Source organism: Drosophila melanogaster, chromosome 3L, assembly GCF_000001215.4.
Source record: "Drosophila melanogaster chromosome 3L".
Taxonomy (NCBI): Eukaryota; Metazoa; Arthropoda; class Insecta; order Diptera; family Drosophilidae; genus Drosophila; species Drosophila melanogaster.
Genome location: NT_037436.4, coordinates 24,703,172 through 24,775,260, shown reverse-complemented (window position 1 = coordinate 24,775,260; position 72,089 = coordinate 24,703,172). Strand labels below are relative to the sequence as shown.

Genomic DNA, 72,089 nt, shown 5'->3' with positions numbered 1-72,089 from the left:
GAGGTGACTCAGCAACGTGCCACGTTGACATCCCCCTGCAACAACGGTGCTGGCGGAGGAGTTTGAGGCCAACTACCTTGCCGTGTCCATCATTAAATCATATCTTATATATCAGAGAACTGGAGCCCGCCACTGGCACTCTACGTCCACCCGCTAAACGCTGGGACTCTAGGCACCCGTAAGTTTTTTGACACTCTACTTGCGGCAATAAAAAATATCCAAGTGTTTTGCCAATGTGGTGTTATTGGTACGAGTAAAATCACTGCGCTATAACCGCTTGGGTGAGTGGACGAACAAGCAACGATCGGCCGCAGGTTATTTTTTGTACGCATTAAATTTGTATGGGTTGAAGCGTGACGGGTCTAAGAAATGAAGGGTGATGTTACCTTTCACCCAAAAAAAAGGTCGTCTTTGCCTTTTGATGGACTCATTGGGTGCCACCTATTTCTAATCATTGCCTTATTAATTTTTCACACTTTGCAAGCTGAATACTCTAATGACATATATTCTAAAATAAAATAATTTTATAATTTATTTTGTGATATTATGTTCATACATAGATTCGGCTATTTCTAAGCTATATTTAAATTATAATAACGTTAAGGAAATGCAAAACAAAAATCTTTTACATGGTGCCAATTGATCAAAAATAATATAGTTTTAAAGCCTAAGAATTTCTAAGATAAAGGCCATATTTAGTCAAATTTACAATGCATAAGCATACGTGTGCACACATACAGTTGTCGGGTGTCACTTTATGCGTAGAAAAGAGCGGTTCGATGTAGAGCTCTCCGCTCTCTCGCTCTTGAACAAAAATTCGAGAGAGCCTGGAGCGACCTCTAGAGCCGCGCCGAAAAAATAGTGTTCAATAAAACGTATGGCGTTACGCATCTTGTCGTTGACTCGACTGTCTACGAGACACCCAAGTATTTTTGCAAACATCCATGTGTTTAACGGTAAAGCCATGAGTGTTTTTGTCATTGATCCCTTTTTAGGCATTTGGCTTTTTCTGACTGTTTGCCTTGTCTCCGTTATGAGTAGCGAGTGTGATCCGAGCCCGCGACGCAGAGTACCGTATTGATTCGGGTGCGCAACCGGGTGCTTGTCTGCACGTCCAGATTTATACTGTGTGTTTGTAAGTACCGGGTAGCGTGGGGGGTAGCACCCGCACCCAAAATTGTTGGGTGTGAGTCGAGTTGCAAAAAATTCCACCTTTGCAGTTCTCTGATATATATCATGTCTTTTAGAGAACGATAACGAATGCTTACATTAGCACATTCAAAAGTTCACGAATACATATATTCGAATTATTAAGAAATTATTTTTTTAAGCACATTTAGAAACATTCCTACTTATTTGCGAACACATTTAAAAGCAATCCGCAACTAAGAGAGACGACCCAGCACGTTTTTATTGAGTTCGAAAAATACAGGAATACATTTTTTTTTTAAGGAAAGATAAGACTAGCAACTACGCGTTTCCAAAACTATCTATCTATCAAACTAAAATGCTTATGAACAAATTTAACTTTAGCGGTAGAATTTCTATTTCGGGAGGGGCGTTCTTGTGGTCAGATTCTGAATTCCTACCTGGAAATCAACTACAGATATTATAATTAATAATTACGTTTTAATACTACAACAAATTTTTTTATTCTATCTAACACAGCACGTCGAATCTATTATTCTTATATGGCAATTCTTTTTACTCACCCTTTTATTTGTGGTGGTTATTCAATTTCAACGATTTTTAATCTTTTTGTTCACTTTCCGTAAAGGGATGAAATTTGGTTGCTCTTTCTCCTCATATGAATTTCACAGCGTCTTCAGTAATATATTATTAATATAAGCTCTTATAATCGGTCAACTGAAAACTTAGGCCCTGCTGAGATCATGATCTTAATTTTTTACATCCGACTGGATGAGAATTTTTTTAGACGGTCTTCCTGCAGTAGATGCTTGTACTATTTACTATTTGTCACATATGTTTGTACCCTTTATAAAACCGATATCACATAAAGGCAAGTAGAAATAACAGAAAATGGAACAACAACCGTAATCGTTGTAATGCTTGATCACACTTTGGCCCGCTCTGTTATGTTTGATCAAAATCAATGCAAAAAATCGAAGCAAGACTCCATAGATACATGTTATTCGAACAGTGGGTTGCTATAAATCGTATATATATATATATATAGTAAAATTAGTTGTAATATTTTTTATTTGAGTCTAATAAATGTCCCGTCAGTTGACCAAGGACAACGACGAAAAGAATTATTTAGCGAAGGTTTTTATTGAACTTCTTTATTCGGATATCAGCTTAAGACTAAAAATCAAATGTAAATTGAATTGAGGAGAAGCCGCAGTATTTTAAAAATATTTGTATTTCGAGAGAGCGTCGCTCTTTGATTCTTAAGATTAGGAAAAGATTCAAAGAGATCAGTCAAATCTGCTTAGGTAAGGCTTTAGGAAGTTTACAAGACCGGCTAATTGCCGCTGCCAAAGAATTCTTTGTTAGAAACGGATGCTGCTCAGCTGCGATACATTATGGAAATCACTTAAGTGCATTACTGTTTATAGTTCTTTGAAATAATTGAAGTGACCGGTTTGGTTTCAAGTTTGTCATAGTTTAGTAATTTGGGGTTAAACAGTCCAAGTCTGGAAAGCTGCACAGCCATTTCCAAATCTTCTACGTACTCCGTAAACCGCATTAGTTCGAACAAAAGACTGTCATAGTTTCATAGTTCTGTATCTTTTGCATTCCGTCATTTATTAATCGTATAGCGCCGTTGAGTTCATGTAATTTTACTGAGTTATGGGCGTTGATTTCTAGTTTTTTCTGTATTTTGACTGGATTGTTTTCATCTAGTGTTCCAAATAGATATTTAAAAACTGAGCCCACAATGTTAATAAGTCCCCGTTTGTTTCTATGTTTCAGGGTTATTCCGGCTAGTTATCTTTTTATTTTATTGTATAAAAATTCGATCTTGGCTGCATGGTAATCGGTTCGTAGTCTTTGCTCAAAATAGTTACCCACGATGTCTATTTCAGTTAAATTGATTTTTAAGCAATGATGTTCAAAGGAGGATGGAGATATCCGTGGTTTCTGTCAATATAATAATTTGGGTTTACCTAATTGATTAAAAATGCGCATTCTATCCAATCCGTAGTTTTAATTTGCTCAAGTGTAGCGAATTTAAAAAAAATATCAATGATATAATGATATTTTATATGATATAATCAAAAAATGAATAAATATCTACCAAACAAATTTGGTAGACAAACAAATCTATCTACAAATTATTCTCGGCAATGTTCCGGTTTAGGTGTGATTTTTAAAGGCATTTCTATGTTCTGTTTTGTTCAAATTGCATTTATTGCATTCGTTTTTTATATTCTGAATTAGTAGTTGGCTATTTGGAAAGAAGTGATTTTCGTTAAATAATTTTGTCATTTTTTGTATACCAGGGTGTACAAGTTTTTCGTGTGATTGTGTATGCTTTTTTTTGAATTCGTTGTATGAACCAACGTTCTTTAATAGGAAAAGACTGCGAATTACTTTTGTGTAGGTGGTATTAATCTTTGAATAATTTCAAAATTTACATCGCTCTCAATGTTAGTCCGAGAAAAGCTCTAATCCCTTTTACTTTTGTCAGAATTGGGTATGAAACTATGGCTTTAACTTTAATAGGATTTGGTTTAATACCATCAGGAGTTACTATATGACCAAAAAAGTTAGCTTCTTTTTTTAAAACCTTACATTTGGCTTTGAAAAAACTAATTGTAATGAATTCAAATGTTCTTTAAGGGATGTTGAAAAAATTATAATATCATCCAGATATACCAAACATTTGTTAAGCAATGGTCGAAGGATACTATTCATGCACCTTTGAAAAGTAGCGGGTACATTCCTAAGGCCAAATTCGAAGGTATTCGTAATGACCGCTTTTGGTAAAGAATGCAGTTTTAGGAATGATGAGGATGGATGGGGATCCATTTCTATTGGTGAAATCCTTTTGCCAGATCGATTGTTGTAAAATATTGGCATTTACCTAGTTTGCCAAGAATTTCGTCCATATTTGGAATTGGATATCTGTCAGGTACGGTTATTTCATTTAGCTTTCTATAATCAATTTATAGATATAATCAAATACCCTGTACTTCATTATGCCTGAAGCATCCGGTTTTTTTGGAACGACCCAAGTAGGACTATTGTATGGCGAATTAATTTCCCTAATTAATCCCTGATTTAGCATTTATATATACTATATATACTTGGTTTTCTACTTCAATTTCGTGTGTTTGCGCAAGTGGGTATTGTTTTGAATAAATTGGGGAGTTATGTATTGTATTTAGTACGTGTTTAATGGTATTTGTAAATGTTAATTTGTCTCCTTCCTTATATTCAAGATTTCTAAACTTATTTAATAAGCCCTTTAACTTTAAAGCTTCCTCCTGATTTAGGTGATCTAATCCTGATCTGAGTTTGCAATTGGTTCTGGTGTCCTATGGATAGAAAAATTTTGGATTCTTTCGGATTCTGAAGTCATTAATTCGTATGTTTGATCAAAAAGGGTAACTGTATTATTATAAGTATATGTAATTAATAACTGATTGAGCATTTTTCAACAATTTTCTACCAATTAGCATATCGTAATTATTAGAAAATCTGTGCACATAAAATGGTTTGGTTTCTTTGAAAATAATATTTCTGGGTAACATAATCAAGTCGTTCAAGGTAATAGGGCCATTTGATGTTAAAACTTCACATCTCCTATTTGGAATGGGAGACAAAATATAATTTCATTGATCATATTAATTGTGGATCCTGTGTCTAGAAGGCATTTGTATGTGCACCCTTTGTATTCTATTTTTATGTATTCGTGTTGTCCGGGGCTCTTAACCGAAAATTTTCGTTTAGTTCAGAAATATTTGATTTTCTTCGTTATTAATTTTTACGTTTTGGACCTGTTGTTGCCCTTCATTAATGAACCCATGATTTTGATATGGATTGTATTGATTTTGGTCATAATACTGTTGTTCGTAATAATTAGGTTGGACTTGTTCGAATTCATGCGCGTCTTGGAATCTCATTTCGTCAATAGACATTTTAGTTTGTTCACTGTCCGATGGTCTCAGTCGTTTAATAATAGGAAAGTTGGTATTTTTAAAGGTTATTGTAGTCGAGGATATGTATTTCCTCTAAAATGTGTTGTTTGGGGATTTAGGGCTTTGTTGGGATGTTGTTGGAAAGGATTTTTTTTAATAATGGGTTGTCTGTTTATGTATTGGTTGGGTCTGAAATAATTAGGTGCGTACATTGGTGGGTTGTTAGTCATCTGCTGTGTATAGCTAGGTCTAAATGCTTAAATATATTAATTAAAATTAGATTGGAAGGGCTGAGAATATTGTGGGTAACTTGGTCGATATTGAGTTCGAACATTTGTATTGAATTTTTGTACTTTCGAATTCTTTTGAATTTGAATTTTCATTACGATATTCTGGGATTTTATAAAATTCAAAATAAATGTGTTCTTCATAAATTCCCTCATTTTGTGCAATGGTAATTAAGGATCTTAATTCTGTAATATTGCGATGAGCTAAAATAGTAAATAATTGTATTGGTAATTTCTTTATCAGTATCTTAATAGAGTCTTTAATAGCTTGAATATAAATAAGAAAATCCGCTAGGTAACTCCTTCCAGGTGTAGTTTCGAAATTATTAATTGACGTTGTCTTTCCGCTTCTCCGCAGAATGCTCTTAGGTTTCCTTTGTATGGTGTTTCCCTGAAGTTCTCTAGAAGTTTGTAGTTTGGTGTTTGAGTTTTAAATTCCGCTATGAGTCTTGCTTTGAGGGTAGGCCATTCTTTGATGTTCGGAAATCCCAAAGATCGCGTAACCTGTCCGTCCAAGTTACTTCCGATGGCTCCCAGTAGAATCCTCTGTTGTCAGACATCATAGGTTTGGTAAAGCCAAATTACGCAATCCCCTCTGCTGACGAAGGTGTGAAGGGTTTCTAGATCACCCTTGAATGGCATAATGTCTTTAAGCTGCCGACGGGCTTCAGCAAGGTTGTTGACATTTTGGTTGTGACGATTTTATTGTAAAATTTTAAATTTTGGTTTTTTTTTCTTTTTTGAATTTAATGTTTTTGTTTAGTTTCCTAATTTCGCTTACACTTATTAAATTGCTTTAATTTATGGTTCTTTTTTTTATTAAAGTGTACAAATTAGTTTAACTTCGAATTTTATATGTTTGTTTTAACAGTTAGTTGCCTTTGAACTTAATGTTTTTGTTTTCGTATTTCGTACATTCAATTGGATAACCGAATTGGAATTATAATCCAAGTTGAAGAGCTTTCACACTTTGAACTTCTATATTCGGATATCAGCTTAAGACTAAAAATCAAATGTAAATTGAATTGAGGAGAAGCCGCAGTATTTTAAAAATATTTGTATTTCGAGAGAGCGTCGCTCTTTGATTCTTAAGATTAGGAAAAGATTCAAAGAGATCAGTCAAATCTGCTTAGGTGAGGCTTTAGGATGTTTACAAGTGCCGCAGCCAAAGAATTCTTTATTAGAAACGGATGCTGCACAGCTGGGATACATTATGGAAATGAGTTAAGTGCATTGCTGTTTATCGTTTTTTGAAATAATTAAAGTGGCCGGTTTGACCACCCAAACACGTCAAAAATATGTATTCTTGATAATTTTCACTATCCGAGTCCTAGGACATGTCCGTTTGTATGTCGGCCTGTCGATTGAAATTAAGCTTGAACATTTAAGTGACATTTAAGTGCAAAGTACCTGTTTTTATACCTGTTACTATTAAAGTAAAAGGGTATACTAGATTCGTTGAAAAGTACAGTATATAATCGAGTCAATAGCCGAGTCGATCTGGGCCTGTCCGCCTGTCTGTGCGTATGAACGTCTCGATGTCAGGAACTATAAAAGCTATAATGCTGAGATTAAGCATGCAACTTCGAGAGACATATACGCAGGGTAAGTTTGTAAAGCTGCCTCGGCAACACTTTTTAAAAATGACGATGATGATGTAATTTCGCGTTCGCATTTTAACCAGCTGAGTAACAGGTATCTGTTAATCGGGAAACTCAACTATTCTCTCTTGTTTTGTTTAATTATTTGTCTTGGCCATTTCCAAAAAACATTCCCAAATTCGTTATTTGTATAAATGCCAACTTTAAAGACATAGTTGAACTTTATGGCACTTCGTTATCTAGCCAGAGAAGATGTGTTACAATATAAGTTCGCACCACTCGTACTCCGTCTTTCTAGTATTGCTCCTTTGGCTTAGCCTTCTGCTAATCGCTATGCAATTAAGTTGCTTATTATCACTCGCTTTCTTAACCTACAGTAGGAGTCATAAGTATTTTGACAAAATCGCCTACTTCTTTTAAAACTTGCTTGTGTTTGTACCGTTAACAAACAGAGAGAATACGATGAGAAATGCAAATAATGAACATTTAGCATACAAAATGTCAATTTTTATACTGCTTCCCCATTGCATTCTCTTTGTACAAGAATGCCCGCAGACAACCAGTTTTTGTTTGGCACAAGTATTTTGACAAGCTTATATTATGCTCACGTTATAAAAAATCGTGTAAACAGGCTTAGTTAAGTTTGTTTATTTATACCATGGTGGACGAAAGGCAAACATCTGCAAGACAATATATGTATAACTGTATTGGGAATAATTAATAATATAAAAATAAATTAATTAAAATACAAAGATGCAGATATGTACCTGTTTATTACTGTTGTAACTTAATGAAGGAAAAGAAAATATAATGGAAAAGTAAAGAAGAATGAAACGTATCATTAAATTCAAATTAAATTAAACGCTTTGCCCTTCTCGACCTACTTCTATCCTTTTCGTCATTTGCTTTTCGTAAGTACCGTTTGTTTTAAATTAAAAAAATATAAAAAGAACTGGACCTAAGCGCAAAACAACATTCGCTGACGACAAAAACTTTATATGGGAATTAAAAAAATTCAAATCCGAAAAGTGAACATAAGGCAATCAGTAACCGCATAGTCCAAATTTTAAAGAAAGGGGACATATAATGCTAAGGATGTGACGCATATTTCAATAATTAACAAGCTTAACAGCTTGCAATTTGCAAAGGACCATCTACACAAGCCAAAGTCTATCCGATGCCTTTTCTTCTGTAGATAAGCTGTTAGGGGAATTATTTGTCCTGCAGCAAGTTTTTTAATGATGTTGGCGTCACTGTCTTGAACTGGGCAACTTAAAGTCCAGATTTCATTAGTATTGAGAACAAAATTTTTCTTTTGAAACAAAAAAAAATGTATTATTATTTATTTATTTACCGACTTCAAAAAGTTATTTATGCCCACACTAACGCCCATAAACCGCACAAAACTGCCACGCCCACAGTTTTGAAAAATTGTTGGCTATTTCATAATTTTATTAGTTGTGTACATTTTTATCGATTTTAAAAAAAAATCTTTTTGCCAACAACGCCAATTCTAACGCCCTAAAGGCGCCAAACCGGTCACGCCCACAATTTCGAAAATTTTTTAAATTTTTCCTCATTTTATTCCCCAATATCTATCGATATCCCAGAAAAATTATGAAATTTCTATCTTGTTTTATATTTCAAAAATAGTTTTGAGAGAAAAATGTTGTTATTATCTCGTTTGCTCTTCCGCTAACTGACTAGCGGGTATCTGAAGTCGTGACTATAGCGTTCTCTCTTGTTTCGAATATAGTCTGGGTCCATTTAAATCTAGCCATACAAAGTTTTTCTATGTCCAGTCATCCCTTTTCTTGGGTTTCATTCAGTTTTTCTTTATTATTTTAAAAAAATTGTATTGTGCGAAGTCCTAAAACGCCCAAAAAATGTGGTATGAGTACAAAAAGAAGCGGTGTGATGCAACGCCTTCAAAATAGAAAGGCAACGTCGGTAAATTTACTAAACAATGAAAAAAATCTTGGAATACATCGGTCAAGCTTTACGCTGATCTCGACCATATAAAAAATGTACTATCAATAAGAAAACCACACAAAGAAACCGCGCACACTACATCCTACACTGCAAATTTCAATACAGTAAGTATAATGTGCTTAAGTGCACATTACAGATAACTGCCCAATCATACTTTTTTGTACAACGAAAAGTTATTTTTTTGAAAATTGCATTCAATAAAAGTGCATTTTTAGGATAAATTCATGAATTTTGTTGCAAAATGATTGTTTTCCAAATACATTGTTTTGTCAAAGACACTAGAATAACAAGATGCGTAACGGCCATACATTGGTTTTGCACTATGCAGCCACTTTTTTAGTGACGGCCAAAATTGCTCTCTTTCCGCTCGCTCCCGCTGAGAGCGTAAGAAATCTAAAAATAGAATTTGCTTGCTTGTGTGAGTAAAAACAAGAGACGAGAACGCGATATGGGTGCGTGTTGTGCTAGAAGACGATTTTCGGGCCGAAATCAATTCTGATCGAAGAAACGAATTTACATTGTACATATTAGGGTAGTTTTTGCCAATTTCCTAGCAATATGATAAAATCAAATAATTTTTAAAAATTCGCGCCCTGACTATTATAATTTTAAAGCTTTTTAAATTTGTTTGTTAAAATCGCCGCTCGAATTAGCTACCGTTTACACATTTATATTTATGTTCAATTCTAAGTTGTCTCTCATCTGACAATTTTTTTAAAAGCGAAATATTTTTTTGGAACACTTTTAATGTTAATGTTACATCATATTAAGTCAAATGACTTAATAAATATACTAAATATTTAAAGGAAGTACAAAAAAAAGAAGACATTACGTTGAGAAATAAATATTTCATAAAAATAATACGAAGTAGAAAATATAAATTTATTAAATAAATAAAAATATGATAACTGTTTATTGCAAAAGTCATATCAAAGACACTAGAATTATTCTAGTGTCTTTGCTTTGGTCATATCTTGAGGCACGAAGTGCGGACACAAGCACTCAACAATCATTGCCTTATTAATTTTTCACACGCCGCAAGATGAATACTCTAATGACAAATATTCTTATATAAAGTAATTTTTTAAATTTATTTTGTGATAATATGTACATAGATTTGGCTATTTCTAATCTATTTTCAAATAATAATAACGTTAGGGCAATGCAAAACAAGAATTTTTCGCATGGTGCCAATTGATCAAAAATAATATAGATTTAAAGTCAAAGAACTTCTAAGGTGAAGGGCATATTTTTTCAAATTTACAATGCATGAGCATACGTGTGCACACATACAGTTGTCCGCTATCACTTTATGCGTTGAAAAGAGCAGTTCGCTGTAGCGCTCTCTAACAAAAACTCGAGAGAGCCTGGACGCCACGGCGAAAAAATCGTGTGCCAAAAAATCGTATGGCGTTACGCATCTTGTTATTCTAGTGTCTTTGGTTTTGTCTTCCAAATGCATAAGTTAAATGCGCCACCTTTTGCTCGACTTTGTAAAAGCGCCTTCATTTAAAATATGTGCTTGTGATTTTAAACTTTAATTAGCTTAAAGTGTTTGGTCCAATATAATACGCTTGAGATCCCGGCTCCTACTGCTCGTAATTGAATTTATCTCTAATCACCCTCGCTATCTTGTTACGTTATTAAAAACGACGAACACTCCGCGTCTCTCGTCCTACTTAATCTTCTGGCTTGTTTCTGATTACTATTGTACATTAAATAGAATTTTTCTAGGATATTATGTAATAAATAAAACGGGTTCAATAAATTTTTATTTAATAAATAATTTTATATTTAATTATAATGTTTTATTTTTGTTTATTATGGTGGATGGCTTGCTAACTGGTAAATGAGATGGCAATGTCTGAGAGCTGAAGTTTGGGTCACATGACAGAGTGGAAAATGAGGTGGATGATGCGGATGGGTCATGATTAATATGCAATAATGAGTGGTGATTATACCCGTACTCGTAGAGTAGAGTTAAGCCCAAAACGGTCATACTCATACTTTTGAAAAATGTTTTGACACTTCTTTTATATTTTTATTAGTCTTGTAAGTTTCTGTCGATTTTGCCACGCTTACTCTAACGCCCCAAAACTGCCACGCCCACACTTTTTAACCATTTAAAACAAATTTGATTCTCTCATAGCGCTTATTAAGGAGGCAGCAACTGGATGAGTCAGTTTGCAACCATATCCTTGTTGACATACTTAAATATATTTTGCTCATGGCCAACCAGTTTCGTGGAGTTCGTGTTTTGTTTCGGGTGTTTTATTGATAGGTTAATTTATAATTGAATGTTACCAAACCCTTTTATTATTATCACATCACCCAAGCACACACGCGAATTTGACAGTAAATGAAATGCAAGAAATACACCAAACGAATACATACAACAGTACTAGCAAGATCACCAAAAGCAAGCGAAATGTAATTCAAGGAAGAAGAGCAAAAGAAAGCAAAGAACATTGTCAAAACAAAACGAAACCTATACAGTTTTGAACAACAACCAATATGTCACCCCTAGGTTTATAATTAATAAGAACACGCAGATATTTTATATGTATATAATGTATACCAAGCGAGAGCTTGGCTTCAAAGTAGTTTAGCTGACCGCCATCTGTGTATGTGTATGTATGTAACATATAATAAATCACTGTGCTTTTGTAAGTAAGTGCTTCTGTCCGCCGATCCTAAAATACATACATGTACATACATGTATGTATGTGAATTTCCGCCAAAACTTACTGTTATTACATACATACATATGTACAAATTTAGTTTTAATAGGTGGAGATTCGAAAAAAAAAACATTTTTAAGGGGTGGGTAAACGTTAAAAACTAATTTAAAAGAATGAGCAATCGAAATTATTTAGTTTTAAAAGGTGGGCAAACGAATTTATTTATTTTTAAGAGTGGACAAACGAAAAAAACTAATTTGAAAGGGTGGGCAAACGAAATAATTTATTTTTAAGGGTGGGCAAACGTATTGAACATTTTTATTTTGAAGAGGTGGGCGAACGAAATATTTAAAGTGTGGGCAATCGAAAAAAATTTTCTTTAAGGTTTTTTTAAAGGCGGGCAAACGTTAAAAACTAATAATATTGGTTGGTGAAACGTATTTTATTGATAGTATTTTGTTTTAATAGATGGTCAAACGCTTTATTCTCTGAGTAGACCGAGGTAAACTTATATGTCATATATTTTCTAAAGTATAAATTTTTTACAAAATTCTAAAGTGTGGGCAATCGTGGGCAAACAATTTTATTGCGATTAAAAAAAAATTGAAAAAGTCAACTTTTTGATTTTTCGAAAATTACTAATTTCGAAAAAAACTAATTGGTGGGCAAAAAATGGGCACACGATTCCAGCTTCTTTGAGCTGGTACAGTGATACACCCAAGTTACCATCTCAACGGTGGAATGTTGTCCTCCTTCAGCAAAACTATGCTTCCAACCTTGATGGTGGAAAAATAAAGTAGGGACAAATACTCGCAGATTTTTCTTTTCCAGAAGTGTTGTTCCATCTGGTCACCCGTTTGGACCTGCTGAGGCGGCCTTCGCGAAGATGGTTGATGTCAGACACGGAAAATTTTGTGTAGCTTGAACCCCTTCGAAAATGCGCCGGCGTAAGCACCTCAAGACATTCAGAATTCCTTAAAATTGGACCAAGTGGACGGGAGTTAAGATGACAGAAATCTCATACGCAAGAGTTATAAATTCTTCGACGGCTAAGATGGAATACCCTAATCACCGTAGAAGTAAAATTTAGCCGACCTAACAGGCTGCTGCCATAAGTGCGGGGCACGCGATGGAATGAACTTTCAATCGATTCCGTCAGCTAGGCAGGCGGAAGCTATCGAGGCCGTGTGCGGAATGCCTGGAAGGCTGAATCTTCTATGCGCTGCGATGAAAGAAACCGTTGTTTGTTGAAAAAGCACACGAAGACGTCGATATTGCACTCATTCGTGGAGATTTCTCTACAAACGATTCACTGCAAAAAGACATCCGGGTACGAAACACGGACGCAATGTGTCCACAAAAGAGCACCTTAAAAAATCGAAAGCGAAGTAGTCTATTAAAGCAACAAGTAAGTCATTTAGCAGATCAAACCAATATTTTCTTTGATACAAGAGACGTGTGGCCTAAATTGATATACTCCCGTAAAAATGCTGAATACTAAGCTTAAGGGGATTGGATAATATCCAGCTTAGCTTCCAAACTCCTTAACCAAGACCAGGCAGTAGGAATCCCATAGAGATTAAAATCCTAAATTAGAAAAGGGGCAAACAGAGTACTGACGATTTCCTAGTCGAGTCCAATTTTTGTTAGTTAGTTGCTTACATTGCAAGCCTTCCGGCAACGAAGTAGGCTTTGACGAAGTCAATTCTTCAATTTCCCAAAATCGATTTACTATTGCGGTAAGTGTGTCATTCTCAGATTGATCAGCAGGGCCCTTGATGATGGCCGTTAAAACCGATTTATTATTTATGATAATCGACATCCCTCCAGAAACAGTCCAACCAAGTTTTGTGTTTTGAAGAGTTGTCTATGAACTGTCCAATTTGTCCGAGAAAAATTATTCCTAAAAACAAACCAGCGCCAATCAACTCGTTGTGATTAATTGAAACAAGAATCATCGAGCGAAATGTTTTGTAGTATCATCCATGATGTTGCATTTATATTGAAATGGGGCTGATAATTCGAGATACTTTAAGTTACAAAAGCTGCGAATGAAGATTAATAACATCCCGTGATTTCCCAAGAATATCGACTGCCTTATTTGATCCCAGAAATCGATGATTGCGATCTTCTATTATTCAATTTTAGTTGACTAGCTAAGCGAGGAGTTATAAAGTTAAGATAAGAGGTTGAAATTAAAGTTGCTTGGCAAAGCATAAGTTAAGTGCTTCAATCCGATTTCTTTCATCTATGTAAGTAGTTGAAAGCGACACGTAATCGATCGACATAATATTTTAGGTTTATGGTGGAGGGCTTGCGAACTGATGATCGGGTTGCGATGATGAATGGCTGAGAGCTCAAGTTTCGGTCACATGACAAAGTGGAACATGAGGTGGATGATGCGGATGGGTCATGATTAATATTCAATAATGATTGGTGATTTATGCGACAATATCTGCAGTGAGTCGACTTGCATTGTTCTGCCCATTGCGCAAACAGTTAAGGTAAAGGTGCAACTTTTTTGCTTCTCTAATCTACAGTTTGAACACACATTTAAAATCGAGAACATTTTGGCGAATAATGATTCCTCGCATCGCAAAATAGGCATAACGGTTATTTTGGCAAAGACTCTAGAATAACAAGAAGATAATGCCAAACGATTTTTTGGCACACGATTTTTTCGGCGTGGCTCTAGAGGTGGCTCCAGGCTCTCTCGAATTTTTGTTCAAGAGCGAGAGAGCGGAGAGCTCTACATCGAACAGCTCTTTTCTACGCATACAGTGACACCCGACAACTGTATGTGTGCACACGTATGCTTATGCATTGTAAATTTGACTAAATATGGCCTTTATCTTAGAAATTCTTAGGCTTTAAAACTATATTATTTTTGATCAATTGGCACCATGTAAAAAAAATTCTTGTTTTGCATTTCCTTAACGTTATTATAATTTAAATATAGCTTAGAAATAGCCGAATCTATGTATGAACATAATATCACAAAATAAATTAAAAAATTATTTTATTTTAGAATATATGTCATTAGAGTATTCAGCTTGCAAAGTGTGAAAAATTAATAAGGCAATGATTGTTGAGTGCTTCTGTCCGCACTTCGTGCCTGTAGATATGACTTTTAAAATAAACAGCTTTCATATTTTTATTTATTTTATAAATTTTTATTTTCTACTACGTATTATATTCATGAAATATTTTTTTCTGAATGTAATCACTTCTTTTTGGAAAATGTTTGTTTTAAATAATTTCCTTTGTATTTGCTTTAATTATCTACAATAGTATATTTATTAAGTCATTTGACTTAATAATATTGTATGTAAATGATCCATTTTTATTATTTAAAATTCAAATTATGTTCCCTGGGTACCGATTATTACATATAATTAATTGTCAACATAAATATAAATATGTAAACGGTAGCTAATTCAAGCGGCGATTTTAACGAATTTAAAAAACTTTAAAATTATAATCGTCACTGCGTGAATTTTTAATTATTATTTTATTTCATCGTATTGATATGAAATTGGCCAAAACTCCAAATATGTATGTAAATTCTTTTCTTGGATCAGAATTGATTTCGGCCCGAAAATCGTCTTCTAGCACAACACGCACAAACAACAAGCAAGCAAATTCTATTTTTAGATTTCTTACGCTCTCAGCATAATCGAGCGGACAGAGGGCAATTTTGGCTGTCACCAAAAAAGTGGCTGCATAGTGCAAAACCAATGTATGGCCGTTACGCATCTTTTTATTCTTGTGTCTATGGTTTTGGGTTAGTAGAAGTAGCAATTAGTGTATTTCGTTTATATTTGTGCAAGTTGTGTCTCACATGCTGGTCTGGTGCTTAAGTTACCAAGGCTTTGTCGAAGTTTTCTATCATCCTGCACATTTTCTCCCAAAACGACTCCATTGTATCCCAGGTGGACAACTTATTAATTGATAAATCATCTTCTCATTAGTCCCGCGTCCTCTGATCCAGATTTCGAGTGACGATGTGAATTAGAAGTCCATCCACTGAACTCCCGAAGACCCTTTGATGATCCCTTCTCGACACCTGAAGTGTGCCTGAAATGTAAAACTCCATGAAAAGGAGCAGTTTCCAAATTTGGCAATCGAGGCTTCCTAGTTCGATCCGCATTGTTAGTAATGTCAATCGATGTTGAATTAGCAGCGATTGAAGCCGTCAATTGTGATGAGCACCTATTCCTCGTTTCAGTTTTGCCTTCACATCCATAAAAAATGCAGAAAATTCAAACCGGTGCTCCCTCGATGCATCGAACAGATGCGCGCATGGCTAGGCGCTGGCGATCTGTTTCGATAACTATCGTTGCTTAAGATTGCATCAAAATATTATAATGTGGAGAACAGAAAAAACTTTCCGTTAACGTCTTAAATATTAAAAAGTTTGTGAGCGTAATCGACAGCGTCGGTTTCGTCTATCTGATCTACGTAGTCGTCATGTTGTCGTTAAAGTTGTTACAGTCTTCGTACTCTGCAATGGCTCGTTCATAGTCCATCTTTGTCGATAGACTCTCGGTGTGTCGTGTTTCGATCTCTTCAATTGCAGTTGTATATTGAAGTTCTTTTGTCACTTCACCCCATTTGGTATTGGACCGGGTGATCTTTTTAAGGATTAAGGATAGATGATTGTAAACTGCTTGATGGAATTCTTCCGCCGATTGATTAGCACTTCGTATAAGCATTGCCATTTGGTATTCTAAGGTGTTTGTCCACGTAATGACCGATCGCTAGCCAGTTCAATGGCGTACTGTAGGATTCTAGTGCCATGTCCGCATGCCCTACAATCTTATTACGTATGGTATGTAAGATACTTTACAATCTTATTACGTATAGTATGTAATATACCATAGTATTTTGGAGTACCCCGGAAATTACTATACGCTTCCAAAATATGGTCTACGGTCTACACCTGTCGGATATTTTTGACTATATGTGGCACTCTTTCTAAGTTACCTAAGTTCGCTGCGTGTTCTTGGGCAATTATTTGGTCTGTTGAAAGTTTTTTTTGGCAAATAGATAGAAAAAATATCTGAAAATTTTTGAAGAGCGTGGGCGTGGAAGTTTTGGTCGGTTTATGAGAGTTAGAGTGAGCGTGGCAACATGGGCCAACAAACTTCCGCTGCGTCTATATCTCTAAAATCTGTATGCTGGATCTCAACCTTCTAGCTTTTATAGTTCCTTAGATCTCGACGTTCATACGGACAGAAGGACGGGATAGTATGAAACGCTTCCTTCTACCTGTTACATACTTTTTAACAAACCTGGTATACCTTTTACTCAACGGGTATAAAACAAAAAGAATTGGAGTTCAAATTGAAGTGGTAACAACGTCATTAGAGAGAGGATCGACGTCGGCTTCGCTATTTCCAATGGGCCACGATGAACTGCAGTCTTCTTGGAATCACAAGCGATGGTGGGAGCCAAAAAGATTCTTGGAGCTCTGCGTATGAAGACGATGAGCTTGCATATTGGTGTTTGTTGTTCTAGATATTGATCCAGGAATACCAATGAAATAAATATTTCCAATAATAATTAATATTTATTTAATACATTGGTCTATTTATATACACTTACAAATACATTTATTATTTGAGCATTTGCTTATATAATTTTTTTACTATTGACGTTTCGATAGGTCTATACTATAAATACTCATTTTTCATTTTATGAATCTAATTTCCGATATAACATTTTTTAAATTGTATATTTCTCACTTACATAACCGAAAGGAGTACACTTAGGTAAAAAATCGATTTTCTTCCATGTTTACCATGCCCGGCCTTGTAAGGGCAGATATCCGCCACATTGCTGTTGATGTCCATTAGAAATAAAGTTATTTTGGTTTCTGTATGCCATTGCCAAGCTATTAGACATCAAAGTATTATTGCAAGGTTGCTGTAACATAGCAACGTTAGAACCTCCAACAGTCCCATAACTAGCTAGTAAAGATGAAGATGTGTCCGGTGAGTGGGAGTTGGGAGCGTCTCCTGTTATAAGATTGAGACCACCCGAAACATTTGCAGTTACAGAAACTATTCCACTGTTAGCATTTCCATTATTTGCTGAACCGGTATTATTGCCTGCTGACGTCGAATTGGTTCCATGCTGTTGCGATTGACTTGAACTGTTATTTCCAGAACACGGTTTACCGTCTTTCACAAGTACAGGAACAGCAACTCGCCTTGGTGAGCTTGCAGGCTAAAATTAAAAGAAAACAAAAATATGTCACAAATTTTGCTTTATAATATTTAGGGTACCAGAAAGAAATTTTTGGTATATAAAAAGATTCAATTGTTTTTAAGGGTCAAAGAGTTGTTTAAAGTAAAACTTTCATAAAAGTGTATATATTCTTGACCAGGATCAATACACCCACTCTGTTAGTGATCCTGAGCAGTGAGCCTGAGCAAATACATATACATTAAATATGCGAAAACGCTTTCGTCTGCCTTCATTCCCTATTTTTATCTATTCATTCCCAATTTTTATGTATTCAATGCTGGCCTTGCTGCATCAATAGCCGGTTTGAACTGGCCATGACCGTCTGTATGTCCGTCGGTATGAACGTCGATATCTTAGGAACTATAAAAACTAGAGGGTTAAACTGCTGAAAAATAATTCGCCTGTTCTTCAATTTATTGTTCGTCCTGCCAATTTATATACCATATACCATATACCATATATAATTATATTGTCATCGCCGTCCTACTTATAAGCTAGCATTAAGCAATAAGAATGTATGTCTAGCTCACTCACACGGATCATAAGAAAATGAGAGCGCGCCAGACGCGGCATTCGGTGGCGAGCATATCGACAGAATTGCCGTAATAAACGAAGTTTAATCACGACTGTAGCACCGTTTAAAACGATGGTTTAGCGCTTAATTTGAACACACCGCGTAATATGCGCATTTACATACATGAACGCCGTGGTTTTAATCCTTGGATTGGAACACGCCACGTTAAATAAGTACAGAGAGATCTGTTACAGTATGTGCCAGACGCTGAATTGAATCGATTCTCGGTGCACCACCTAAAATAAAATGGTGGGGAGACTTTGGATGCCAATCTTCTGGCACAAAAGCGGAGTTGGTAGTACGTCTCCAAGCCATTTCTCCGGAGACACGTGACTACCACCATACAACGGATCAGCAGTGGAAACAGTAGAGGAAATGGATGGAGTTGCGTCTCTAATAACCACAAGGTGAAGATACACAAGCGATCGCGGTCGACGTGCAGTCAATGGCGTCAGAAAATCCAAGTGAGCTTTATCGGGATCACTTATCAGAAGGATGCAGAAGGAGCCACACTGCAGAAGCTTTGGGACGACATAAACGGAAGCATGACCGTATTGCAGAAGATTTACGCGGGAATCGACGAATCGAAAACAACTTTGCGTGTTCGCCACAGCCATGACGTCATCGAAAATAACATTGAAGACTCTTGCAATGTCAACATGTGCGCTAAAAGCATCAAAGTGACCATCACAGCTGATAATATTGGTAGGTATTGGTAGAGACTGCTGTCAGTGATCATCAACCAGAACACAAACGTAAACAAACTCCTTGAATCTCTAGCACCATCACAATGGAGTACGACGGCACTGTATGTGCGCGTAATTGGGTCACACAGCTTCAGAACATTGGCAAGATTTATAATTTGGACGACGGCTGCATTTATATGCTTTTAATTGCCAAACTGAAAGGAAACGCACAACGCTGGCTGCATGCAAATGCCTCGCGCATTCTGGAGTCAACCGATCGATTCACCTTATTACCCCGGAAATGATCATCGAGCTGCCATATCTGCAGCTCGATGCCTAACGCAGCTCTTTAATGCCATAAAAACACTTTGCTTCTTTCCACAACTATGGAAGAGATCGATCATTACAATGATTCCAAGCCTGGTAAGAACCACACAGTGTCCTCATCGTACAGATCAATAAGTCTACTCTCATGTACATCGAAACTATTCGAACTGCTAATCCGACTGAATCCACACCTGGGAGCCCACAATATAATCCCAGCTCATCAAATTGGCTTTCGCGAAAGCCACGGAACCATTGAACAGGTGAATCGAATAACGACGGAGATAATAACTCCATTTGAAAATAGAGAATACTGTACAGTAGAGAGTTTGGCTAGACGGCCTAATGTTTAATGTTAAAGCAGCTTTACCCGAAATAACACACAAACTTCTGAAGTCATATCTATATGACAGAAGGTATGCAGTGCGGTGCAACACTGCCCCTTCCACTGACCACTAAATTAAGGCTGCGTTCCACCAAGGCCCCAAGGCAGCGTTCTTGGCCCAACTTTATACCTCATCTATACTGCTGACATTCCTACAAACAGTCGCCTAACAGTGTCCACGTTTGCCGACCATACAGCTATCCTAGCTGTTCAAGGTAATAAAAGTAAACGAGAAAAAATCCAAGCACATGACATTAACGCTAAACAGAATCTTGTCCAACATTTTTTTTGAGCAACATACCACTCCCGAAAGCAGATAAGGTAATGTACCTAGGAGTACACCTTGACAGAAGACTCACTCACCCATCTTATTCTCAAAGCCAACTACTTACACCGGCTCGTCAACGCTGGCTCTCCCATCAGCCCACAAGGTCTTCCTCTATAATTTTGTATTGAAACCCATCTGGACCTATGGCGCACAGCTATGGGCCAACGCCAGCAACTGCAAATTTTGACATCTTACAGCGAGCACAATCAAAGATTCTGAAAACCATCAGTGGGGCACCGTGGTACGTTCGGAACCAAAACATCCAAAGAGACTTAAATATTCTACCAGTCATCAACGCAATCACAGAACTTATGGAAAAATATCAAAGCAAGCTCTCCTCGCACCCCAACCACCTAGCGAGAAATCTAACTCAGCTCAGCAGTCGTTCACGTCTCCGACGAAAGGACTTACCAACCCAGCGAAGAAATTTTTATGGACGTTTAATCTCATAACAGGAAAAAAACACTGTTTAGAAAATTTTTTTAATACTTAAGATTTTTAAACTTATTGTATGTTCTTACTCAAGAAGATTCATGAAATAAAAGCCAAATTAAACCAAAAAAAAAAAACGATCGTCTGTGCAAGCAGTTAATCATGACATTTGGGGTCAAAATGTCCAAAGGAGAGCTAAGAAGCGCATTCCAAAGACGTGAATGGTGTATAGATGAGAAATTTGCTGTTTATTTCGAGGACAAGGTAATGCTGGCCAACGACATCAACACCGATCTGGATGAGCTCATGGAAAAAATTATAGAAGGAATTCCAGCACCAACGCTGCGTAACCACGCTCGCATACAATGCTTCTCCGAGCCGATGCAGATTTCGCGGCCTTTTTCGGAAGTCCGTCTGCCAAAGCGCAACATAGGTAGGTAGTTCACCAAAGCGCCTTACTAGAGGAGGTGCAACCAAAAAGGATTTGGGTTGTGAAAATTGTAATTCCAAAGGACACTTCGACGAGGGGTGCCTTAAACCAAAGAGGGAGCCGGGATCCTGCTATGCCTGTGGGACGTTTGAACACTTCGTTGGATACTGCCCGAAACGCAAGAGATTGAGATATGTTAAAATATTTTTCACAATAGCTGTAGAGCCCCATTAATTGCCGAATGCCTCATAGACACCGGGAGCAAAATATCATTTGCAAAATCGAGCAGCATATCCAAGAAAATTAATTTACAATCCGTTTCTGAAAACTTTTTCGGGCTGAATAAAAGCCAACTGACAATATTTGGAAAAATCTTAAGTTATTTTGTAAAAGAAAGAATAAAATATTATTTTTTTATACGTGGTCTCTGACGGGTCTATGAGTCATAATGTAGTTCTTAGACGAAATTTCATGGAAGCGTGCCAGTTAAAACTGGATCCAGATGCTTTGGGACGGGTTATGGGTAAACCATTAGATGGTGAAAGAGATAAAAAGGCTAAGAGGGAAACAGATAGTTCTATTGATAGGAAAACAGTCCGTGAAACAGCTAGTAAAACAGTTAACGAAACAGTTAGTGAAACAGTTAACGAAACAGTTAGTGAAACAGTTAGTGAAACAGTGAAAAACAGTTAGTGAATCGGTTAGTAAAACGATTATCGATATAGTGATTCCTCTAGTCAGTGTAACAAAGGATTCCGCAATTAGTCAAAAATTATATGCTGCTGTTACTCTCAGTTATGAAGAAACCATTAGAGAAATCTTTAGCATTGACTACGAAGGGAGTAGGCAAATGTATTACATATGCGGCGCAAAAGATAACCAAGACAGAAATTTTCAATTAAAAGAAATTATCAAATGCAATTACTTAAATGTAGAAAATCCGGCGGAACCTTTAGTCAAACGAGAAATAAAACTTTGTTTAGAAACTTCAAAACCATTTAGATGCGCCCCAAGAAGACTCGACTACTCGGAAAAAGAAAAATTACAAAAATTGCTAGATGAATATTTAAAAGAGGGAATCAGAATATGCTTCAATAGTTTTAGTCCAAATAAAAAAGAAAACACGACTATGCATAGACTTCTGGAAACTAAAGAAGGTGTTAATTAAAGACAACTATCCGATACCGCTTATCGAAGACTTCTTAGACAAGTTAGTCAACAAGAAAGTTTTTTCGAAGCTTGATTTAATAAATACACCTCATTTGTTACACCGTTTGGGCAATTCGAATTTCTCAGAAAATTTGTCCAGTCTTTAGAGCAGGGTATGTGTTGACAATCGGAGGACTTGTTACTATGTTCTCCACAGATGCAAAACGAGCATTAGACTTATTCAAGCCACAGATAAGACTTATTTCGTACGAAATATGGAAAACTTTATCGAGACACGCTAAGAGGGCACATGTGGACCCGTGTGCTCCAAATAAAGATTTGGAGAAATTGAGTTGCGGTTTTGGTTCTCGTTGTCGGTGAAACTAAGTTTTCTCGAATCAGCGAATGCATGAACGCACGTTATAACGCGACTTAGCTATTAATCGAACTTAATGTCGGTAAAATGTTTCGGCTACATAAGCAAACAATTATTAAAATTAAACCGTCACCACTTTAGCATCACCACTAAGATAGTTGCATAGGTTAATATTATTTTTTTTTTTATTTTTTATTTACAAGAAAGTGTACAAAACTTTTACATGTGACAAAGTGTATGCGTTCAAAAGGGACCTCCGCATCTGGCTGCATACTTGACGTATCTTAACAAATAGTTATAACAATCAAATCAAAACATTTTGCGGCTGTTTCTGCTGAATTCCACCCCCTTTTCTTGTTCTCTCGTATCGCTCACCTTTTATTCTGCTCTCGCTTCTCCTGCTTATCTGCTTTTACTGCTGCTCTGCTTTTACTGCTGCTTCTCTAGTCGCGCTCTTGCTCGGAATACTTCCTTACATTAGGCCATTCCTGACTAATCATCTGTCCCAGATGACTAATCGTTGTCCTGAACAAACCGCTACAACTTTATATAATTGCAGCTGGTGGAATTATAAGATAGGCCTTCAAAATCTGCAGCTTTCCGAACGTCGTATCTACCATTCCTCTTGACCCTTGAAACTGCGTACGGTCCTATATATTCTTCATATATTCTTCACGCGCCGCCTTTTTCGCCTTGCTTATTGGATTTCTCGTACTTCCGGCTTCCTTGATGGCACGTTGAGTTTGCAGCAAGACCCGCAGCTCCACTGTCACTCTGAATTCACAAATCTATTGGATTGATGAAATGGGAGGATTTCACCATCCGGCACGATCCCCAGGTGGGGAAAAAGCCAGCGAAAAAGACAGCGAATAGTCAAACTTTGAGACTTAATTAAGTCCTCAACTACGGCGATCTTGTGTGGAGTCATCTCCTTATCTACTGCAACCTCAGCCCAAAAGTAGCCAACTGGGCACGTGATTTTCTTTCCCAGCTCACGAACCTAATACAACATATTTTGTTGGTATTTTGTTGAAAATTAACTTGCTCATAATAAATACATCGGCTTCCGTATATACCAGACACTCCACTTCCACGTAGTTGATGGTAACCTTTTTTCATTCGACTTGCGCTGCGTAAAACTTGGACAAACCCTGGACAATCTCTAGACATGTGCCCTTCCTTGTTGCATCTAAAGCATTTAACGGCAGACTTGCAATGCAAATCTTACGGAGATGTTATAACGATCCGCGATTGAAACAGTGTCTCTTCCTGCCGCTAGACTCGTGCTGCTTCTTTAGATTCGACGTCCACGTTCCATCGTTCGGCTTGAACGGCTTTTCGACAACGCGGTCGTACCACTCATACTTCTCTTGCAGCTCTTTGTAGTACTTGCTACTGTAGAGAGAGTACTGAAATCGCTCATCATGTTTAGGCCGCCCACACCATCGAGGATCACCGAGTGCTCTTCAATGTTTCCAAGTGAAGGTATCTTTATCAACTGCAGTACGTATTCGTAAATGATTCCTGCATGCGTTTCTTCCGATCGCGGATCTGCTCGTGCACATCGGCGCTGCACACATATGGTCGGTTGAAATCCGTCCTGAAATCCAGCAGCATACGCATTTCTGAATATTGGTGTGCGAACGTAGAATCCAAAAACAACTTCGCTGTGTTCGTCAGGCGCGAGCCTGCACTTATGTATATTTGTTTTATGTTCAGGTGGTAGGTAGCTGAACCAAATCCTTCAACGTTATTGTGTTTTCGTCGGTCGAACTTCTTTCAATTAAACCAGCTGCTCCACTTTGCTCTCGACTTGCATCGACACGATTCTGAATTTTGCTTCTTTCTTTTTCACTCATTTTATTATTTTCCACTGCTGAATCTAGTGTAGTACGGCTGTTTTCCTATTGAAATTGATATCTTCGAATGTTCTTTCTTTATTTCTTCTCGCTGACACTTATTCCACGTTTCTATACCGCGTCAGTCACACCCTTTTACTTCCTCTTTTGCGACTTTTCGGGACGGCATCACTTGCTATTTTCATGTTAGGACGAGTCCCCCAAATATAATCTTAGATATATTTACAGTTGATATTATAGTAAATAATTGAAAATTACACAGTTATGGCAGAAAAAAAAATTACAACGTTTAGTTTTTCCTTCAACTTTCTACCCCTACACGGTTGAGTCTGTCTCTGCTGAATTCCACACACCAAATGCGGCCTTATCTGTTCTTTTTTCTCTCTTTCCTTTTATTCTTCTGTCGCTCTCCTGCTGTACTACTGTCGTTTCTCCTATTGATTTGCTTTTACTGCTGCTCTTCTATGACTGCTGCGGCCCTTGCGTACAATGGGAGAAAATCTTCGAATCTGCTTGTGGTCCAATAATATGTTACGATCCTCGTTATAGCAACCCTGTGCCTATCGACAAAAATTATGCTAGCGTTGTGTGACCAAAGACAAAATTTTCAGTTTTCTTTTCCGCGATTTTCTGAAAGGGAAGAACAGATCCTTGGGGATTTTAACTTTACCGCAAGCCTTTCCGGATCTCCCAGCCACGATGGGCCTGTCAAACAAAGGTCAAAATTGAGCAGGTCAGTTGCGAGCATGCCCCGGATTTTCCTTGGATCAACATCCCAATGCCATACACGAAAATTTGTGTACTTCAATGTGCTCCTATTTGTTGTACACAAGGCCAACACAAATTTTTTTTTTAAAAAATCTTAAAATTCACCACTATTGGCGAAAGTATGTCAAGCGGGTCACAGATGCGTTCCACGTCAGAAAGCACTTGCTGTCTGTGCTGACGAAGCCTTGGCCGTCCTTATTTGTTTTCCGTGCGAATGCAGAATGAGTTCGCGTCTCCATTGCTGCGCGTTCCAGCAGTTGTATCCGTTCATGTTGATTGTTAAGAAATTCTTCTTCCGTGTGTGCTCTATTGAGTACCTCATCTACGTAAAACTCTTTCCTAAGTGTACTTGCAGCTATAAGAAACTCGGGTTGATGGTCGTGAGCTAGCTGATCCAGTACCCTTACTGTTAAGAAGGGTGCGCTAGATCTTCCGTATGTTACAGTAGACAGTTAGTAGATAGGCATGTGCTTATCTTTTGGTACGCAATGATTGTCAGCCACCCAGATTTCTGGATACATTTTTACAATATCTACAGAAAACATAAAATTGTATATTCTGAAACGTATACAAATAGTAAGCAAGTTTCTCAGAATACTGGGGCCCATATGCAGAGCGTCGGTTAGAGAGTGTTCAACGGAGCCGTGAAACACTATCCTAAGTTTTTGAGTAATCACACGGTGATGTGGCATGTGGTCGATTTCCTCGGGCGATAGCCTTCGCTTGCGACCATGATTCATATAGTCACGCAGAGTGATCAGAATGTGTCGAGGACAATTGTAGCGTTCAATTAAACATCTCCAGGTAATACCGTAAACTAAGTCTACATAGCACAAGAATGTTGACCCATATTGCCACGCTCACTTTAATGCCCACAAACCGCCCAGAACTTTTGAAATATGGTTTTGATATTTTTTTCTTATTTATATTAGTCTTGTATTTTTCTATCCATTTGCCAAAAAACTGAGTCGACCTGATCATGTCCGTCTGTTCCCCTGTAAAAACGACAAAATCTGAGGAACTATTAAAGCTGGAAGCTTGAGATTAAGCATACAAATCATAGACACATAGACGCAGCGCACGTTTGTTGACCCATCTTTCCCACAAACCGCTTATAGCAGCCACATTTTAGAAAAAGTTTTTTTTTTGTTATAATTTGTTTTACGAATTCGTATCGGTATATCCACTCTCATTCTATTATTTTTCTCTCTAATTTGTATCTCAAAGAAAACTCGAAAATTCTTGTTTCCACTCCCACCAGATGTTTAACAGATGTATTTCTTTTGATTATTTATAAACTTAAAAGTGACAAAAGTTAACAGTGATGGTAGAAAAAGTCGTATACATTTTTTTTACATTATCTTAAACATAACATTACACAATATTTACGATTTATCGGGCAATGAAATTTGAGTTCAATTTCTAATCAACTAAAACAATGAACGGCATTAAAATACAGAGAAATGAATATCAGTTAAACCAAAAACGAATTTAAGAGGTCTGGCAATATAGTTGAGGCGGGAGAATTGTTTACCTGATTATGTTGATTTTGTTCAGCCATTGCCTTTTCTTTCGCTTGTCTTTTACATTTGTATCTGTGATTTTGGAACCAAATTTTCACCTAAAAATAAAGAGAAATCACAAAACTATACTAAGCAAGCTAATATCATCTCGCAGAAAACGTTCCTTTTAAATTGTTGGTAATGCTTATGAACCCTTCTTCTTTCAGTAGTCTGCATAGACTATGTTAGTTGAAAATTTAACATGCAGAAGGAAGTATTCCAACCCGATAAAGTGTTTATATTCTCGATAAAGATCAGTAACCGGGACGATCTAACAATGTCGATTTATTTTCCATCTGCCTCTCCGTATAAACGTATTGATCTCTGAAACCTTAAAAGCTAGAAAGTTGTGATAAAGCTGTTCAAACTGTCACGCCCACATATTTCGATTTTGCTTCATATTATTACACGTTTTGCACGTAACTAGTAACAACTAGCTTGTTAACGGGTATCTTTTAATAGGGTTACTCTTCTATTTTATAATTGTCTATCTCTTATCTTTAGTCTTTTAGTTAGAAGACCTAACTTTTATAAGAGCCCCTTAAAAATTTATTTTGTTTTATTTGTTACAATTGAATAAAATGAAAAAATAAATAATGATATAGTAGAGTTGCCCGACTTTCAGATACCCGTTACTTCGCTAGTGGTAATTCGAACACGAAATTTCATAATTCTTTTGAGATATCGATAGATATTGGGTAATAATAGCGCTATGTCTCTGGAATCTATATGAGAAATCTTTCCTGAGATCTCGACGTTCATATGGACGGACAATCGGACATGGCCAGATCAACGAGCCTATTGATCAACAATCCTGATGAACAATATACATATGTATATTTTTTATATTGTCGAAAACGCTTCACTCTACCTGTTACAGTTACGGAATGCAAAAGGAGTATACTAGGCTTTTACTCTACATGTAACGTGTATTAAAAGCAGATTGATGGGGAAAAAATACTTATTTTAATACCTCTATTGGAAAAAACCAGTTTCTTGCCGTTTTGAAACGCCAAACCAGATTATTGGCTAGTCAAGTAAATATGTAGATTCTTCTAACTTTTCATCTTATTTCCATATTTTCAATTTGCGTATTTTTTTTCATAACCTTTTAGCAAGAATAAATAAATTGTAATTTTTATCCTGATTTTGTCCTTTTGCCACAAATCCATTCGGTATGAAATCGGTTTTTATATGGTAGGTGATACAACTATTATTGCCTCCGATCCTATTAGCTCAATACTGACAGAAGATCTTTATGCAGAAAGCTTTTCTAACTGGTAATAAACCACAATAACAAAGATTTTCGGAAAAGAACATCCTTATCAGTCGTTATTCAACGTCGCCGAATGAATTATTATTAGTTACTGGTTAAAGGCAATATAGTTATAACATATATACTGTAATATTTATATTGATGGCATAACATGGTAGAAATTTTTGGGAAATGACATTTATGAAGGAAGGCAATCTACATTAGGCTGAAAATAGAGGCTAAAAAGGCTCACGAGAAGCAAGATAGTTACAATAGGTCTTTAAGGGTTTTGGTGCCCATTTCAATTATACAACTAGATCTTTATAAGAAAATTTCAGTTCTTAAAAGTCCCGTTCCGAAATTTATAGTCATCTGTTCATTGGCTATAAAAATTGGATATAAAATTTCGATAAAAATTAAAAAGGAACTTTAAAAAGTTAGCGTTTTTTTGACAACTGTCAAAAATAGTTTTTAACTGTCTGCCGAAAATTCTTTCCAAGGTATATAGAGAAGCTGGGACTGTCAGATCCTCACCTTAAAGAATTGCAAGGGACCTATTATACTCATTACCCTACAGTTCCTCTTTTACACTAGGTTCGTTGAAAAGAATTTAACGGAAACAGCGTTTCTGACCTTATAAAGTGTATTTTTGACGCAATTTAGTGACGACAACTATGTGCAAGTTTGTTTCACAATTGTGGTACCAATTACTCGTACAGTAAAAGTGTATTTTAGATTCGATGAAAAGTATGTATGCATTTTCGACCATTTAAAGTATATATACTTTTGATCCAGATCAATAGTCGAGACCTTGTCCGTCTGTCCGTGCGTATGGACGTCAAAAACTTAGAAACTTTAAAAGCCATAATGTTGAGATTAAGCATAAAGATTCTAGAAACAGACCCAGTGGAAGTTTGTTGACCCATGTTTGCACACCCACCCTAACGCCCACAAACCGGCTAACACTGCCACGCCCCACGTTGAAAATTATGTAACAGGGAGAAGGAAGCGTTTCCGACTATAGAAAGTATATATATTCTTGATCAGGATCAATAGCCGAGTCGATCTAGCCGTGTCCGTTTTTCCGTATGAACTTCGAAATCTCAGAAACTATAAAAGCTACCCGTTCTTCAGTTAGTGGGAATGCGAACTCGAAATTTCATAATTTTTCTGGGATATCGATAGATATTGGGAAATAAAGTGGGGTTAAATTTAAAAATTTTTACAAAGTGTGGGCGCGACAAGACTAATAAAATTATGAAAAATATCCAACAATTTTTCAAAAATGTGGGCGTGGCAATTTTAGGGCGTCAGAGTGGGCGTGGCAAACATATTTCTGGTAAATCAATAGAGACTTACAAAACTAATAAAAATATGAAAAAAAAAATCAAAACATTTTGCAATTGTGTTGCGTGGCAGCTCTGGGCGGTTTGTTGACGTTAGAGCAGGCGTGGCCACATGAATCAACAAACTTGCGCTGCGTCTTTGTTTCCTGAAACTGTATATTATGCATACAAACTAAACTATCTAGCTTCTATAGGTCCTGAGATCTCGATGTTCATACGGACGGACAGGCGGATTTGCAAACTTATCTATAAGTCGAAAAAAACTATTTTTCAAATTCAAGCCTTATGGTAGATATTTCAATAGATTATATGTACAGCTTGGTACAGTCTGTACCAAAATGTCTCCAAGAAGACCCTAAGGGGAATATATTTTTTATTAATTTGTTATACTTTCTTAGTTGACTTTTTCTTTTCAACTTATGGCATATAAATAATTTGCCACAGCTAATTTGTAAAAAAATGTTAATTTTTCTATAATCAACAAACAGTTCAATTAAGTTATCAATATGTTTAATATATCAATATTTACTAAAATTAGTAAACAATTTTCAATAAACAAAAAGTTACAAACAGATATATTAAATATTTTCCTTGCTTAAATAGTTATAGTTATGATCAACATCAACTTGATATAATATCATTCTTGAACCTATTGTTAAGTCTTTCAAAATAAACATTCGGAATATTATAGCAAATTATAGATCGAAAATCGTAGTTTTGCTGTTTTTCATAATTAAGTGTTCTTTTTCGGTAAAGATTAAATTTTTTAAATATAATTTTATCAAATTCGTACTACTGAATGGGTACATAAGCTTCGACTTGTTGAGCAAGCTTTATTCTTGTCAAATCTCTGATGTTCTTCATAGATTTAATGAATGAATGAAAACTCAAAAAGTTTTATAACTAAGGTACTTTACTACCTTTACATAAACACAATACCCATGCCAATTACTTAGGAAGAGCATGCTCAAACAATGGCTAGTTTTAGGGGTGTGTTTCATTGTCCCTTAATGCAGTTTTATCTTTCAAAAACAGAGACTGTTGAGAATACACATATTTTGTTTGCTTTATTCAGGGGTAATAAAAATCTTTGCCTATGGGGGTATTCATTGAAGAAAATTTCCGCAAAATACCTCGGAAGGGTGACAACACAATTCAAATGTTTTTATTGTTATAACACGTCGCATCTTGAACCTTTTGTGCAGACCGCAAAAGTAATTGCTTAACCTAATGACAATTATGTGTTAAGTGGTGGGCATTGTTTGTATCACACCCTTACATCTCTGGGGTATCTTTATACTCGGATGCCTACTAGTGCACTACATTTTCAAAATTAGGTAAAGAATTTAGGTAAATGAAAGGCTAGTTGATCCTAATCAAGTTATGCCTAAAAATGCTGTTACCAGTGAGTACTGGATATAAGAGGAAGTATGCACACTGATCAATAAAATAGTTTGTATGACATTTTAAATAAAATCTACTCATAATTATAACCGATACTCGAAGAGTAAGAGCAAAGACACTAGAATAATTATTCTAATGTCTTTGGTTAAAGAGTATACTAGATTTGTTGAAAAGTATGTAACACACCATATAAATTTTATATATATCCTTGATCAGGATCAATTGCCGAGTCGATCTGGCCACGTCCGTCCGACTGTCCGCCTGTCGGTCCGTCTGTCCCCCTGTCCGTCCGTATGAACGTCGGGATCTTTGTATATAAGATAGAAGGAAACTATTTGCTTAATCTCAACTCAACTCTCTAGCTTCTATAGTTCCTGAGATCTCGACGTTCATACGGACAAACGGACAGACGGACATGGCCAGATCGACTCGGCTATTGATCCTGATCCAGAATATATATACTTTATCTAATCGGAAACGATTCCTTCTGCGTGTTACATACTTCTCAACAAATCTAATACACCCTTTTACTCTACGAGTAAACGAGGTTATAAAAATATGGAAACTTATGATGCCTGTGTTAAAACAAATGTCGTACGGCTATAAAGCCAGAAATGACTTGTTGGCTGTGTGATAAAATGCCGAAAAATTGATTACCTAGCTCAGGGCTCAAATACTAAATACTGTTGTGATGCTTGCCTAGGCAAGATGAAATCGTGTATGCTTCAATCTTGAATTGACTGTTTTGCAGTACTGGCGTTCCTAGAGATAATGACGAGCTTACAATTTTCTTTCCGCACAAGAAGAGATTCGAAGTTTAATATCCTTAAGCTATTAAAGGAATCTCTAATCGCTGATCAGCAGTCAATCGCCACAAATACTCAAATATTTGTGTGATCCCTTGTTGAAGAGTCCAGCTTGGGATTGCTAAAGATTCCGATTTGTCTATTTTCTCAACCAGTGATTCCACAGGACTACCGGCAAAAGCTGACCCTACAGAAAATACAAGACCAAACAAAAGCCGATAACATAAAAGTGTAATAATTTAAATTTTCTTTCTTTAGGGACAATTCATCTTTCAAGATGACTGTCCCTTATGAGCTTTTTTCGACCATACGTTCGGGTGATTTTTGGCCACCATACTGGTTAAAGAGTTCGAAGCTAAGATTAAAATTACAAAAAAAGGGCCCCTGGGAATTAAACTTCCCTCACGTGGCCAGACCGCAGCACCATCCGCACTTCATTTTCTTCCTCTTCTTTAAAAAACTAACATCTAGTCTTACTATTGTATTTCCTATCAAAATGCTGGAGGCTTGCGTAGGAAATTAAATATATTGTATTCTGATAGCCTCTTCTTTGCATACCATATAATCATCACTTCTACTTCTACTATCGACAATCGACATAGGTACCGTAATAAACGGGAAATCAGAGAAGTCAACCAAGCGAATTCATTGTTTTTGCGAGAAAACTTTCTGAGGCCAAATAATTTTATAGCTGGCTTTAATTGGTCCTTTCTAAATATTTAAGTGCTCGGTTAAACTTTACCGTAATTAATGCTTAGTGTGACAAGAACCATTTAAGCCGTTGTAATTTCCAATTCGCACAGGATTCGAAACAGTTTTATAATTTCGTCAACACTAAGCGTTAAATAATTTTATACCCTTCCTCGATATTTTTTAAAAAAACTACTGATCAATGACGACTAACCTTTTAGAGCTAACTTCCTTCGTTGTACAGGGATTTAAAAATAATCTTCAAACTGATGTCATCTACACTACACTGCTTTGGTAAAGCATTTGATTCTGTTAATAATTCTCTTCTAGTAAGGAAAGTTGATTTATTAGGTTTCAATGTTATTCTTCTATTGTATGTTCAAAGTAGCGCGCCCAAATTATTAACATCTGTAAACACACTTCATTGTCAGATCAACAATTGATCACAGATAGAATATTGGCAGTCGAGTACTCAGCGCGCCAGGCGACTCACCCACCGCGCCTCAAGCAGCCACGAATATGTATTTATCATCATGTAACTAGTTCGTATAATAAGCCGCCGATTAATATAAAAGCTTGGCGTATTTAATATCTTCTAAATTGGATTTTAAGTTATCTGATTAGCAAGACGGGTCCTCTTAAAAAGTATATTTTTTGTAAATTCGGAGTAACATCCGGTGTCGCACAAGGGAGCCACCTTGTTCCGCTCATTTTTACCTTATTTCTTTACGACATTCCTTTAGTAATCCATCCTGTATAAGTACATTTCTTGCCGATCGTGATAACGTACTAAACTTAAATGGCTCCACGTGTAAAGTTATGACCTTTTGTCGTGTCTACACAATGTACGCGAATTACACTCTCAGTGGGTGCTCTTTGGACAGCGTAAAAGGGGTTGATGATCTTGGTGTGCTCCTGAACCATAAACTTCAATTTTCAGACCATATTTCGGCTTTTGTTAATAAGGCTAGGGGTGTGCTTGGTTTTATAAAAAGGTGGTCAAAGGAATTTGACGATCCTTGCATGACCAAATCCTTATTCATTTCTCTAGTCCGTCCGATGAGTATAGATCACCTATTTGGAGTCCTCAATACCCAGTTCGTTAGAACTGTATTGAATGGGTCCAAAATACTTCTTACTATTTCCCTAGCTGCGCCTAAATTGGGATGCAAACCTTTTTTTATCTCTTTATTTCAGTAGACTACTTTTAATTAATATACCTTCCCTAGCTAACCGTAGAACGATGATTGGAACAGTCTTTATTTGTAAGCTTATTTGTGGTGGAGTTGATAGTCCACGGCTGTGTCAGGTCAGTCGAATAAAATTCTCTGTTTCAAGTATGTTCACTAATATTTACACACCAATCATTGAAGATGATTTAAAGTTTCAGTGACAAAATTTCCATCGTTTATTTTGTCAAAATACTTATGACGACTTATGTAGGTCCAGGACCGTAATTATAAGATTCCCCTTTAGTCAGATGAGAGTTTAGGGTTAGAGATTTGGAGGTTTGTGTAAGAGATTGCCCACGATGTGACTACTATGCAATAAACTTTTGGTTACCCACTTATAACTTTTTCATGTGGGAAGCTTAATGAAAATGAATGACGCCGAAAGAAAACGGATTTTTGTAGTATAAAAAAAAATTTAATGTAAATGCTTATTTTCACAAAATTTGTTTGATAATGGTGCGATCGTCTCTAGTCTTTTATTACGTTAAAGGGTGTTTTGATTCGATATGCATGGTTGTTTACCTCGTAGAAAGGAGTTTAAAAGGACTATCGAATATATCATTTATCGTATTGTTAGCTGGAGTGAACCATAGTGGAGCACATATATGGTTCATTTTCAAAATGTATACCTTTTCACTCTTAACACAGTCTCTCCTAAACCATTTACGTTTTTCAAAATCTGTATCCTGTAATTTCTTCTTGTTGTATAAATTTTGTGTAATGTTTAACTCACCTGCGTCGGGGTTAAGTGAATAAGACTAGCCAGGTGTTCTCGTTCTGGAGCTGAAAGATATCTCTGCTGCTTAAATCTTCTTTCAAGTTCATACACCTAAAATTGGTAAAGCAAAATTAAAATTAATTTCGATTTTAAGAAAGTGATGAATATTGTTAAGCCAAGAGCCGGCAATATTCTGTGCAAGCTGTCTCGGCCAAAGTTAAAAATAGACTAACCCAGCATAAACCATGACAAACTTCTAAACTGTCACATTGGCAGTTTGTGGCAATTTTCCAAAGCAAGCTTATACTCCGTGGACGTTTCACGAATATACATGCTTTTCTAACTTGCTAATTTTTATTGACGGTCATACATATGCGTACATATGTATGTATGTACATACATAGATATCTTAACGAATCTAGTATACACTGTAACCTTATGAGTAATGGGTATAACTATGGTTTTGACTTTAAATATTTTTTACCTTGAAGAAAGTATTATCATATTGGTCAGAAGATTGCTAATTTCAGACTCGTGGTTGGGTTTGAGAAGAGAGTCGTGTGGGGCGACTAAGAAATAAGAGAGAGAAAAATGGCAACAAAATCCATTCTCAAAGTTATCAGAAAGTAATCGATGTTTAATTCGATGAGTTTCGATTAAATTATTTGCTGATCTTTTTGTGCAAAAAGTTAAGGTTAAATGCAGTGTGAAAAACGCGACGAACAATAGGACCCTCTTCTTATTGAGTTCGAACTAGAAAAAGCCCTTCCCTTCTAGAGCGTGCACTTAAATACTCTTCTGAAGGGTGCACAATATACATACTCTTATTATATATGTATACTCTTATTAACAACTACAGCCTAGTACAGTAACTAGTTTGCAATGGTACAAGTTTCTACGCAAATGTTGATTTATAGTGAAAATTTTTTTTTTTAATTCATATAGGCAATTGTATTATAATTATTAAAGACGTTACTTAGGCCAAATAACAGAAAACGTTTGCCTCGTCTCATTACTCAACTATCAGGAGTCCTGCAAATATGTATTAAAGTTGCATTTATTTATTGGTACATTGTACAGAAAAGTATCTATTTACATGTTACAATAGATATCGGTCATAGCTGCTGGGGCTTCCGGTCGAAATTCTTTAATATTTATTTAAGCATTTTACAACAATACTTACACTTCTTTACGGAGATTTGCTAACTGTATTGTTTGAATGTTTGCTTTTTTCAGAAATTTAGGTAAATGTTGGATATTTTCAGGTGTGGCGGGAGTTTACGTTGTCTGTAAAGTTTGAATTGCTGGATCTATGTGTTTGGAGGGCGATGCAATAGTCTAGGATGTGGGGAATTGATATGCAAGCATGCTCCGGTAATCGAATTCGTAAGAATTTCACAATTTCGATTTGAAATCTTAAAACCGGTGCTCCGGTTTTCGAATTCGAAAAATTGTTTCGATTTGTAAAACGGACACTTTTGTCTGGCCGAAATGATATACTAATTCATTTTTTAACAAATCACATTTTTTTTTTACTTATGGAACAAAAATTTACTTTGTGCACTGTGGTTTTTTATGTGTTTTTTTGGCAGAAATTCGAAATGATGACCTATCTTAACCAATTTTGGTTTGTGTTACTCTTTACTTCCCCCAAGATGATTTACAAAATTTCAAGTGATTTGGTCAACTTTCATATAGCTGCCATATAAACGATCTGGCCAATATGCCATAAAAATATTTACCTTACCAAAGAAAAACATTTTTTACCGTCTATGAGTGTCATTTGACCGACATATTTTACAAATATATTAATGTTGTTTATTTTATGCAAATATATGTGCAGATTACGAGTCTGGGTATTCAAGTTTTCTTTTTCTGCTGATATAAGCTCTCGAGTTTCCTTAATAAATTCAATTTTTAAAGGACGACAAAACCGTATAGATTGTGGCGATCTGTTGATCCAAATTATTTTTTGTTCATTGTCTACTAATTTTAATGGCACAATTGTAGTAACAAACAGCGATCCATCATATACAGCACCGATTTCCTCATAACGTTGCTTATAAATACTCTGACCAGTTGAGCCATCATATACATAGCTAAATATTAATTGGCATTCTATCGAGTTGGTATTTGCTTTGAAAGTCTCATACTGCATTTCAAGAATCCGCGAAGTTGTGTGGTTTGCGCTTTATTCTCAAAATACTCGATGCCATTTCGTCTAAGCTTTAGTTTAGCATTAAGAACATCAGGATATGATGGGTAAATATCAAAGCCGTGTACTTTTGTATTCCGTTTTAAATTGATATATTGGCTTTTTGTAAATCCGTTTTCAAATAAAAAGGCTAATGCATTGTCGACGGACATTTGTGTGGGCTCAGACGAGAACATTTTTCTTTTTATATTATTGATATTATCGCTGTTACCAGCTGCTTTTAATACAACTGCCATGTCCTTTTCATTTCCTTTTTTAGACGAAACTGAAGCAGCATGAAAGAGTAATGGTACAGAAGTATTATTTTCAGGTCCGAAAAGGTCCGAAGCTAATTTTCTTTTAAGTCGGTCACTAGCCTTTTCATAAACTAGTTTTCGACGACCAACTTTGTTTGGAGTTTTGCAATCAGCGATTATACTAATACTAGATGCCATCCATTTGAATGTTTTATCTTCAACCTGTCCAACGATCTATTGCAACCTGGCAAATGTTTCCTTATGTAACCAAAGAAGGACTTAACTTTTTTATTTAACTATTTTATTTATTTATTTAACTATTTATTTATTCTGACCAATATTTTTAAATATATGCGGCCTAACTGCATCCTCAGAGCGACTATTGTTGCATGCCCAAACAAGTATTCGTCTACAAAAACGTAGTTTTTTTCAAAAAGGAACAAAAAAGGGCCATATGAAACTAGTTGCATAATATTATACACATGTTAGTAAATAACTTGCCGTTAACATTTTTTTGAAGTGGTTTGCCATACAAAAGTTATATTCCACGAAACACAGCTACATTTGTTAAGTTGACTGTAAAAAAGGCACATAAACAAAACACGATACAACTACACAAAAACATATAACATACACAAAAATGTTAGTGAACTACAAATCTACATACCTGTGCTACTGTTTTCCATGACAAAACTTTGAACTTTTTTAATTCTCTGAGGAAATATAAACCACAAATGTTGCAAAATGATTTGCCATCAATTTTGTCTTACGTATGTTATCGACAATCAGCTGTCTTTGAGAGGTCGACGATAAGCCAGTTTTGCGTAAAAAAGTAAAAATCGACTTTTTATCTAATAAGACTATCCTAAATATAAAGAAACCATACATTTTTTTATTCCGTTCAAATATTTTTTTTACTTTCTGCCAAAAAAAACACATAAAAAACCAGTGTGCAGTGGTCCAGTGCAGGTAAAATACTAATAAATTAATAAAAGAATTCATTAATTCATTTAAAGGAGGGATAAAAGTGTTGTTTGTAAGTAAGGTTAATTAATTTAATTATTTAAATGGTCAAAGTGCAGTCAAAAAAGTAATTCCGGACATCAGAATTAAAACTGTGAAAAAGGTGTCAGTTATATTGTTTGGAAAACAGCAATTATTGCCTTCTACTGATTTTAAAACAAGCAATTGAAAATAAAAAAGGCATATTTTGGGATTCCAATTGGTTCATGTCAAACGCGAAAAAGGTTCTTCTTTATACCAAGATCGGTTCGAGACACATTTCGATGATCATTTGAAACCTGAGAATGGTTCGATATTGATCTGAAAAAGCTGGGCATGAATCACTCCTCCACTTTAAAAGTTCCTAGACTTTAAATCTATATTATATCACACGCCGTGCCTCAAGAAATCCAATTTGAAATAAAGAGGACGCATTTTTATTTATATTATAAAAATTAATTTTTAATTATGTACGTTTTTTTTATTTCTATGAACTATATCTTTTAAAATGTATTTTCTTTCTCTGGAAAATTGTTGTTTTAAATATAATTTATATTCATATTTTATAATATTTTTATTATTATAATACTTTTTTCGTTTTGTTGTTTATCGTGCCAATGCTTACTGGTATACCTACTATGTGATAATCGGGGAACTTGACCTTCGATTTTTCACATTTTTATTAGTCTTGTAAATTTTTATCATTTTGTCAATAACGTTGTTTCCCACGCCAACTGTAACGCCCAAAAGCTGCTCAAAACTGCCACTCCCAAAATTTTGATAATTATTTTGAAATCTTGTCATATTTTTATTAGTCTTGTAAATCTCTATAGATTTGCCAAAAAACTTTTTTAACGCCCACTCAAAAGTTTGTGTTTTATCCAAGCCCTCTCTTACTCCCACGAAACGCCCAACACTGTCACACTCACACTTTTGCAAAATGTTTTCGTATTTTTTCATATTTTTATTGATCTTGTGAATTTCTATCGATTTGGAAAAAACTTTTTGCCACGCCCACTTTAACGACCAAAAACTTTGATTTTTTTCGTTTTATTATTTGTCTTTGGCCACCACCCTTCTAAGGCCACAATCCGCCAAAAACAGTCACGCCCACAATTTGGAACAATTTTTGAATTTGTTTTCATTTTATTCCCCAATTTCTATCACTATGCAAAAAAAAAATGAGTAACGGGTGTCTGATACTCGTTTCTCTCTGGTTTTTTCTGTTTTATGAGCGTTCTATCTTGTTTTTCTTATATACATATAAGTATATACATACAAGTTCATACTTTAAGTTATAGTTTCCACTCAATTATTAAGTATTTTACTGGAAGTAAAGCAAAACGAAAACCATTTTAAAATGTTGGGAATGTTATAATGAAAAACGTATTTTTTATTTACCATCTACTTGACGACTTGGAGGCTTAAATAAATACCAATAATATTAAGATTTTGTATTTAAATTGAGCAAATACTTGTTTGCCAATGCAGTACGTTTCTTTCGGATGTTTGGTAAGCATACACATACATAAGTATTTGAACAAATAAAAACACACGGATATAAAATCGTATTTAAGGGTACCTTTGAAGAGGAACTCAAATGCAGACTGTGCAACACAGTTGTACATTTTTTTGAAATAAAATTTATTATAAGGGTTAATTTCCTAAAAGCATCAAGTCTCGTAGTTTGGCAATCAAACATTTTTGTAATACAAAATGCTCGGACTGTACATACATTTGCAATAAAATACTATCTAATAAATTTTATATTTTTAATACGGATGATAAAATTAATCAAATATATTCCTTTTTTGTTTGTTTGAAAATCGAGATTTCAAAAGGTTGGATGGGGTCTTAGAGTCTTCTACGCACAAAAAAAAATGTTCACAAGCGTCGTCTTTGAAAACTGTCGAAAACTTTCTTGTCAATGTAAAATGCTGACTTTCTTGTATTTTTAATATACCAAAGTATCTACTGATTTCATTTAGAGGTGTGCAGAGTAGTAAGTATCTTAACTCAGTTCTAAGGGTACCTGCATGTCGGAATCGGAATAGGCCGGAAATGAGCTATAGTGCTGCAATAGAAATTCCGCAAAATACTTAGTAAACCTAACGGCCACAACAGTCACGCAATGTTTGATCCATCTTTCCATTTTTTTTTTGTAGTCTTTTAAATTTCTATAGACTTGCCATGACCACTGTAACGCCCGTAAGCTGTTGCGGGCACACGATTTAAACACACGGTTGGTTTCCTTTTTTATTTTACTATTTTTCCTTCCAAATTCTATCGCCATGCCAAATATAACTTTAAAATATACACCAGACTCACCATGGGCATCAATACTCCGAGCTAATCAACAGCCAATTCCGTTTTTGCAATGACAGCATAAGACATGCTCCGGTAATCGGATTTTTTTCAAATTCGACTTAAGCAATCTTGATTTCGTTTTGAAGGTGGTCTGGGGTTCGCAAAAATTTTCTTGCTGCTCAGTAACTGACTTATTTATTTTGTCAAAACCAAACAAGGTAAAAAATGTCTTTAATATTGCATTTGCGTGTTTTGAAGAAAGTAGAACCCAGAAAATGGTTTTTGCATTCAATAGAAAATAGCTGGTAAAGCTGTTTTACAGACAATAGAATTGCCACCTTTTCAGAGTTTTTATTTCGGTGTTCGGTATTACTTTTTCACTTCATTTAGACTATTTAAGCCATCAAATTAGTGGAATTATTTACGAACACCACCTTATAAATGCATTCTTTTATAATTTACAAGTATTTGTACCTGCATTTTGCGTTTCACCAACAGTATGGCAGCCTTCGCCATAACTTTTGGCAACGTACTTGTCGACCCCTTGAGAGTATGTATTTGTTGCCGACGGCAACAAATGAGGTCAAATGAGGTGAGGTCAGAAATATTTTCATTTGAAATATTTTTTAAAACTAAGTGGCAGAAGAAGCAATTCAAGCTTTACACACAACGTAAGACTCCCGCCACACCTGAAAATATGCAACATTTACTTAAATTTGTAAACAGAGCAACCATTCTGTAAACATTCCTTTATAGTACAATAAGCAAATCTGTAAATATTTTTTAAATAATTGTAAGTAATGTTGTAACTTAAGTAAATATTAAAGAAGTTCGACCGAAAGCGCCTTCAGCTATGACCGATATCTATATAAACATAAGTTTATATCTTTTGTATGCAACGTACCAATGAATAAATAAAACTTTAAAATATATTCCCCGATTAAAACATATTCCCCAGGTCGAGGCAAACGTTTTCCTTTATTTTGCCTGTAGCAAGTTGACTTCTTTCCATTCGGTAAATATTTGTGTTTTTTTTTTAAGTAGCAAACTAAGGATGTAAGTACCAACCTGGGCTTGCGTAAACAAAACTCTTCGCTTTCTTCTTTGTGCTAAAGGAAACTGTAGCGGTTTTGAATCGCTTACACTGCAAGCTGCTAGTCCACTCATGTTTCCCATATGACTCATTGTTCCACTGGCTGATGAACTCATTAGGCGTGAAACTGAAATATTTAATAATAATGCTAATTTATTTATTCCTATTTATTATACAAAAATATAAAGAGAAGGCAGATAAGCTAAATGAAGAAAGATATTTTTAAAGCTGAGAGGCTAAATGGGCGCTTATGGCCATATCAACTCGGCCGTTGACAATAATCACTAATATATTAGCTTTATATGGCCGCAATCGTTTTATTTAGTGCGTTACAAAGTTTTGATTTAAATCATTACTCATTTCATATTTATTTCCTTTCAATTTCTTTCAAAAACAAGAGAGAATACTACAGTCGAGTTTCCCGTCTATCAGTTACTCAGCTAGTGTGAACGCGAACGCGAACATTCATAATTTTTCTGGAATATCGATAGATATTGGGGAATAAAATGAGAAAAAATTAAAAAATGGTCCCAAAGTGTGGGCGGGATCGCTTTTATTGCTCCTTTAGGTCGTTAGAGTGACCATGGAAAAAGTTGTTTTGGGCAAATCAATAGAAAAAGTATTAAAATATTATAAAAAAATTTCCAAAAATTTAAAAAAAATGTGGGCATGGCAGTTTTAAGTGTGTGGCAATAAGTTTTTTGGCAAAACGATAGAAATTTACAAGACTAATAAAATTATGAAAATGTATCGAAAAAATTTTCTAAAATGATTGCGTGCCAGTTTTGGGCGCCTTTAGGGCGTTAGAGTGGGCGTGGCTAACAGTTTTTTTTTACAAGACTAATAAAAATGTGAAAAAATATCAACACATTTTGCAAAAGTGTGGGCGTGGCAGTTTTGTGCGGTTTGTGGGCGTAAGAGTGGGCTTGACAACATCGATCAACACGCTTGTGCAGCGTCTTTGTCTCTAGAATCGGTATGCTTAATCCCAACCTTCTAGCTTTTATACACTTTCATACGGACAGACAGACAGACATTCGGGTAGAGGGAAATGGCCAACTCGACTTTGGCTATTGATCCTAATCAAGAATATATGTATATACTTCCTTTTACGCTTCCTTCTACCTGGTATGCCTCTTACTTCACGAGTAACGGTTATAACAAGAGAAAACGCTATAGTCGAGTTTCTTTCTTTCCGATTATCAAGTACCCGTTACTTCGCTAGTGGGAGTGTGAAAAAGAAATGTTAACATTTTTCTGGCATATCGATAGGAATTTTTTTTTACTTTGTGGCCAAGTAACAAAATGGTAAACAACCAAATTTGTCTATGTGGGCGTTAGAGTAGGCGTGGCAACGATCTGAAACCAACTTGCATATCGTGGACGTCATCTACATGCTTAATTTTACTTTCTAGCGTTTATAACATTAGACACTCATGGCAAGATCTACTCTGGTAATCTTTATCAAGAATATTTTATGGTCAGAAACGCTTTTTTCTAAAAGAGCCGCCATATACATATAGACATATAAATATGTATTTTGACAAAGTAAGCGCTGCACATTTTATCAGTGTAACTTTAAAATGCTTTGATATGGTAGTATTGATTCGTTTTTATTTGTTTTGTGTTTGTAATATTAACTTAAAAATTAACAAACGAATATTTTTTCATGGAAAATGAAAAATATACAATAAAATGTATGAAATATGATTATTTTTTGTATTGGCATACTCTTCTGACAAGACCAAATTACTAAAAAAATAAGTTTAAATAAATCTGAAGATAAGGATAATTAAAACAGCATATAACATATACATCTAAATTGGCATTAATAAAGTTTTTGAGTCGGATGAATCCACCAACTGTTCTTAGATGTTCTGAATATTACTTAAAGCTGGCATTAAGGTGTCCAGATTAAAAAGGTAACGCTAACATCCTGGGTTATTTTTCGGGTTTTGTGACATGAAGCGTAATAAGAAGAAGCGAAAGAAGCTAAGATCAACCTATCTCAAGAAGGAAATGCATTTTCGTTTGGGGTCGTGAAATATTGTCCTTGGTTCATCCAAGCCGGAGATCCGGACCAAGTCACTCTACGCCCACAAGTCACTTTTGAAAAATGTTTTGCTATTTTTTTGATAGTTTTTTTAGACTTTTAAGTTCTATCGATTTTAAATTTTTAATTTTTTCTCATTTTATCCCCTAATACTCAGCCATCAGCTGGATATCTGATTGTGGGGAACTCGACTATAGCTCTCTCTCTTGTTTGCATTTAAATATTAATCCACACTTTCGAATAATTTCTCTCTCTTTTCCCGTTTTATTTGTCTTGCAAATTCCTATAGATATCCAAAAATATTATAGACCGCTCACTTCACAAATTGATCAAAACTGTCAAACCTATTCTATTGCTAAGCAAACAAAATAATAGGAATTTTTCAGCGTTTGTGGATTATGTTACCGTTTTCATATATATATCATTACGAGAACTGCCTTCCACAGTGATGAGATGTTAATCAATCCGTATTTTTAACAAGAGTTATGCAAAGTGAAGTGTTCTACACCGCCCTACAACCTTTTTACTAAAATCCATATATCCTCTGCATGGGTATACAATACCTTTGCATGATATATTTCCAATTATATGGGCCTTTACACATCTGTCTGCGTAATTCCTTGTCGCAAACCATAAAATGCTAAATGAAATCAAAATTCACAACGAATATGTATATGAATATCTTTCTACCTCCAAAGAACTGGGTAAGCTAGAGTAATTTTCGTCAATTGCGGGTTCGAAATTTAAAAACAATAAAAAATGAGATTGTTGAAATGAGATACTTAACAAATAATTGTTTTTATTTAAAGCCCTGAACCAAGAGTAAATTATTCAGAGATATAACTGTTATTTAAAACTATGTTCAAACTATATAACTATTATTTGTTCAAATTCTAATTTAAAAGTGAAAGTTTTAACACTGTTAAACGAATCGTAAAAACGTCGTGTCAAAAAAGGGCGGCAGTCTTAATTTAAAATAATTTTTGCTCGCTAATGTTCAAACAAAAATGATGTAGCTATTAATGTTTATATTATTAATACATTTTGAAATTTCCACAACTATGTCTCTGATATATGTACGTATAGGAATAAAAGAGTTCGTCGCTTTTTTTTCTAGTGATTTCTCTATTTTTAGTAGCTTTGTAAATAGTAAGAAAATTGTTATATCGCCTACGGGACCGATTGACCTATTTTTTTTGACATATTATTATACCACTAATTAGCATTCTATATTCATTATTTTTATAAAAACCTGTATCAATCTTAAATATACCAAACACATTTTGACAACGCCCACAACTGCCAAAAACTTTAAGGTCCACTCTTTTGTAAATTGTTTTGATTTTATTAATTTTTTATCGATATTAAGTTGAAACAAATAACTGGCAAGTAACAAACAGCATATCCGTTATTTTGCAGTTATTCAAAAAATGTAAATGATTTTCCTTTAAGCTGCTAAAGAGTGTAACTAGGAGGGTTATACTCTATTTCAGGTAAAAAGGCGATCGGAAAAAGCAATTGAATTTAAAATTATTTCGTTGTCATTGTTTACTTAAGAAATGGAAAGATGATTGTTGATTTTTGCTTTTATGACCCTACTCCCAAAGAGGTTATTATTGTTGAATGGTATATAAACACAAATAACCTTATTTGGATGTATGTATGAATATATTTTTTGTATAGATCTCTGTAAATATATTTATAATTGTGTATGTAGGTGTATAAGCGATTCCAAGGAAAAATAAAATGCACTTCATCTACTAAAGATTTTCATGACCAACGGGCAAACCTTGATTTACCCGTTTACATTCATTTTAAGCTAGTATGCTGTAAATGAAATTAAAATCAAATTATATTACTTGTAACACATATTTTATGCAATTAATTTTTTATGGTGAAAATTTTCATAGTCTTTCAATGAACTCAATTAGTTTATATAACTTAGAATCAGATCAAACGGTACAGTTTTGTTAAGCATTAGACGAGGATTTAATACATTTTTTTTATTTATTTATTAAGAACAATTTGGTATGACAACAAAGAAAAAGCACGTCAAATGTTCCTTCCTAACACTTTAAAAAGCAGTAAAGCATTAGGCCTAATATTTTTAAAAACAATTTTGGTGTTTCTTCTGCGTGACAAGTTCATGTTGCAGTCAGATCTTTCAAAAAGTACTTTCGTCCATCGTACTATCGTTAAAGCGATAATACCATACAAAAAACAAAGTTCGAATTCTTAATTAAAAAATTGTTTTCAATAATCGATTCTGGGATGTTTGAGGTCGGGTTCCACCATACTCTGGTTTCATTAATACACCTAATACTAGAACAGAATGTAAGTGGTAGAAGAATGCGTTACTGATCGTTAAATGTATATATTATTCTGATCAGCTCATTCGATCTGTTAATGTCCGTTTTTCTTTATAATTTTCGAGAGCTCGTCGAGATAATACGACGTTGTAGATTCTAAGAACGTCTATCAGTCAAACCGCGCCTACAAGCCGCCCAAAGCTATCACTTTTGAGAAATGTTTATACCATGTTACTCGTATATTGAAGGGATATTCTTGATTCGTTGATAAACAGGTAAACAGGTCTAGTTTCACAAGACAAGTTTGTTTCAGATGTTTCCAAAAAAAATGTTTATATTTTATTTCATTTGTTGTTGTTTTAAATTTTATCTTTTGCAGTAACACATTTTGGGCACGTCCACAATAACGCCCGCAAACCGCCCAATACTATCATGTCATAGTTAGATATGTACATTAGATGGCAAAACCAGTAAACAAATCTGTAATCTGCGTCCTTTATATAAACATCGTATCTTTTGTATTTTTTAATGATTCTGATCAATACATATTTTATTTGGTCTAAAATGCTTTTCAACGAATCTGGTATACTCTTTCACTATACGAGTAATAGGTATGCGAACATACATCCCAGGAATTTCACTAACTGAGTTTTGGCTATCTTATATTCGAGGAAATAGAAGTTCTTAATGTATAAAGACACAAAGGCTATGACATCACAGGATGGGTAGCAATACATGTATGTACGAGTATAGCCGCCTCTCTCTCACCTCTATGGCTATCTCTTACCTATTTGTTCAGAAACTGGTAAATCGGGATAAGGTTTTCTCATAATTTCCTATAAAAGGAATTCTTATCTATTCATAAAAAACTTTTAAATGCTTAATGTTAGCTTAAAATTAAAAAAAATCTTGTTGGAATACTTCTTTAAAGTTACTTTTCTTTAAGTTTACTTTTAATGTCGAAGCCAAAAAGTAACTTTTTACTAAAAAGTATACTTAAAAGATATAATATATATATATACAATTTTTAAAATTTATGAATATATATATATTATGACCGCTATATATAGCGGCCAGACGCAGGGCCTATTCAGCGTTATTGAAAAATTTGAAAAATTTTATAATATCAATTTAATTGAATTTAATTCGTTAGAAAACTAACTGATCTGTAATTAGCTATCGCTTATTTTAAATTAAAGGAACCGGGCCTAAGTCTTAAAATAATTTACTGTGTAATATATTTATCGGCAATGTGAATCTATAGAACTTTTAGTATATTGTCCCATACTTACTTGCAAATCTTGGGTCGTTAGCTGTTGATCCGTACCACGATGCAGAATTTCTCATGTCAGTGTAGTGACCAGCCAGAGATAGGTTATCGGTAGGTCCGCAATAGGTCTGTACACCTGGGCTGTGATATAAGGTTCCCATAGCGTACGGATTCGCCATAGTTGATGTAGTTAATGTTCCAGGAGAATTAATACTGCTGCTACTAGAGTTTGATCTGAAAGCAGTTTACAGTAATGTGTAATATTCTCTCAAATTAGTTGTCTACTAAAAAGTATTAGCATTAAACATATTTCGACTGAATTAAATACTATTTGGACAGTATTATAGTTTTGTTACTATTTAAACTTGTTTTTATATGATTAGAAATCATATTTTATAATATTTTTATATAACTTTTACTCGTCGAGTGAAAGGTTAAATTTCATTCGTTAAATGTCATGTAACGCATATGCTGCGAACGTTTATTTCAGAACGTAGCCATGCATTCTAAAAGAAAACTTTTAAAAAATGTTTTGATTGTAAGTCGTACAAATAAGTAAGTAAAATAAATTAATTAGTTTACTTTCACTCTTGCAGTAAAGGGGAAAATTTGAATCAAAGAAAAGTATGAAACATGTAACAAGGGCACAAATAGGCAAAACAAATAATAAAACGAAACAAATCTAAACTTTATTCAAAAGTGTGTCATGGCAACGTTCTGAAACAAACGTTCTCACTATAGACGTCATCAAAATCTACATATCTAGTCTCAGCGTTCAAGCTTCAATGTTTTTAGAGACGCTTCGCTCTAACTTTTACATACATTTCAACAAAACTAGTATACATATTACTATATGAGTTTCTCAAAAAAAATTAGAAAACAGATTCTTCTTTAATCGCTTCGTTGAGTTAGTCTTTGTCATTTAAAACGTTTTAAAATAATATATTCGGTCGTTTAAATATATACACGAAATTTTTTTATTATAAGAACGCCCATAGCTTTAAGGCAACTTTCGGTATGAAAATTTAATAAAGTTTAAAAAATTAATAAACTAATAACAAGGGATTTTAGGTCCTAAGGAGGCCAGAATAGACTAATTAATTATCCTATTAAGTCCAAATAGGAACTTTTTGCAGTTAAGGTAAACTTGTTTTCTAGGAAATTTGTACCTTGGTAATTGTATATTATTTTTAAACATTTTAATTTCAAATGAAATAGTTATTGCCTAAGACTAGATTGATTTCGTACATCCCTAATATCTAAATCCAGCAAAACCCCAATTTAAAACTAGGGACGATCGCGCAACTAACGCACAATAGTACTGATATCAGAATATAAATTTATATTTCATTTAGAAAACACAATCACTAAAATTAACTTATTTTATATTCCAGAAAAATTTTGATATTTCTCGTTCGCATTTCTACTAGCCGAGTAACGCGTATCTGATAGTCGGGGAACTCGACTATAGCGTTCTCTATTGTTTTATTTACATATATGTCTGATGTTCAATATTGGCAATACCACAGGTAAATTGGTAATCATATTGCGAACGTGTCACCAAACTGCGCTTTAACACAAATAATTTTTAACTAAACGGAAATTAATCAATTTCTTTTCATTTTTTTCGTTACTTTGAATTTTATTGTGTGAGTGTACATAAGTTTGTTAGCAGAAGGATGCGTATTGTTCTTTTAGTACGAATAAATCTTAAGACAACTATTCTTATTCACAGTCTTAATCAAAAATTCTATACAAACGGAAAACAATTTTATAATTATTGATCTGTTTTGCGTAATGTGTATTTATTAATCTGCCCTCATAATACTCGTAGAGTAAAAGCGTTTACTAGATTCGTTGAACAGCATCTCACCGAATGAAAGTCGAGATCTTGAAAACTATAAATGTTAGACTGTAAGGACTAAACATTCGGATTCTAGACACGCCGACGTAGCGTAAGTTTATTTCAGAATATTGCTACGTCCATCATAGCGTCCATAAACCACCCGTAACAAACATTTTTATATAAGAAGTTTCTGTGTTTTTAGACCACAATTGACTTTTGCACATCAATAAAAGTCACAATTTACCTTAAACTTAAGTGTAAAAGTCTTTCCCAATATGTAAAGTCATTTTGACACTTTTTGATCAATGTTTTTTTTTTGGTATTTACGACGCCCAAAATGAAATGGTTTTTCGAATAACGTAAATATAGTGTAACGATCTACTTATATTTACCGAAACGGAGATGGTGGATTTCCGTTCAGTTCCAGTTTGCGATACGATTCTTCAATTGGACTTAAGATATCGGTCACGCTAAAGGGTGTTGAGTGATTACTATTAAATAAAGTACTTTGATGCTGACTATGCAGGTTTTGGAGGTGGTGAATACTAGAAAGGTTGTGGTGGTGATGTGCAACCGCTGCCGCGGCTGCTGTAGATACGGTATTTTGTGTCGATGTTTCGTTTGTATTTAATTTAGTAGAAGTATCCACTTGATGGTGCTGGGAAATGGCAGTATGTATAAGTGTGTCCTTTGGAGATAAACTCATAACCAAATCTTCTTCATTTGGCGCAGTTACAAAGTATTGATCTCTATTGATTTGTAGTTCTCTATAAGACTTTCTTTCAATTCTTGTTGTGTAAGCAAGGCCGTGCGATGACATGCGTAACAATTGTTTTACAAGTTGGTAGTAGGCTTTTATCGCTAAAATACAAAAAAAAAAAAATACATTATTACCATTTTTTATCAATTCACTGACACAAAAAAACAAGAGAGGAAGCTATAGTCGAGTTCCCCGACTATCAGATACCCGTTCTTCAGCTAGGGGGAATGCGAACGTGAAATTTCATCATTTTTCTGGGATATCGATAGATATTGGCGAATAAATTGAGAAAAAATATATAAATTCGGCGGCCTTAAGGCGTAAGAAAGGGCGTGGCAACAAGTTTTTTGGTTTACCATTTACAAAACTAATAAAATTATGAAAAAAGTTTGAAAAATTGTTCAAAAGCTTGCGCTGCGTCTTTGTCTCTAGAATCTGTATGCCCTGAATCTCAACCTTTCATAGTTCCAGCGGGCTCGACGTCCATGCGGACAGACGGATATGGCTAGATCGACTCGGCTATTGATCCTGATCAAGAATATATATACTCTATGTAACCGAAAACGCTTGCTTCTGCCACTTACATACTTTGCAACGAATCTAGTATACTCTTTTACTCTACGAGTAACGGGAATAAATATAATAATTTTTTACAACATAGAAATTGTTCGACATCAAATCTTAAATATAATTAAGGCCTTGTCCGAGTTACAGATATATTGTTGCTAAATACAGTATTAGTCATATCAACATTTGCAGAGGGTATACATATATTATTATCAGCCAGGAGTTTGTAACGCCACTTAAGAACGTATTAAGTATTCAAAAAGCCGAAGTTCAAGATTTAAGAACGGTTTAAAAAGGATACAAACCAAAAAACGAATAAATCCCGAAAGGGAACATGTCTTAAGCGTATAAAGAAAACGTTTCGGAAATAAATCATTTTTAGATCATTAGATTACTGGTGCTAGAATTACAAATGTGCTTAGACTACAAGCTTAATTAGACTTCGAAATTAAAGGTACGACACAAAGACTAACGGGCTAACAATTAGTATTAGCATCAAACTTATTTAAGAAATGTGAAAATTACACTATATTACAAATACATGAAATATTCATATTTATATATATGTGAATAAATTTTGTTTAGTCTATTGTGTTAATGATTAGCTTATACATATAATTTTAATATGCTTAACATATTCGATAAGCTACATTTATGCTTTGAAACTGAGACAGAGTTCTCAATAAGATTGCTGTAAAATGTTTTTAATGTATTGAAAAATTATTTACTTAGTTAATGAAAAAACAATATGTACACAATAAAATCTGATTTTACGAATGATTAAATTTATGTACATACATACATGTATGTATATATCGTCATAGAATAAATAGATTTAATGAGAATATAATTTGTGGAGCATGAATCTTGTAGATAACATTTTTTATTCTCTAATGATTATTTAGTAATTAGTTTTCATTCACTTACTTTTATTTCTTTTTATGCACCTTAATTTCCCAAAACAAAATTATATTAAATTTTTTTCGGACGTAACAGGACGTACTTTAAAAGACGATATATTCACGATATTTGTATTGCCAAATCACATGGAATATGCAAAATCTGATTCTTGTTTCTTTAGCACAATATAAGTATGTATGTAAATTACAACACATAGAAGCTCACGTCAGTGAATTTATTATGAATATCCACTCGACACGATTCCGTCAAATGAAATAAGAGGTCTGAACAGTACTGACGAGTACTCCTCAGATGGCTTCTGGATAGCCCTCGAATAAGTTTTTCCTATTAACGATGACTTTGTGCTGTGTTTGGTACTGGCTACATACTTGGCTGAATAAAACAAACAGAAAATATTGCTTATTCATTTTACTTCAGACAGCCAATACCAGCTCTAGAAATAAAAGGGGCTGATCCGAAAGCAAGCGCTCTGAAAGGTCACTGCTGCTTGCTACTATCTTCGTTTCACGATGTAGGTCTTGTTTCATTCGCACTCCACCCTAAAGGAAAATGAAATGAGCCGAAAAGGGACGGACATAGCTTTGGTTTATCGTTATATTCTCAGGTACGTGTTAAAATTGTGAGCCGAATCAGGCAGGCAGCCAATGGCATTGTCGTTTACAATCCAACCCCCGATGCAAACATTCTAGAAAGGCAGTAAATTCCAATTGAATTAATTTTACTGTCACTGCAATCAAGAAAAAATGTTAGCTTAGCTTACTTATATTTTCCACAACTTTACAAAGAGTCGTACTGTTAACGGCCAAAGGGATAATGTGGTTTTGCATTTCGGATGAGTTTAGCTTTAGCTTACGATAAGTTAGAATGACTGTGAACAACTACAATTAGAAATACAACAACATTTATAATATTTAAAGTTGCCTATGAAAACGAATAAAAGCATATCTTTCATTACAATATATTCATATATTCAATATTCATATGTATAAAAAATAATCATCAATAAGTGTATTACAATCTACGTTATTTTTTAATAATACTGGTTCCTCTTTAATAATTTATTTATTACTTTTTTTTCCAGCATTTTTTGAAAAGTTTTTACATGCATGCCCCACTAACTCCGTTCGGGTTGCGTACGTTATTTTTTTATACCCGTTAACTCGTAAAGCAAAAGGGTAATATATTGGTTCAAAAGTATGTAAAAGGCGTTTCTGAGCATATAAAGTATATACATGTATGTTCTTGATCAGGATTAATAGCCGAGTCGATCTGGGCCTGTCCGGCTATCCGTCCGTATGAACGTCGAGATCTTAGGAATAAAAGCAATGGTTAAGATTAGGCCTACAGATTTCAGAGACATAGACGAAGCGCAAATTGGTCGACACACGCCTACTCTAACGACCAAAACCGCCGCGCCCGCACTTTTGAAAAATGTTTTGATATATTTTCATATTTTTATTGGTCTTGTAAATTTTAATGTTTTAAGACAGTTGGGTCTTAAAAATCAAAACTGACCCGTATCTTCTTCAACTAAAGTAAATTGACTTACTAATTTTTGGTAAATTTATGTTTTACGAAATACATTTTTAGCTTGACTTAAAGATTTTAATTTTTTTAATGCGGACTAAAATTGTTTTTTACCTTGTTGATGTGAGTTTCCTTGGGTTCTTATTTGCTTGGATATTTTTGTATTCGTTAATATCTTGCATATACAGTACAAACTTATTTATTGACTAACATCTTTGTTTTATAAGAACGTTTAAATACGAAACATGATTTTGCACATTAGGGTACTCTTCAATTCTTGAGCGATAACTTTATTTAATCTTATCTTATATGCGGCATTCCTTGATGTATTTAAAAAAGATTACGTCAGATTTGGATGATCACCAACGCTATATCCGTTACTCTTAGAGTAAAATGGTATACTATAATAGGTTCGTTTTAAAGTTTTGCCAAACTAACCATGTCCGTCCGTCTGCCTTTCTATATGTCCGTATGAAACGTTCAGATCTCACCAAACGTAAAACTAAACAAGAGAGTATGCTATAGTCGACTATCAGATACCCGTTACTCAGCTAGTGTGAATGCGTACGTGAAATTTCATAATTTTTCTGGGATATCGATAGATATTAGGGAATAAAATAGGAAAAAATTAAAAAAATTTTCCACAGTGTGGGCGTGACCGTTTTGGGCGTTAAAGTGTGCGTTAGAGTGTGGTTGGCAAAAACTGTTGTAGCGAATCGATAGAAATATAAAAGACTAATAAAAATATGGAAAAATATCAAAATATTTTTAAAAGTGTAGGCGTGGCAGTTTTGGGCGGTTTTTTGGCCATAGTAAAAATCTATTTTTTTAAAAATCGATAGAAACTTACAAGACTTAGCCATCTTGTGGGCGTTGGAGTGAGCGTGGAAACAATCTTGCGCAGCGTCTATTTCTCTGGAATCATGCTGAATGCTTGATCTCAAAATTCTACCTTTGATAGTTCCTGCGATCGAGACGTTCATACGGACAGACAGTCGGACAGAGGTAGACGACATACATACATGTTTCAGTAGGTTGCCCGCAAACAAAGATCCCGACGGTGAACATTGATTAAAAATTGGCACAAGCCAATTTAGATAGTATTGCACTCTTATGACAAATTATGTATAGCCAGCAGTTAAACAAAGCGCTCGCAATAATCTGCCAATTTTGTTTTTCATTTAACCTATGTCACAGTTTTGTTGTTCACATATTAATTTATGGCCATATCACCTTGCGACCTAATTTGGACGTTCTTCTATATTTTATCCATTTTTACAACCGTTACTCGTAGATTAACCGATTGGTTAAAAAGTATGTAACATGTATAAATAATCTTTTTGACTTTCCCACTGGCTGAGTAACAGGGATCTATCCGACAGTCGAAGAACTCGGCTACATCGTTTTAAAATTCTGAACGTTCGAAATTACTCCATAAACAATAGTTTTTTGGGAAAATAATAAAAAAGTAATTTCCTGATTTAGATGGGATATCCGCTCTGCTGTGCGGAGAGATTACCGCGACTTTGCATTTTTTTAAAGCTATCTCTTATTTTATTTCGGAGACCTATGCTAACTGGAGTCAGTTAAGAACAAGACGATGTAAACCTAAAGTTATCGCTTCTCAACATAGAAAAGATCTGACATTCACCTGGCAAATAATTTTTTAATTCCAAAGACACGTTTTGTATTTCTCAATTTGCTTTGCATACTCAAATGGCTCCATTATCCTAAAATGTGGAATTAATATATGTCTGAAGAGGGTATATTAATTTCACTCAGATGTTTGCAGCGTAGTAGTACAGGGGATAATTGCGACCATATAAAGTATGATTGATAAAAATTAACAACAATAAACAGTAAAACAAAAAAAAAACCTTAAATATATTTCAAAAGCGTGGGCGTGGCATTGTATGGCGGTTTTTGGGCGTTTGTGGCAAAAAGATTCTTGGCAAATCGAAAGAAATTTACAAAACTAATAAAATTTTGAACAAATTTCAAAACATTTTGTGGTCGTTATAGTGGGCGTGGCAACATAAATCAACAAACGATCTGCTTCGATTTCTCTGGAAACTGTAAACTTAATCTCAACTGTCTAGCTTCTATAGTTTCCAAGATCTTGACGTTCAAACGGACAAAAAGACGGAAGAACAGACATGGCCAGATCGACTCGGCTATTGATCCTGATCAAGAATATATATACATTACATACATACTTTTCAACGAATCTAGTATATCGTTTTACTCTAAAAGTAACGGAAAATTGCAATGTTGGAAAATAAAACTCAGAGAGTTTGATTTTGAAATAAGCTACATAAATGGAAAAGAAAATCGCATAGCAGACGCATTGTCAAGAATTACACAAATATCTAAAGTCGATAAAATTAAGGAAGTATTCCATGAAACTGGATGAGATATATGTAAGTTCAACCGCAGAAACAAGAGAGAATGGTGATTGCATACAAATTACCGAACGACCTATTAACGTATTTAATTACCAACGTGTGCATGTACAATATTTAAAAGGAACGACCCACTACATTAATAAAACTATTTATAAAATAATCTACAGTAACATAACTTAACATTTAGCAAAAGATATACTTATAAAATATATATGTGGACACCATTTTGTTATGTACATTAATTATGACGCAGACTTTGCAATTTTTCAACGAATTTAAATGGAGTGATTAGCCCAAATACGTTGACGAAATTAACGAAAACTTCTGTAATACTCCCAAACTGGCCCAAATATGCAGACTTAATGAACAAATATTGAAAATGACTATATATCAAGATTTTAAAAAGAGTTTCGACGATTTTACAAGAAAATACTATTTCCGGAACTTAAAGAAACTCATTCAAAATATCATTAATAAATGTGAAGTTTGTAATTTCTGCAGAGCAGAACACCGAAAAGTGGCTCTTCCTTTTATAAAAAACTCAGAATATTCGCAAAAAGTACGTCATAGACTATTATTTTATTGACCAACATTCATTTAATGTTTATTTCCATTATTAAAACAAAAACCTCGGATTGGATTGAAAGTAAAATATGTCTTCTGAAAATTTTTAATATGACAGGGTAGCCAAAAACTATTTAAATGGATAAATATCCCGGCCTAGTATCTAAATGATTACAAAATTGGTTACAAAAAGAGTACATTAATATTGAAATTTCCACTCGCAAAAATGGAATAGCAGATATAGAAAGTGTCCATGAAAAAAAAAAAAAAATGACAAGTTTTTTGGAAAATCGATATAAATTTACAAGACTAATAGAATGAAGAAAAATGATATAGAAGTGTGGGCGTGGCAGTTCTTGTGTGTTTTAGGGCGTTAGAGTAGGCGTGGAAACTAAATATATGAAAACAGTTTTCAATAGTGGGGGCGTGGCAGTTTTGTGCGGTTGGTGGACGTTATAGCGGGCGCGGCAAAACGATTTTGGGCAAATCGATAGAAATTTGCAAAACTAATAAAAATATCAAACAAATTTTTAAAAATTGTGGGCGTGACAGTTTTGTGTTGTTGGTGGACGTTAAAGTGGGTGTGGCCAAACGATTTATGGAAATCGATGGGAATTTGCAAAACTAATAAGTTTATGAAAAAATTTCCAACAATTTTTTCAAAAATATGGTCGTCTCAGTTTTGGGTGGTTTTCGTGCGTTAGAGTGGGCATTGCAAAAAGTTGTTTGGCAAATCGAAAGAAATTTCCAACAATTTTTCAAAAATGTAGTCGCGTCAGATTTCGGCGGCTTAAGACGTGGAAAATATATTTTAAGCAAATCGATAGAAATTTACAAAACAAATAAGATTATGAAAAAATATCCAACAATTTTTTTAAAAATGTGGTCGTGTCAGTTTTGGGTGGTTGTAGTGCGTTAGTGTGAGCATTGTAAAAAGTTTTATGGCAAATCGATAGAAATTTTGAATTTACATAATAAAAATATAAAAACATTTTTGAAAAGTGTGGGCGTGGCAGTTTTTGGAAGTTCGTGGGCGTTAGAGTGGGTGTGGCAAACCGAATTTTGGCAAATCGATGGAAATTTACAAAACTCATAAGTTTATGAAAAAATTTCGAACAATTTTTCAAAAATGTGGTCGCGTCAGTTTTTGGCGGCTTAAGGGCGTGGTAAATATCTTTTTGGCAAATCGATAAAAATTTACAAGACCTATAAATATATATACAAATTTTTCAAAAGTGTGGGCGTGGCAGTTTTGTGCGGTTGGTTGGCGTTAGAGTGTGCGTGGCATAAAGTTTTTTGTCAAATCGATAGAAATTCACGAAACTAACAAAATTATAAAATAATATGAAAACATTTTTGAAAAGTGTGGGGGTAGGCAGTTTTAGGCAGTTCGTGCGCGTTAATGTGGGCGTGGAAAAACGATTTTTGGAAATCGATAAAAACGTTGTAGTATCAGTTTTTGGCGGTTTTAGTGCGTTAAAATGGGCATTGCAAAAATTTATTTAGAATATGAAAACATTTTTTAAAAGTGTGGCCGTGGCAGTTTTTGGAAGTTCGTGGGCGTTAGAGTGGGTGTGGCAAACCGAATTTTGGCAAATCGATGGAAATGTACAAAACTAATAATAACTAATAATGAAAAAATTTCAAACAATTTTTCAAAAATGGTCGCGTCAGTTTTGGGCGCATTAGGGGGCGCAAATATTTCTTTGGCAAATCGATAGAAATTTACAAGACCTATAAATATATAAACACATTTTTCAAAAGTGTGGGCGTGGCAGTTTTGTACGGTTGGTTGGCGTTAGAGTGTGCGTGGCAAAAAGTTTTTGTCAAACCGATAGAAATTTACGAAACTAACAAAATTATGGAAAAATATCAAAACATATTTTAAAAGTGTGGCGGGTGCAGTTTTGTCCTGTTGGTGGACGTTAGAGTGGGCATGGTCAAACGATTTGTGGAAATCGATGGGAATTTGCAAAACTAATAAGATTATTAAAAAATATCCAACAATTTTTTCAAAAATGTGGTTGTAAAAAGTTTTATGGCAAATCGATAGAAATTTTTCAATTTAAATAATACAAATATGAAAACATTTTTGAAAAGTGTGGGCGTGGCAGTTTTTGGAAGTTCTTGGGCGTTAGAGCGGGTGTGGCAAACCGAATTTTGGCAAATCGATAGAAATGTACAAAACTAATAATAACTAATAATGAAAAAATTTCCAACAATTTTTCAAAAATTTGGTCGCGTCAGTTTTCGTCGGCTTAAGGGCGTGGTAAATATCTTTTTGGCAAATCGATAGAAATTTACAAGACCTATAAATATATACACACATTTTTCAAAAGTGTGGGCGTAGCAGTTTTGTGCGGTTGGTTGCGGTTGGTTTTTTGTCAAATTGATAGAAATTCACGAAACTAACAAAATTATGAAATAATTTTGAAACATTTTTGAAAAGTGTGGGGCAGTTTTAGGCAGTTCGTGCGCGTTAATGTGGGCGTTTCAAAACGATTTTTGGAAATCGATGGGTATTTGCAAAGCTGATAAGATTATGAAAAAATATATAGCAACTTTTTTAAAAACGCTGTAGTGTCAGTTTTTAGACTTTAACGGTCTAAAATGGGCATTGCAAAAATTGATTTGGCCAATAGAAATATAGAAGTTAAATAATAGGAATATAAAAACATTTTTTAAAAGTGTGGGCGTGGCAGTTTTCGGCAGTTTGTGGGCTTTAGAGTGGGTGCGGCAAAACGATTTTTGACAGATTGATGGAAATTTACAAAACTAATAAGTTTGTGGAAAAATTTCCAAAATTTTTTTTAAAAATCGTCACTTTTCGGCGGCTTATTTATTATTATTAAGTGGGTTTGTATGTGTACTGCGACCCAGTCGGATCTATCGTACTACCCCTTCATGACTCAAAGAGCCCCCTGAAGTCCAATGCACTGTATAAATAGGTTTCCGGGCTGCAATTATTTCCAGTGGGACTATATACATGCCCAGGAGTCTGTTCCTACTGATGGAAAGCGCCATGCAATCACATATAATATGTGCAGAGCTCTCCTCCTCCATGCAGCAGAAGCGACAGAGTTCACTGTCTGCAATGCCAATTTTGTGCAAAAGGCTGTGTAGTCGGCAATGCCCCGTAAGAGGGTCAGTCGAAATGCGCACGGTGTTTTTCAGGTGTGTCATTAGGGTCTTGATCCTTTTATTGTTATATTCACGGAGGAGAATCTTAGACTGCCTAAGTCCTGGTAGGTATTCCCAGAAGGACAGACGTTTTTCTTCCTCTAGTGACTTTAGTAAGCCCCGTACTCTGTGGTGACCAAGACCACAGAAGGGTTCGAGCCCAATTAGAGGGTTCTCTGCCCCTTTCCTGGCTAGGCTGTCTGCTAGCTCATTTCCCGAGATGTTGTTGTGTCCCGGGACTCACCTTATTGTGAGTTTGTTGACAGCTCCTAGTTTGTCTAGGCCTGTCCTCACTTCATTTACTAGCTTAGATGTTATCTTAGCTTTGCTGAGCGCCTTTATGGCTGCTTGACTATCAGACTGTATAGCACTGTCCTTGCCATGATAGTTCCTTTGCAGATTAAACTCCGCACAGCGTCCAATAGCACAGACTTCAGCTTGAAAAATGCTGACGTATCTGCCCATTGATTCGTGGTATTTCAACCTGGGGCCTACAACCCCCAGACCACTTCCCTCGTCGGTGAGGGATCCGTCTGTATACCACTTTATGGTTTGTGGTTTCATAGGCCTCTATGCCACATTCTGACAGGGTTATTGCCTTCATTCTTTGTAGCTTGTACCTGTCTGTGAAAGGAACAATAACAGTTTTGCTGGGATTCAGGCTCAAGCCTACTTCCTTGCATTATTCCCTGGTCATATTGAGGCCCAGTTGAATGATATCGCAGAGTGTTTCCTTATATTTCCCTCTAGCTATAATGACAATATCGTCAGCATAGCCTTGGCAAAGTATACCCGTGTGGGTCAGTCTTTCCAGCAACTCGTCAACCAGCAAGCTCTACAGGAGAGGTGAGAGGACAACACCTTGGGGGCAACCCCTTGTGGTAGATATTGTGGACGACTGTCCTCCTATAGTGGCCATGGCTCGCCTAGATGCCAGTAGTGACTTCATCCATCTGCTGGTTGTCGCATCTAATCCTCTTTTTTCCAGGGATGCGTTGACAGTCTCATTGTCGAAAGCACCCTGTATGTCTAAAAAGGCACATAACGTCACTTCCTTATGAGTCAGTGAATCCTTAATAAGGCTTTTCAGGTGATATAGGGCAGTATCAGTTGATCTGCCCGCCCTGTAGGCATGCTGCGTCCGTTGGAGCGGATGCTCCACAAGCAGAGTGCTTTTCCAACGTTTTTAGCAAAAACGATGTCAAGCTGAAGGGTCTGAACGATGTCTCTGATGTCTTTCTTTCCAGCTTGAAGACCACTTCGGCTATACTCCAGGCAGTAGGTATGTGTCCTAAAGCTAGGCTGCTGATCAGTATTTTCCTGATCGGTGCTGGGAGCTGACTTAGTGCTCGTTGAAGCAGGATTGGCTGAATGCCATCTGGACCTGGAGATTTGTAGGGCTGGAATTTACCAATTGCCCATCTTAATCTCTCCGTTGTTACTATTGATTTTGATTTGGCCCAATCAGTAGCACACGGTCTACTTTGTGCCGTTACCGGGGTATTTCAATCCGTTTGAAGCGTGCTTAACGGAAAGTGAGTTGGCAGCAGTAGCTCAAGTTTCTCCTTACTTCCTATAGTATAGGAGTTATCCTCCTTTCGTAATGCCTGATTTGATTCTAGCCATTCTTTGGAGATTGCTCTGTGAAGTCCTGATCTCATGGTTTTACATGGTCAGTTTATTCCGGTAGGCATCCCAGTTCCCTTCTCTTTTTGCTTTGTTAAAGAGAAGCCTGGTCGCTTTCGTCAACTTCTCCAATTGCTCGTTCCACCATGGAGCATCTTTATCCCTCTTGGCTCCGCCAAGGGATCAGTTTTTTCTAAACCCGTTTGTAAGACACGAGTTAATGTCTTCCTTTTTTTTTGTGTCACGGGTCCCACGGGCACACCTTCCGCCCAACCGACCGCTGCCGTGTATCGTACGGCTCGATTCGCGAGAAGATATAGACGCGATATAAAAAAGAGAGCAGGAACGAGGAAATGAATATAATGTAAAATAACTATATTAAATAAAGGTGTTAGTAGGATCTAATTATGTAATAAAAAAGTTAAAATCGATTGCTTTAAGAGCGGCAGTGAGTCAAGATTACAGATAATAGGATAAAGTCTATTATAGTCAGAACATAAAACTCTGTAAGGGTCATGCAACTCATAGTTAGATCTAGAATGATTTAATTTAAGGGGTATATAGTTTCTAGCGAATCTACTTGGAACCGAGAAGTTAAGCCGACTAATCAAGTCGGGACTCTCAACATCCCTACGAATAAGCTTACAAATAAAGACTGTTCCAAGCATAGTTCTATGGTTATAAGGAGGTAAGGAGGTAATATACGGTTTGCATCCCAATTTAGGCGCCGCAAGGCGAGAAGTAAGCAGTTTTTTTTGGACCGATTCAATGCGGTCCGAGTGGACTACTCCAAACAGGTGATCCGAACTCGAGAATCGGACGGACTAGCGAAATAAATAAGGTTTTAGTCAAGTAAGGATCATCAAATTCCTTAGACCACCTTTTTATAAAACCAAGCACACCCCTGGCCTTATTGACAATAGACGAAATATGGTCAGAAAATTTTAGTTTTGGGTCTAGAAGAACACCAAGATCATCAACTCGTGTTATTCTGTCCAAAGAGCACCCACTTAGAGTGTAAGTCGTGCGTATTGGGTTGGCACGACAAAAGGTCATAACTTTACACTTAAGTCTAATACGTTATCACGGCACCATATTTGAAATCGGTCTAGATCGGATTGTAAGTCCAAATGGCACGAAGTGTCCTTGTACTGGAGGCATAATTTAACATCGTCTGCGTACATAAGTACACGCGTTTGGTTGATTATTAAGGGGAGGTTTGATGAATAAGGTAAAAAGAAGCGGACCAAAATGGCTCCCTTGTGGGACACCGGATGTGACTCGGAGAATAGAAGATAAAGAATTTTTAGAGGACTTGTTGTGTCCTGCCATTCAGATAGCTTGAAATCCAATTTAGAAGATCAACAGGGAAACCTAAAAGATCAAGTTTTCTTATTAGAAGGTAATGATTAACAGAGTCAAATGCTTTACTACAGTCAGTGTAGATGATATCTGTTTGAAGATTATTTTTGAAACCCTGTATTACGAAAGAAGTTAGCTCCAAGAGGTTAGTGGTTGTTGATCTGCGTTTCATAAAACCGTGCTGACACGGTGATATCTACAAAGGTGCTGCAAATGAGGAGTGATAATATTTTCAAAAAGTTTTGGGATGGCCGACAATTTAGAGATTCCTCGGTAATTGCTAGCATCCAGTTTTTTATGAAGAGGAATCACAAAGGACTCCTTCCATATATGAGCGAATTGTGAAGATTCCAGAGATAAGGTAAACAGTTTCAGTAGAGGCTTGCACAAGGCTTCCGCACAGAATCTGAGCATACAGCCAGGGATTCCATCGGGACCTGGCGAATAGACCGGTTTAACGACTGAAGATCGTTAAGCAGTGAGCTTTCGTTTATAGTGGGGCAAAATATTAGATTCGACTCAGATACCGCATAAGAGTATGGCTGTTCGGAATGAGGTAAAGTTGAATCTGTTGTTTGAAAAAACTTGGCGAATAGATCGGCTACTGCCTGATCCGATGTTACCGTAGTGTTTTCAAAAAATAGCGAAGAAGGGTAAGACCTTATTTTCGCTTAGTGCTAACGAAATTATAAAACTGTTTCGGATCCTGTGCAAACTGGAACAACGGTTTAAATAATTTTTTTAGCACTAAGCATTAGGCACGGTAAAGTTTAACCGAGCGCTTAAATATTTACAAAGGATGGACTGAGAACCGGTATTTTTAAATTATATATAGAGTCTGGACTTCACATTTCTTAGGTGTGTTAACTCTTTATCCTCCGACGCGAGGGTAGATCTAACCGCAATTAAGACTCAATCTCCCCTGGAGGCACGGTCGAACCTATATATAGTGTAAATACCTGGGACTTCGGAGTTAAGTATCTCCGGCTTTAACCAAGTCTCTGTGAACACTTTTATATGGGATGCAAATTATAGACTATCAGAATACAATTTGATTAATTTGCTACGCAAGCCTCTAAAATTTTGATAGGAGATAGTAAGATTCGTTGTTAGTTTTTTGAAGAGGAAGAAGATGAAGAGGCGTATGGTGCAGTGGTCACGCGAGGAAAGTTTAATTCCCACGGGCCCCTTTTTCCTATTTTTGATCTTAGCTTCGAACTCTTTTACCACCATACTATCCGGCCAAAAAAAACCCGAACATATGGTCGAAAAAAGCTCGTTTGGGACAGTTATCTTGAAAGATGATATGTCCCTAGCGTAAGAGAAGTTAAATTTTTCCACTTTTATATTATCGGCTTTTGTTTTGTCTTGTATATAAGACAATACATCAGACGATATTTGATCAGGGGAAAGCCGAGAAACGAAAATTTGTTTTTTTAGTGAAACCACCGCGAGGGGTTTGGGCCTTCAGATTGTATTTCTGAAGTGCCAACTCGTGCCGAAAGTCCAGACCTTGTGGTGGTAAACTAATCGGGATAGGTGGAATTACTGGTTGAGAAAGCAGTGCAGACAATTCGGAATCTTTAGCAATGCCATGGTAGGCTCCCTCCACAGCGGATTGATCGGATTGCTCCGAATCTTTTTTACCTGCCAATTTGAGCAAAATTTGCGGATTTGCGGCGATTGACAGCTGATCAGTTGTAGAGTCCTGTTGATCATTTGCCCTTGGTTGCGGTGCCTTAGTCAGCCTACCACCAGCGGCTTTTTTGCGCTTTGGAGATTAATGTAATAGCTTAAGGCCATTAAATTGTGAATTAAGCGCGGAAAGAAGATCATCGGCTCGACGAAAACTATCTCTAGCTACGCCAAAACTGTTGATCAGTTTTTTCAAGCTACCTTTAGTTTGGCGCATAAACGATTTCATCTCGTTCGCAACCACAAGGCAAGCATCACAACAGTAACATAGATTTTTACCCTTTGCTAGGTCATCACTTGTACGGCCATTAAAACCAGCGCACTAAGTATGCACCATTCTATCACATAGCCAACAAGTCATTTTTGGCTGCTCAGGTTTTATAACCTGGCAACAATTTTTATAAAAGCAGACAACATTTACGGTTTCCATGTTTATCTGAAATCAGACCACTGTGCACGAAAACAAAAGATCAAAACTTTCAAGCGAGCTGTTAAAAGAACCGCACAAGAGCGGTCTGCACGCTGAGAAATTTAGATTTTGTGTGGGAGAGCGAAAGAGTGAGAGCGAAACGTGGAGTTTATGTGCATGCAAAAAACAACACCAAACAGCACTGCGAAGAACGCACAAAATGGAGAGTAAACAAAACACAAAGACGAAAAATGCAAAATACTTTGTATATTTGTTTAAACTACTGCACAAATCACAAAGGAATCACTCGCGAAGTGAACGAATCTTTAATAATTATGTTTAAAGTATATGATAATTAAAGAATATTATTTAAAACCATGGCTGGTTTGACAAACAGAAAATAAAAAATCGGGGCGCAAAAAAAACACGACCGTTCGCTTTGAAAGCTATAGACGAATCTTGAATGGAATGTTTAGGCACTAATATTTAGAAGATTAGAATTAAGTAGGATTTATATCAAGTCCCGGGGAGATACACCGATGTAATCGTTCCCTCTGAAGTCTGCAGCTGCACGCTCGCTACCTGCCGGTCGTTAGTTGAGATTGGAGGTTTAGGACAATGATTCAAGAAAGAGCGCACTATGACAGTGGCTCCACCTCTGTTGTTTCCACTGGGTGGATGGCGTGGTAGGTGGAGTAAATAGGTAGAGAGATGCGTTGTCCTTTCCGCACATGTGTTTCAGTGGCAAGCATGACATCAATATTTTGCATTCTAAGGAAAAGCTGAAGCTCCTCAGAGTTCCTATTTTTATTATTGGTTGGATCATTTTGACGTCCGTGATTCCAGCGCCCGAAACTTTTTTCCAAGGCCTAAGCCTTGTGGTGAGTCTAGGTCACTGTGGTATTGGTGAGTCGCAAGTGAACCAAATTGAGGGCCTTTGGGCCGTGCAATATCCGGAATGAATCCGTGAGTAAAGCGTTCTGACAGGGCAGTCTTTGTCAGTTGCAGCATGATCACCACCGCAGTTGATCAACAAATAATTGTCGCTTGTGCTTAGCGTAAGTTGGGTGGGGCCCAGCACACTTGCCACCTCTTTTAATTGATGATGCCAGAACTTACAATTAATAGAACATAATTTTTTTATAACGGCACGGAAGGCCTCAGAGTTGACCGTGTATATCCGTGACACTCCAAATTTCGATGTTCATAAAGTATAGTTGCTCTCACCAGCACCCGAATTCAGCTCTAGTTCCAGTGAGTGGGGATTACTGAAGTTTGGGACACAAATTGCTGAAGGCTTAACCGTATTTGAAGATTGTCTGCTTCTATTATCAGCAGATGGAGTTGCTTCATCTTCATCAGACTTTCAGGCAGGTCTACTTGCATGATTCGATCTCAACATTAGATGGCATTTTATGCGGCTGAGAAGCCTGTTTCTTAGTTTTCTGATTTTTTTTAAACACACTTGAGTTTCCCTTACGTTTTCTGCCCACAGGTATAACTGATTGGAACAAGCACTTGTTCATATCATTCGCTGTTTGAGCGCTGGGAGGTGCTGATTCGGAGATCGTAGGTATTCCAATAGCCATTGCTGGGGATGTATAGGAACTTGCTGCTACTACCATAGTATATGAGTTTGTAGTCGAAAAGCTAGCGTGGGTCTAGTTATGGTGTTGGTAACATTGGTGTTACTACTAGTTGTCACCGATCGAAAAGTGTGCATTGCTTGCACCGGTAAACTATCATTTGATGAAGTTGCGCCGTTTAATATCTGCGTGCGAATTGTTGCAGGGGTTGCTCCAGCTATTTTTCCCATCTCCTTTATTTTTTTTGAAACCTTCCTGGGATTGCGCTTACGCTCGCTACAATCTAGATTTAGACCTATGTTAAAACGAATAATTCTGTGACCTGACTCCTCAGGAGATATGTGACAGTCGCTTATATGCGAAGCCACTGATCTGCTAGAAAGTGTAATGTCCAGAACCTCAGATCTTACCCTAGTAACAAATGTCGGAACATTGCCGACATTTAGGATTTCTAGAACCTCTTTGGTTCCCGTCGCTGCTGCCCCATATCACGTGATGTGCATTTGCATCACATCCAATGATGATCGGTGAGTGCATCCTCTTACAGTGTTCAGCTAGTGCAGTGATTTCGGGCGGTGGGCACGCCTCGTCATCGGCAAAGTATGCTGATGCCACCACAGTCTTCTTGGCTACTCCCACATCTTCTACCACGATCGGTACACAGTCCCGTGTGGAAAATTCTGTAAGTATATAATAATTAATACTTCTAGATGCCAGGATACAGGCTTTAGGGCTATAAGCCCGTTGATACCAAAATACCTTGGCATTCTTCACGTACAGTCCTTTTATTCCCTGGCTATACCAGGGTTCCTGTACCAGCACGGACGAGGTCCCCTTGGCGCGATGGATGTTCACCTGAGCCATCCTTGTTCTCCCGATTATTAAATGATCGGCTCCATCATCGGCGTTACTGGTCTGGAGATGCCCAGATCACCATCCGCCGGTACAGCTTCTTCCTCACTCAACAGGTCTAGTTCCATGCCTAGCTCCTGAGAGGATATCGGGGTCTGATCCCTCATCTCGATGACGGTCGCATCGAGATCCTCATCCTCCGCCAGATCCTCGCTGGATTCGGAGAGCTTATTGGGCTTTTCCTTCTCCGCGGAGACTGGTGGATTTCGAGGAGTCTCGACCCGTCTTGTGGCGGCTTTGATCGCCTTGGCCTTCTTTAGACCACAAACTGAGATGTCTCCAAACGTGAAGCTCAGATTGTGGTCGCTAAAAATAATCTTGGCACATGAGTTGTCATTTTAATATTTTTGGTTCTATGGTTCATAGTACCACGAGTTGCATTATCCGCAGTACCCGGGTAAGGCTAACCAGACCGAGCGGACGCCACTTGCCCGGACTCTCCGTTAGCGACGGGTCTAGTTGTTACCCGGGCCCCCAGCCTGGCAGACTCTCGGCACGGGTCGAATAACACCTTAGTCCGGCCCGGAGATTTGGAAATTGTTGAGAGTTTCCAGCTCCAGCCCAACTACGATTAGCCAGCACTCTTAGCAGGGTCCTAACTAAGAGCCTGTTTCCAGCCGCCCTCGCGTGGAGAGTGTAGTTGCACTTCAAGTAGTATGTCACAGTTACGGTGTGTACCACCGTTGGTGGCGCGTTGATCCCCTTGTGATACCTATAGGCGTGGCGGCCTTTTCGGGGCTTAAGGGCATGGCAAATAATATAAATATATAAACACATTTTTCAAAAGTGAGGGCGTGGCAGTTTTGTACGGTTGGTTGGCGTTAGAGTGTGCGTGGCAAAAAGTTTTTGTCAAATCAATAAAAATTTACAAAACTAACAAAATTATGAAAAAATATGAAAACATATTTTAAAAGTGTGGCGGTGGCAGTTTTGTGCTGTTGGTGGATGTTAGAACTAATAAGATTATTAAAAAATATCCAACAATTTTCTCAAAAATGTGGTCGTGTCAGTTTTGGGCGGTTTTAGTGCGTTAGAGTGGGCATTGTAAAAAGTTTTATGGCAAATCGATAGAAATTTTTCAATTTAAATAATACAAATATGAAAACATTTTTGAAAAGTGTGGGCGTGGCAGTTTTTGGAAGTTCGTGGGCGTTAGAGTATGTGTGGCAAACCGAATTTTGGCAAATCGATGGAAATGTACAAAACTAATAATAACTAATAATGAAAAAATTTCCAACAATTTTTCAAAAATGTGGTCGCGTCAGTTTTCGGCGGCTTAAGGGCGTGGCAAATATATTTTTTGGCAAACCGATAGAAATTTACAAGACCTATAAATATATATACACATTTTGCAAAAGTGTGGGCGGGGCAGATAAGTGCTGTTGGTGGACGTAAGAGTGGGCATGGCGAAACGACTTATGGAAATCGATGGCACCAACAATTTTTTCAAAAATATGGTCGTGTCAGTTTTGGGTGGTTTTCGTGCGTTAGAGTGGGCATTGCAAAAAGTTGTTTGGCAAATCGAAAGAAATTTCTAACAATTTTTCAAAAATGTGGTCGCGTCAAATTCGGCGGCTTAAGGGCGTGGCAAATATGTTTTTGGCAAATCGATAGAAAAATATAAGTAAATTCCAAAGAGTTTCAATTGAATAAAGAAATATTTTTTTTATTTGTGTTTAGGATCATAAGGTCTTTATTAATTGATTGCAAAAACAGAACTGATTTTAGTTTTACAAATTTGTCCCTACCAAACTTTGCCTACCCACCTATGCTGCCTGCGTCGGTGCTGCGCTGCTTTGATTTTTGCTGCACTCGCTGGTTCGCTGATTCTCACGGAAATTGGGCAGTCTGCACTTTTATGTTGTGCAGGTGCAACGTATGCTCGAGGGACCCCAAGTACCTCTGTTGCCGAGTGTTGACCAAGCGGATGCGCGTGCAAGCCCTCGCAGATTGTTGTTGCTAATTCTTTTGGTGGTAACTCCTCCGCCTTTAAAATCGAGTGTCCCCACTCGTTGCGGTCGTTGGTCGGTTTGTCATCGGTGGTTCGGTTGATATGGAATTTTGTAACCTTTGTAACCTTAATCAAGATGCGGATCGTTAGTACGACGATTCCAGTGATTAGGACGCAGCCCATCAGTATATCTGCTGTGTGGGAGGTTGTTTTCAATAGCTCCAAGGTTTTAGTATTGTTGACATTAAGTTTCTTGACGAATTCTAGTGATAGTTTCACTTCTAGGTTTTTAATTGTCATTTTGGTTTTGGTTTGGAGGATTGCCGGCATAGGTTGATGGTGTACGGTGTACTTCTTATGAAGGCTTGTTCATCATTTTCTATTGCTGCTGAAGTTAAGGACAAATGACCCATTAAGTGTTGACGTTGTTCCATTGACTGAGATCTTGCCGCTGAATTTGTTGACTAAGATAACTCCGGGTGCGATTTCATCAATTGTGGGGATGTGTTGATTGTTGATTCTAATGCAGGTGGCAGGGCGACTTTTTAGGAGATTTGTTAGGCAAGATGAATTACTAATGTCTATCATGTTTTTATGTTTACAAATCGTTATCCCAATATAAGTATTTCATTTTGTAGTTTTTGCAAATATTTTATCTTTACATCTAATTACATATCCGGTTTCTATTTTGTTGACATATTGACCAATTTAATTAGAATTTCTTCGCATAGCTTGGTATCGGTTACAGGGATTTTTACAATATAGATTAACATAGGTCCTTTACTTGCTATGTTTACTTCCGCTATGTGCATGGCTTCCTCAAAGTGTGTGTAAGGTAATTGATTCTGATCTAATATTCTTTTAACTTCATTGATCTCCTCGTCTCCTAGTAATTGGGGGTTGCTAATGTCTGCTTTTGCCCACTGTATGGCCTGATTAAGTTTAAGAATTTCTTCTTTAAGCATTTGAATTTGAAACATTAATGTAGTGCTAGTATGCCTTTGAGAGTCTCCTTCATATTTTAGGCTGTTTATTAAATTTCTATTGGTCAGAGTGATTTTATTTATTTTGTCAATGATAAGCCTATTGAGAATAACCTGGTTATTGTTGTTAGTTAAAGCTGAATTTATTTTTTTTTTAATTATTTCAAAATCTCTGCTGTCTGGGCAGCCACTTCCAAGCACTACCTATTAGATCTATATGTCTTTTCCTTATACTCCTGACTTTCAAGCTATTGATTAGGTTTTTAGAAATCCTGACTTCCTCTTTTATGAAGGGTAGGATTGGGTCGTAAGTTTTTAATTTTATTAAGGCTGTCTGGTTTATTTTATTGATTGTATTTTCATATTCCTTTATGTAAAAAACCTGTAAAGGAGTTTTTAGTTTCGTATTAGTCCCTTGTAAATAACTCTTTCTGTCAAAACAGTTGTGTTTCTGTCCTCTTTTACTATTTCTTTCTTTATATTCTTTCTTTCTATGTCTTTTGTTGTTCTTTACGTAAATTTCGTCGCCTGCTTTATAGGTTTTTACAAAGTCTTTCGCGTCGTTGTGGAATTCTAAATCTTTCTCCTGTTTATTTATTATTTTTTCAATGGTTTCTTGTCTTTCTGCTTGTTGTAGGTTATGATCATTTGCTACTTTCCTACCAAAAAATAGATCCACTGGTTTTCTGTTAGTAGTGGAGTGAATGGAGTTATTGTATTTAATTATAGATCTGCCTATAAGATCTCTTATGGAACTATGGAGTTTTTCTGCCTTTTGACATCTCATGATTTCACTTAAGGTTGAATGGAAACGTTCGATTTGTCCGTTTGCCGCGCTATGGTAGGGTGGAGTTTTAAACACTTCTATATTATATTTCTCCTGCATTATTCTCCTTATTGGCCCTGAACTTAGCGATTTTTCATTATCTATTACTACGATTTTTGGTATACCAAAATTCGTTAGTACTTCCTCTAGAGTTTGTTTTACGTGTTGGGTCGCCCTAGATTTTACGATTTTCGCTTGCGCATATTTGGAAAACTTATCAATCGCGGTTAGGACAACTTGTTTACAGGTCCAGTACAGGTCGATGTGAACAATATGACCTGGATATTGGGGTATAGGTGTTCTCTGTATTTCGGGTTTGTTCGGATGTCTCTCGTATATGTGTTCTTTACAGACGCTGCATTCTTTTAAGATTTTCTCAATTTTAGCTCTCATTTGTGGGAAATAGAAGTCTTCTAATATTTGCTGTTTATTTTCTATTGCACTACGATGAGCTCTTTTGTGTTCGTTAATCATTTTATTTTCCTGATCCGTTTCGTCCGTTAGGTCAGTTACTATTTTTGATAAAAATCTGGTCCTGAATTTACTAAAATGCTGCGGGTATATTTCTTGTAGGAGGCTTCGTCCGAGTGAAGTCCATTTATAACAGAAGGGCTTAGTCGTTTTTTAAGATATCAACAAGTTTTCCAAAATCTAATGAGGGTTCCTCTATGGTATGTCTATGATAGCTTTAGAATAAATTATTTCAAATTTATAGGAGGCCTGGTTTCCTATTTTCAGTATTATTTGATTCTTGAAGACGTTTAGTAGCTCCGTGGCTATTGAATTTAGTTTTTCTGGCGAGCTGTTACTACTGTGAACTGTTGCGGTGGGGGTGTTAAGTTCATCGTTTGTTTGAATGGGTGGTCTACTTAATGCGTCTGCTACTACGTTTGATTTCCCTGGCTTGTGTAAAAGATCATGATTATACTCTTCAAGGATTGCTTTACATCGCTTCATTTGGTCATTCCAACTTTTGGGACTTGTGGCATACGTTAGTGATTCGTGGTCTGTGAAAATCTTTACTTTAGTTGAACCGTAAAGGTAATTTCGGAGTGTCTGTACCGCCCATATGATGGCAAGCATCTCCTTTTTGTCAGGGTGAATTAACATAACTTCCTCAGATGCAAGAGTTTTCTTTAGCTTCATAAAAGCGCCCATTGCATTTTCATCGAGACTTATTAGAGTTTAGCTTGAAGCAGTCTCGGAGATTCGGCGTCGGCCCTCCTCCCCTCTTAAAAGGGCTGAAAGTGGTTTAGCCAGTTTTGCGTAGTCTTTTATGAAACGCCGATAAAACCCTGAAAGTCCCAAAAAGGATCGAAGGTCTTTAAGTGTCTTGGGAATAGGGAATTCTGCGATAGCTCTTACTTTTTCTGGATTTGTTTTAATTCCACCGTCTGCTATTAAAAATCACAGGAATTCTACCTCTTTTTTTTTTAAAAACTCGCACTTGTCTAACTGAACCTTCATATTTGCCTCTTCTATTGTTCGGAAAATTTTACTAATGTCGCTTGCATGCTGTGCTTCTGTTTTGCTAAATATGACGATGTAGTCTATATAGACGAAGCATCTTACACTGACGTTGTCTCCAAGTATGTCGTCTAGTGCCCTTTGAAATATAGACGGGGCGTTTGTGAGCCCAAATGGTAATCTCGTAAACTCATATTTACCCTGATTTACTGAAAAAGCAGTTTTCTCTATGTCGGATTTCTTTAAGGGAATCTGATGGAAACCGCTTTTTAAATCTATAACGGAAAATAACCTGTTTTTTCAAAATTAATGTCTGGGATCGGGTACCTATCGGGAATGGTGGCCATGTTCAACTTTCTATAGTCAATCACCATTCTGAATTTTTTTTGGCCCGATGCATCTACCTTCTTAGGTACGATCCATATCGGAGATTTGTAGGGCGATCGTGATGGTCTTATGACTCTATTTTCGAGTAACTCCTCTATTTGTTTTCCTACTTCTTTCCTGAGTGCTTCTGGAAAAGGATAGTGTCTTGAATAAATAGGGTCGGTGCTAGTACTTCTAATCGTTGTCACTTTAGTTGTAAACGTTAATTTCCCGTTTGGGTCGCTGAACAGTTTTGGGAATTCTGAGCAGGTTGGAGGTTGTTCACTTCTCGTGAGGGTTGTTGATTAAATTTGATTTTTAGTTTGTTTGCTATCTTTATGAATCCCTTTCTTGAAAATATGTCTATTTCTATTTCTCTTATTGTGTTATTTCCTATCAGCGCCTC

General features: G+C 36.0%; 1 protein-coding gene across 4 annotated transcripts, besides 1 other annotated feature; it reads right to left on the bottom strand.

Moving 5' to 3' along the window:
- Positions 1-9,258: 9,258 nt before the first annotated feature.
- Positions 9,259-10,430: a mobile genetic element.
- A 6,794-nt stretch (positions 10,431-17,224) lies between these two features.
- Positions 17,225-51,099, bottom strand: scro (scarecrow). Of its 4 annotated transcripts, NM_001015473.3 has the most exons (7): positions 50,831-51,099; positions 48,969-49,437; positions 46,753-46,964; positions 41,074-41,225; positions 34,261-34,356; positions 26,767-26,853; positions 17,225-17,900 (listed from the first exon to the last, which is right to left on the bottom strand). In NM_001015473.3, exons 2-7 carry the CDS (start codon positions 49,394-49,396, stop codon positions 17,469-17,471), a joined length of 1,407 nt encoding a protein of 468 aa, NP_001015473.1. In that variant the 5' UTR covers positions 49,397-49,437; positions 50,831-51,099; the 3' UTR covers positions 17,225-17,468. The 4 variants fall into 4 exon arrangements, with proteins under 4 accessions (NP_001015473.1, NP_001104400.1, NP_001104401.2 ...); NM_001110930.2 differs by lacking the exon at positions 26,767-26,853; NM_001110931.2 differs by lacking the exon at positions 48,969-49,437.
- Between the last annotated feature and the right edge of the window lie 20,990 nt (positions 51,100-72,089).

Coding starts and splice junctions, on each gene's coding strand:
- scro (NM_001015473.3), bottom strand. CDS start 49,396: ATGTCATCGCACGGCCTTGCTTACACAACAAGAATTGAAAGAAAGTCT. Junction 46,965..48,968: donor AATCCACCATCTCCGTTTCG/GTAAATATAAGT, acceptor AACTGCTTTCAG/ATCAAACTCTAGTAGCAGCA. Junction 41,226..46,752: donor TAACGACCCAAGATTTGCAA/GTAAGTATGGGA, acceptor TAAATATTTCAG/TTTCACGCCTAATGAGTTCA.